Here is a 60948-nt window from a genome sequence, read left to right on the forward strand (position 1 = left end):
ATTTATATACTTACTCCGACATTAGGGAAGGAGTGAATCCCGTCTTGTGTAGCTGTGTTCCTAACTCCCCAATCAGACAGATCCCAAAATGGTAGGCTTATTGAATTGATAATCTGGCCACTCTCACCCATACAAATCATAGGACCACTTTCATAGGCAGGAGTTCACAACTCACTAAGGATTCGGGTCATGTTACCTATGGTCATTTTGGTGAAATGTAAGTCTCCATAATTAACGACGTTATATAATGAGACTATTCATTTCGTGGTCCGGTCTTATATAAACCCCTTTGTATAAAATACCTTTGCTCACATGTCTCTACATGAATGATCAAGATCAGATTATTTGTAGTACTTTACAACAATTCTAACATCTACAAAGTGAGCTGTATTCATAGTGTTACCAGGATAATGTATATAGCTTTATCCATTTACTACAGATCATTTAGGTTATCACTTAAACATGATCCACATGTATGTCTTTACATACATGTTTAAGCTACAGAAGAAAACCTTAGATGTTAATTTATTAGCCATGGATAATGCTACTAAATGAATAAAATATTTCATATTTTATTAAATAAATAAATCATTTGTACATTACAATTACAAACTACAGGACCCACGAGATTTAATATACATACATCCATTCATCCAAACCATATATTATAATCCTTATAATATAAATGATGCATGACTATGTTATTAATGCATGAAAACATATATTATAACACTTATATTATATGATGCATAAGCATACTATAAAATAAATCATGCAACTATATTATAACATTTATAATATTAATGATGCATGATCAATGCATAACTTATGGTGCGATTTTACTATATAACATACATTATGACATATAAATATATAAATTAAACCATACATAAAATGCATAATTTAAAGAAAAATTATTGGGTCGGGATTAGATTCTTAAGTAATTAATTAAATAAATGTAACATTTATATTAATTTAGTTAATGAAAAAACTAACTATTACATAAAAAAGGAGCCAAATCGGTTCAAAACAGGTGAACTAGCCTTGAACCGCACGAACCAGATCGCCCAACACTCGAACCGCCCATGAATTAATCGATAAACCGCACCTTCTTTTTGTCCCTGAGCGTTCCAAATAACGCTGTGACCTAGCGTTGCAACGTTACAGAAAAAACCTTCCGTCTTCCTCTTTGCAGCATTGCAACGTTAGGGCACAACATTGCAATGCTGTTGTACAATTGTCTATTGTATAGACGCGAATTGCTCTGGTTTTGATCCGAATTGGGCCTCGCTTTCACCAAAATGTCACCCGAACTATTCAAAAAAAAAAAGAAAAAGTATAGACTCGATTGCTTAATTATGCCCAAAAAACAAAGGACCATTCAAACAAATTTGAAATAAAGCAATAAAACTAAATTCCAATAATGAAAACATCCATAATTGCAAATCATTTACATTCCACATATATTCATCAACCATAAATGTAGTAAATGTACAGAACCCACCATTAACTCTGTATTTTAATTCGAAAATGAAAAATTGGGAACCAAAATCCTGCTCTGGTACCAATTGAAGGAACTGTGAGGTTCGATACGAAAGCGGGGATCGTTCCCAATTTTCAATTTCAAAGAATTATGGAAATATAGAACCTTAAGTATGTTTTTTAATAAAATTACAGCATGCTTTTGAATTAAAATTAAGAAGAAGAATTTAGGGATCAACCACACTTACCCTTGAAGCCAATAATTCTTCACGATCTCCTTTCCACTAATGATCACGAACGAGAAATCACAATGGCCACCATCACAAGATTTTTCTCTGTATTCTCTTCAAGATGAGAATATGAGCAAGAGTTGTGGGTTTTGCTATGAATTTTGGGATGAGAGAGAGAATTTTTAGAGAGGAAAATTTTCAGGGAAGATTTTCGATAAAACTTACACTACAACAAAATCTACATTATTTGACACTTGTAGTTTTTAATTACTTGACGTTTATGTGGAAAAAACTAACTATTACAGACACGTTTTTTCCAAAGAAACGTCAAGTAATATGATTTTGGACAAAAAATGTCAAGTAAAAGGATTAAAAAAGCGGAGTTTGATGGAATATTTTGGATATTTTCACGCGAACCTTTACTTCACACGATTTTTGTGTCAAGTAATATAAGGTCTTACTTGACACGTTTCACGTGTCAAGTATAAGAAGCTCTTACTTGACATTTTTTTTTTGTGTCAAGTAAAAGGGTTAAAAAGGCGGAGACTGGCAGAATATTTCGGATATTTTCACCTGAACCTTTACTTGACATGATTTTCGTGTCAAGTAATGTAAGGTCTTACTTGACACGTTTCACGTGTCAAGTATAAAAAGTTCTTACTTGATATTTTTTTCGTGTCAAGTAGAAGGGTTAAAAAAGTGGAGATTGACAGAATATTTCGGATATTTGATAGGCCTTCAATTTGGTCATTTTATTACTCATCGATCGTGTAGCAGAGCTAAGCGATCGTGTAGTCGAGCTCAGCGATTGTGTAGCATTTGGTAGGCGATCCTATAGCATTGGGTAGACGATCGTATAGCATTTTGTTATTCAGCGATCGTGTAGTTGAGCTTAACGATCGTGTAGCATTTAGTAGGCGATCGTATAGCATTGGGTAGGTGATTGTATAGCATTTGGTTACTCAGCGATCGTGGCAGAGCTAAGCGATCGTGTAGAGACTTTTTTTTTTACTCAGCGATCGTGTAGAGACTTTAATTTTCATTTTCCTCTCAAATTTGGTTTCACTCCTACAAAAATTATCAAATAAAATAACATTTCCCTCTCCCATATTCATTTCTCTCTCTCAAATTAAAAACTCTTTCTCCCCTTTCACCATCTCACTCACGACCTTCCCCTTCCCCCCAATTTTTTTCTTCTTCTGTACGCCCTAGCCGTCGTCAGCCTTCATTCTCCCCTCGCCTCCGTTTGCGTCGCTGTTATTGAGTTTTTCATTCCATTGTTTGCTCAGCCGCGCCAGCCCTCTTCCTCGTCGTTTGCTCAACTCCCTCGCCGTTTGTTCAGCTGCGTCGGCCATCTAGCTGTGCACGTCACTTGCGAGTTTTCAGCCCCATCCATATTTGTAGCCGAACGCCCTCAACCGCTTCCGTCGCTTTAGCCACACCCAGATCTGTAGCCGAACGCTTCCGTCGCTTCATCTCCGCCCAGATCTGTAGCCAAACGCCCTCAACCGCTTCTGTCGCTTCAGTCAAGGTAGTCCAGCCAAATCCGCTCGTTGTCGTCGAGGTTGTCCACATCTTCGTTGAGGTCTAGCTTTGTAACAGATCTGTTCAAGTGTGGGCTTCACTCTATCTTGTCAGATCTATACTCCATCTCGCTGGAATCTTGTATTTTTGGGTAAGGTTTTGATAAGTTTGGTGAGTTTTGATTACTTTAGTGGGTTTCTTGGAAATTTTTGAATACCCATAAGTTTTTTTTTACCCAAATTGATTAATTCTCTTTGTGATTTGGCTTTAGATTCAAGATTCGGAGAACATTAATGTGTTGTCCAACAAGTTGATATTGATTTCGGTAAGATTTTCCCATAAGTTTTTTTTACCCAAGTTGATTGATGCTCTTTGTGATTTGGCCTTAGATTCAAGATTTGGAGAACATTAATATGTTGTCCAACAGGATGATATTGATTTCGGTAAGATTTTTCCATAAGTTTTTTTACCCAAATTGATTGATGCTCTTTGTGATTTGGCTTTTGATTCAAGATTTGGAGAACATTAATGTGCTGTCCAACAGGTTGATATTGATTTCGGTAAGTATATGAGGTATATCTTGTTTGATGTTTGATATTGGGTTTGTTTCATTGTTGCCCACAATATTTTGGTTGGTGTTGGTGGTTTTACTTGAAAATTTTTGAACACTCAATAAGTGTTGACATTAACTTAGTAATACCTGTCACTTTTTTGGTGTTAGATTGAAGTGTTGGAAGGAGTTGAGTTGCTGTCCAATAGGTTTGAGACCGATCTTGGTAAGATTTTGGTAAATTTGGAGGTTAGTATTAATAGTTCTTTGTTACCCATTGAAGTATTGGTCTAATAATTGAGTTATTTTCAATTTTTGATGTTCAATTCAAAGATTTCGAAGGATTGGAGCCATTATCCAACAAAGTTAACGATGTTTGGATGTTTTGATAGGTATTAAGGCCTTGAAACTCTTTTGGAATGATTACATAGTTGCTGGAATTTGCGTTTTGTAACCATTATTATTGAACTTTTCATAGGTTGGATTACGTTGTTGTATTTTACACTTATTTATATATTTTGAAATTTGATGTTATCGCCCTTTATTCTATTTTGCAGGCTGACTTGCTTAAACATGGCTTGTCTGACCTTTAGTTCTCGATCTTTAGAATTTAAAGCTCAATGTATAGATTAAATAATGTACTTTATTGAGAGGTTATTTATTAAACAATTTGTCACTTTTGTGTTTGTTGAAAGTTGAGTTTTGTATACAAAAGCAATAGTTGAGATTTTATTTTGCGTGTGAAAGAGAAATATTGTTGTAATTTGTGAGGAGTGTTCATAGTTGAACACATGGATTTTAGTGAATATATTGTGTTGATAGATCTTAAATGTATAATGTTTATTTATTTGATGTAATTGTATTGTTGGAATACAAGGTAGAAAATGAGAATATCGATTGGGGCATTTAATTTGAAAACAAAAAGACATATACTTGATACATAAAAAACGTCAAAGAGTATCACACTATACTTGACACTCGAATAAACTTGACATACCACCAATATCAAGTGTATTATCTTACTTGACACGAAAATTGTATCAAGAAACATATTACTTACGTTTTTTCGGAGTCAAGTTATCACACTATACTTGACACTTGAATAGTTGACGCTTTTATATGTGTTAAGTATACCCTTTACTTGACACTGAAAAAACATCAAGTAATCCAATTTCTGTAGTAATGTTACATAACGTTCTGTTCTCTCTTGGGAAGAAGAAGAAAATGTGAAAAAGAAAACCGGCCCCCTACATCTAATGAGAAAAACTTAAGAGGGAAAGAGTTGTAATTCTCTCACTTTAATTTGAAATTTAAATTTATTTTAATTTAATTCATATATATATATATATAACTATATATAACTATATGTTAAATCAAATGTAACACATAACCTATAGTTTTCTATATTGTATCAAATACAATATAACTTATAGTTTTATTTCTCTCATACATGTATGGTATTTAATATAAATCGCATTTATACCAAATTTAATTATGTGAATCTATTCATATAATTAATATTTGAATCATACTCAAATATTTAATTCATCTAAATAAACTTTATATTATAATGTATCAAATACATTACATTAATTATATCATATATAATTAAGTTAAATTAATTATATCACATATAATTAATTCCCTCAATTAATTTGAATAATTCAAATTAATCTAAAATTAATTTTCACTAATCCCTGTTGAGCTATAGAGGTGACCTTATGGACCTGTAGATTAAAGCTCCAATGTACTTGAATAACTAATTAAACTCCTGCACTCTTCGCATTACAGATATATTTCTGTGTCCATTGGATATAACCAATCGATGACCTTTCACAAATTGCTCGTAAGTATAGCTGGGCCAAAATGACCGTTTTACCCCTATAGTTACATCTAACTTCTTAAGTACCACTGATCCCTCAAATGAATAATAAGCCATAGTCCAACTATGACCAAACCCCTCTCGGGCCAATGGAGGGTGTGGCGCCACATTGTTCAAGCCCCAAAATCAGTTCTTAAAGGAGCAATTTATTTACTTATCCCAACATAGGGAATGAGTGAATTTCGTCTTGTATAGTTGTGTTCCGAGCTCTCTAATAAGACGAACCCCAAAATGGTAGCCTTACTGAGTCGGAGATCTGACCACTCTGACCTATACAATTCATAAGACCGTCTTCATAGACTCCTTTACAACTCATTCAGGATTTAGGTCATGTCACCTATGGTTATCCTGGTGAAATGTAAGTCCCCGTAATTAACGGCGTTATATAATGAGACTATTCATTTCGTGGTTCGGTCTTATACAAACCCCTTTGTATATAATACTCCTGCTCACATGTCTCTAAATGAATGATCAAGATTAGATCATTTATAACACTTTACAACAATTGTAACATCAACAAAACGAGTCGTATTCGTAGTGTCACTATTTAGGTTATCATTTAAACATGATTCACCTATATGCCTCTATCTACATGTTTAAGTTACATAAGATAACCTCAGATGTTAGTTTATTGGTTTTGTGGGTTAATGCTACTAAATGTATAAAATATCTCATATTTTAATAAATAAATAAATCGTTTGTATATTACAATTACAAACTATATGACCAATAAGATTTAGGACATCAATCCAACCGAATATAAATATAATGTCAACTTTATACATGTGTGACAAGGAAAGAGAAAAACATTAAATTTTTTTATGATAGGGAGAAATCATATACAAAATTGCCGTATTGGTTGAGTACTATTAGGAACTACCATTCACAAACATGAGAGAGGATCGGTATTTTATTGAGTATTTTTAGATGAGTTTTTTTGGTCATTTGATCCTGCAAAGTGTTTCAAATATTGTAGGATATCAATTCAAATAGATGGAAAAAAGTATAAAGGAAAATAGTTGACCACTTATCTATCGACTTAAATGGGCATGTAGTTCCCTATTTTTTCTTAAACCATTTATCTTTAGAAAAGTTTTTGGGAGTATCCTATTTTTGTAATTGTTTTCAGAAAACTACAATATTGTTGACGTTAGTCCTTGAAATAATGGAAGAAAATGGGTGCAGAAAAGTTGAGGGATGGGATGCCATTTGCAGCGTCAATCTTGGAGGCTATCGCTGAATATTCGCAAATCTTTGACTTTTTCTAAAAATGGAACTCAAACTTTTCTCAAAACTCCTTTAACTTTCATATAATTACTTTAGTTACCGTTTCTTTTCATATATTTTGGCCAAAACAGCCCCTCGTCTTCCCCGGCGTCTTCAAGCTCCCGGTTGCAACAAACAACCTCCTCGCCACGGTTCCGGCGATTCTTCTCCGATCAGGTTCTCAATTTCGAATTATTAGTTTTGTTTCCAACTCAATTCAATTATGTTAGATTAGTTATTAATCAACTTGTAGTGATCGATTTAAGGTCTATGATTGACTTTAGGTAAGATTATTTCTCATGAACACAACCTTTTAGTATTGAGTTCTAACTTCCAAACCTTATCCGACTAAGGAATTATCTTAAGTAAATCTCATTTGTTTACTTTTGTTACTGTTTATCACTATTTTAATAAAATGTAGGTCCCGTTGTAAAGTTTGTAATCAACAATCGTAATTTTATTTCAATTACATTCGATTATTACGTGGGACCTACACATTTTTTTTCATCATTTATCTTTTCCATTGTATCTATTTATGAAAATAAACAACAACCATGGTTTTTTTATTCCTTTTGCATTGTGTTTATCAAAAGTCTAATTGGTAACCAAAATGGCCCAATTCTAAGTTGCCGTGAATGTAGACGGAGCTTGATCCAAGTATTATGTAAGAAACTTTTGGAGTCAGAATTTTGTTTCTTCATATCCACACTTGATTTTCTCATCCCTCTCACATGTCTAACGATTCTCTCTCCCATCTTATTTTTATTTTAAATATTCTATTAATTTTAAATTATATTCTTTATAGATAGTATAAACCACGATTTTATATTTATTATTGTATATAATCAATTATATTTCAATTAACAAAAACAATAAAATTGTTAGAGAAACCAAAAATGAAAACGTTATCGATGTTTCACATCCGTTATCATATTTAAAAACAAAAAACCAACCCAACAAATTGCAAAACCAATCATTCAACACTAAATTTTGTATTTCTATAACAGGGGTTAGGCTGTCCAAAATCAAGATTAATTTAGAAATTCCTCAAGATCATGGCGGTTCGGAGGATGTCCTCGCTCTTATCTCGTTCCCTTTCTTCTTCTCCGGCTCTCCTTTCCAAAGGTAATACAAACTATCTCAGTCATTCTGTTTTTTTTTCCCCTTATAAACCCTTCCGTTGATCTCTGTTTCTTCAGCCCCCAAATAGAGAAATCGATCAATTAACCGAATCAACGGACCCCATCTGTTATTTCGGATCGTTTTATTGTGGTTTTTTTTTTTTTTTTTTTTTTTTTTTATATATATATATATATATATATAAATCGGTAAATGTTAAATGGATTGGAATGGAAATATATGTTTGATCAGGGAGGAGGGGTTTCATCAATGGCAGAACAACGCCGAAATATAGCACTGTGGCTGCTGTTGAAGATCCTATTACTCCATCTGTGAAAGTGAATTATACCCAGCTATTAATCAATGGACAGTTTGTGGATTCAGTCTCAGGTTGAGTTTCTCAAACCATTGAAACTTCAAAAACAGTTTTTAAAACGGTTTATATAATGGGTTGTTTCTGAATTCAGGAAAAACTTTTCCTACTTTGGATCCAAGGACTGGGGAAGTCATTGCAAATGTTGCTGAAGGTGATGCTAGAGATGTTGATATTGCGGTTTCTGCTGCACGAAAGGCATTTGATGAAGGGCCTTGGCCTAAAATGACTGCTTATGTGAGCTCATCTCATTATATATCGCCTCTTATTCGATACACAAATACTTTAGTTCAGCTAGCGTATCTATGTTAGATACTTATTAGTGCTATAGATGTGTTCACATTAGTTGTATAAAATTGAAGTAAAGTAGGATCAATATTTGCTAGACATGCATCAAACACTTGTTATGTATATTAATAGATAGACACATAAAAGACAAAAGTAATAAATTTTGAGAGGAACCACATCAACTTAATTCTTTAAGCATATAAATATACAAACTCATTGACTTTGAATTTTTTTTTCCCTAAAAAATGAAATATATTTTAATCAATGTATCTTTCCTTCGTCCATGTCCTAGATTTTTTTTAATCATTGTGTTCATGTTCGTGTTGTCTTTGTGTTTTGTATTCGTATCCATTTTTCTTAGTTAATTCACATTGCAGGAAAGATCAAAGATAATTTTGCGGTTTGCTGATTTGGTTGAAAAGCATGTCGAAGAAGTTGCAGCACTCGAAACGTGGGACAATGGGAAAACATACGAACAGTCTGTAAAACTTGAAGTCCCGATGTTCGTACGCCTCTTTCGATACTATGGCGGTATGCTTAGTCGAGATCTTGAGCTTAATTTTTGTCAACTTAGCTCATCAATCATCAATGTGTTGTAATTGCCTGCATTGGCTACACTTTACCTCAGGATGGGCGGATAAGATCCATGGACTCACAGTTCCTGCCGATGGCTCGTATCATGTGCAGACCTTGCACGAACCTATTGGCGTTGCGGGTCAGATCATTCCATGGAACTTTCCTCTGGTCATGTTTGCTTGGAAGGTTGGCCCAGCATTAGCATGTGGGAATACTATTGTTTTGAAGACAGCTGAGCAGACACCTTTGTCTGCTCTCCTTGTGGCTAAGCTATTCCATGAGGTAGATGGCTAATTATCAAAACTTTTCTTTTACTTGACATCGAGCTTCAACTGTTTCATCTTTATATGGCAGGCTGGACTTCCTGAGGGCGTTCTGAATATTGTTTCTGGTTATGGACCCACTGCTGGTGCTGCTCTTGCCAGTCATATGGAAGTTGATAAGGTAAGTTATTATTACAAAAGGAGTCCGTTGGTTCTCTCGACCATGACGTACTATATTAGATTATTTCAACTTGTACTTATTTGCTTCCACAATACGGTTAGATTATGAGACAAAAGTACTTGAAATTAGATTTTTGAATCTATTATTTATCCATCATTACGAGGCAACTACATCAGTGAATAATTTTTCATAATATTTGTGAATAAATTCTTTGAACTGTCGTTTAATTATGAAAAAAATCCTGTTATACATTCTTTTCTCATTGAAATTAGATGAAGAGTCATGTATGGTATCTATGCCATTCTCATTTGATCTTTTGATTAGTGAAAATTTGTGTAAGGTGTTTGGTTCAAGAAGTTGGAGTTGGAGGACCCCTTGTTTAGTTTAAGAAGTTCGTGGTCCTCACACTAAAAAATATCTACTTATACTTATTAACTCTTTAAATTGTGGGCCTCATGACTTTACAATTCCTTGGGCTTCACAAAGTCCCTCATCAACTTCACTTTTGTCCGAAAAACCCTCTTAGTTTGCTTGAACCATAGAACATGGCAAGCCTAGTTGGATTTCTGACTGCAGTCTATTCTTAAAAGATAAATATTGAGAATAAAATGTCTCTCTGTTCCCAGCTTGCTTTTACTGGATCAACCGAAACAGGAAAGGTTGTACTTGAATTAGCTGCAAAAAGCAATCTGAAGCCAGTAACATTGGAGCTTGGTGGAAAATCCCCTTTCATTGTATGTGAGGATGCTGATGTAGACAAGGCTGTGGAGATGGCACACTTTGCTCTCTTCTTCAACCAGGTACGTTCAACAAATTGATCATGAAGAAAAACTTGGTATGATCACATAAACCATTGGTCTTCCACTAAAAGTATGTTCTCTTTCAGGGACAATGTTGCTGTGCTGGTTCTCGTACTTTCGTTCATGAAAAAGTATATGACGAATTTCTAGAAAAAGCAAGAAACCGAGCTGCAAACCGCGTTGTTGGTGATCCATTCCTAGGTGGGATTGAGCAAGGTCCTCAGGTAAGCAAAGCAAGAACTAGAACAGAACAGAACATAGCAAGTTCTGTTACAAGTATATCTTTGTTTTACAGCCAAGTCGATGAACATGTTTGTGATGATTTTCCTACTCGAATCAAGCACAGGTCGATGGTGAACAATTCAAAAAGATATTGAAATATATAAAATATGGGATTGAAGGAGGAGCCACTCTTGAAGCAGGAGGAGAAAGGTTTGGTTCCAAGGGTTACTATGTCCAACCAACAGTTTTCTCAAATGTCAAGGTCTATATCTTTTTGTAGTTTGTTACAACAGATAGAATATTTTGAAATATCTAACACCATCATTCTCTGCATTTAGGATGACATGAAAATTGCACAGGAGGAGATTTTTGGTCCTGTACAAACAATCTTGAAATACAAGTAAGTCGGAAACTAGTTTCTGATTTTGAGTCTTTCTATGAGAATATGAGAGAGTTGATTGAGTTTTTTTTTTTTTTTTTTTTTTTTTGGTAATTATAGAGAGATTGATGAGGTGATAAGGAGGGCAAATGCTAGTCGTTATGGACTGGCTGCTGGAGTGTTTACTCAAAGTATCGACACAGCCAACCGGTTGACACGTGCGCTGAGAGTCGGGTCAGTGTGGATCAATTGCTTTGATATATTTGATGCTGCAGTTCCTTTTGGAGGGTACAAGATGAGTGGACATGGGAGAGAAAAGGGAATTTACAGCCTTAGCAATTACCTGCAAGTGAAGGCTGTTGTTACTCCTTTGGAAAACCCTGCTTGGCTTTAGGATGGATGGATCCCCATTGCATACTTCTCTCCCTTTTCCTTTTCTTTTTGTTGTTCACATTGTCACCAATAAATACAAGAGTCCAGATTCCATAAATAAGTATAATAGATCCTTTCTTATTTATCAAATTAAAGCACGTTTGAAATGCCTCTCTTCCCTTGACAAAATTCGATATATGATACCAGCTTTTGCTTGTTGAAATAATTTATTGTGGCTATATCGTGAGAAGGCAAGCAGCATCCCTCTACGATGGAGGGTTTTTTTTTTTTTTTTTTTTTTTAAATTTTTTTATAAATTATAAATTATAAATATAATTTTTATTCTTCTAATATAGATGACCCAATTTGAAGGATCTAAATTTTAAAACCAATGAATACTAACCTTTTAGTTATGTCACATATCACTTAGACCCCTTTCTCCCCCACTTGTGCTATCCGAGTGTTCATCACTCGGATCACTGATCACTTCTGAAATCTCTACCGCTAGAATGTACACCAACCCTCCCTCTCTTTTTCGATTTGAGCTACTTATCTATTCGGATCTTACATAAAGAAGCCCCCCTCAACTAGATACTTGATGGTGGACAATTCTCGATTTCCTCTTTCTAGCACTCTTTCTAGCACTTTCACCAGAATCCCATTTTCCATTCGCTCACGCTCGCATTTCAAGTCACCGGCGTTCATCACCCGCTCTGACGAACCTTTGCTCTCGTGCTCCTAGTCACCTTTCAACCGTTTATCATAAATTCAAAGGAGGAACGCGAGGATTTACCCTGCTTCTAGTGTTTGAAGAGGAGCACGAGAGCGCGAGAGGGACAGAGAAAGTAGCTCCCTCCATATAAGTTCTTTGTGATGTAAGCAAAAGATTAGATTCATTATTTTTAAAATCCAACTCATTCGACATTAGCACAACCAAATTTGAGATCATCCATTTGTAATAATTAATTAAAACTAAACACAAATAGCCGAGATCAGGATGCAATGGAATGCCATGAATCATGACACAGAACAGGACTCATAAACACAATAAATTGCAACTAAGAATTCGCACTCTAATTCACCCTCGACCCTTCAAAACTCAAATGGGTTTCACCAATGGAGATTGGAAATCAACCCCACTTCTAGAAACCACATGCATCACTACAATACCCAAAAAAATCCCCAAAGATTCATTACATTTAGGCTACATAATCTACTTTACCTTGGGATTAGGTTACCTCCTTCCATGGAACGCCTTTGTCACAGCAATCGATTACTTTTCCTATCTCTACCCTGAAACAAACATCGATCGCATCTTCGCTGTTGTTTACATGGGGGTTTCCTTCATTTGCCTAATCTTCATTCTCTGTTTTTCCAAAAACTCCAACGAACGGTTCAGAATCAACTTGGGTCTGGGCATTTTTGTGGTGACTCTGCTTGTGGTTGTTGTTATGGATGTGGTTTACATTCAGGGCCAGGTCGGGTTGTACGGAGGGTTTTATGTGACCGTCGGATCGGTGGTTTTGTGTGGTGTGGCTGATGCGGTGGTGCAGGGTGGAGTCATTGGCTCTGCCGGTGAGCTGCCGGAGAAGTACATGCAGGCTGTTCTGGCTGGCACCGCCGCTTCTGGTATTTATTTCTTCCGTTTAAAAAAACTTTTGAGCTTTTAACTTTTTCGTGAGAAATAACTATTTAATCCCTAAATTTATTTATAACAATTTAATGTTAGTACCTTTTTAAATATAAAAAAATATTTAAAAATATTTACACTAAAAGATTAAAAAAATATAAAATATTTTTGGTATTTTTTTTTACTTTTTTCTTTAATCTGTGTTTTTTTAATTATAATAATCTAGTCTCTTAACGTTAAAAAATTAATCAAAATTAGATATCAATCTTTAAATTTTAAGATTTATATTTTGTATTTTATAAAAATATTTGAGTCTATCGATCTATTTATCCATAAAATCTCATTAAATTTTAAAATAAAATTTTAGGGGATTAGATCATTATAAATGTTAACCAGTAAGGACTAAATTATTATAATTATTATAATAAAATTTAGAGATTAAAATATTATAAAATCGAAAGTAATAATTATAAATTAAAATTCATAGACATATGACTCCAAACAATTTTCAACTTATTTTTTCAAATTTGGGATGAGAGCTCTTGAATATTTTAATCTACTTAAAATTTCTACCTAAATTTTACACTTTAAAATTAAATTTACAGCTTCTCTTTTTTGGGTCAGTGTATAAAACAGACCAAAAAAGTTTTCAGAATTTCTTTTTCTTATTGATGATGAGGGTGATGTGAAGAAAAAAAAAATGTAGATGTAAAATTATGTTTATACCCTCAGTCATTAAATAGAAATAAATATTTTACCTACTTTACCTATTAAAATTGGATGACGAATTGTAAAGCTGATTTTTCTTTTCACAAATTAAACTTTTAGTCAAAATTCATTAATTTCAACTAAAAATTGGTTGGATTGAAATCCATGATTTAGGTCGGAACCGATGAAAATTAAATTTTTAGCCAACATTCATTAATTTTATATCTTTAATTAAAAAAATCTAGATATTTTTGGCTAATAAATAAAAAATAAACCAAATATTAAGACTCCATTTATTATCATGATTTGTAGCTTTTTTAAGTATAAAGATTGAATTCCAAATTCCAAATTCCAAATTCCAAATTTCAAAAACTATGTTTTTTAATTTTTAAAATTTAGCTTGGTTTTTTAAACCATAGAAAAAAAATAGATAACAAAAAAAAGTAATTTGAATATGGAAGTAGGTTTATAAACTTAATTTTTAAAAATAAAAATTCAAAAAAATCAAATAATCATCACACGGAAGCTTAGAATGAGATTAGAGAAGTTAGAGGGAAGAAGATTAGATTTTTAGTTTCAATCAAAACCGTGACGTCACTTGAAGAGGGGGGAGAAGAAGAAAATAACCCACTCTCAAACTTTAAACAATAGAGGATAAATTGGTATTTTTACATACTATGTAAAAGTTAAAAAAAAAAAAGGTCCAAAAGTATATTCTTTTACTGTTTAGCTTAAAGCTGAGTGAAAGACTATTTATAACCATTTTACACATTTCAAAAAGTAAAACGTTTTTAAGCATTAGGTAAAAGAGCAATAGAAAACTATATAAATAGAAGAGTAATGGCCAATAAAAAAAAAATAAAGAAGTTACTAAACGAGATCTTTAATTGATAAAGATTATATGAAATCGGAAATTGCAGGGGTGGTTGTTTCAATTTTGAGGGTTGTAACAAAATTAATATACACACAAGATGCAAGTGGCCTAAGAGGAAGTGCAAGACTTTACTTTGGTGTTTCCATTGTAATTATGGTTATATGTATAGTATTTTACAATGTGGTTGAAAAGCTACGAATTGTGAAGTATTACAAGGAGTTGAAAGCAGAAGCTGAAGCTATGAATATGGAGGAAGAGGAAAAAGGAGGTGTAGCATTGTGGCAAATAGTAAAGAGTATTAAATGGTATGGGTTTGGTATTATCCTCATCTATTTAGTAACTTTGTCAATATTTCCAGGTTACATTACTGAGGATGTTCATTCTTCAATTCTCAAAGATTGGTACTCAATTCTTCTTATTTTTGGCTACAATGTGTTTGATCTTGTTGGCAAGTCACTCACTTTAGTTTATGTTATTAAAAATATCAAGATTGTTGTTGGTGGATGTGTTGGGAGACTTTTGTTCTTTCCACTATTCTTTGTATGTCTTCATGGTCCTTTAGTCTTTAGAACTGAGGTTCCGGTGATGTTGTTGACTTGTTTGATGGGTCTCACCAATGGCTATTTAACAAGTGTTTTGATGATGATGGCTCCAAAGGTTGTCCAATTACAACATGCCGAATCTGCTGGGGTTCTCATGGTTTTGTTCTTGGTCGCAGGTTTGGTTGTTGGTTCTGTCGTGTCTTGGTTTTGGATCGTTTAGCTTTATTATATACGGGATCGTTTTATCCAACACAATAGAGTCACCATTCATCTTATACATCATGGAAAGATATACAACTTACTCTTATGTTATTTGTTATATTTCACTCCTAACTCTTTTAAGTAACGTTTTCTAATGTTTTCAACTTCTACATCAACTTTAAGTTTAACTACCTTACAAATTAGTCAAACTCAACATGCCCATGTATAGCTGTAAAATCGAAACTTTTCCATGTGGGGCAAGTATTTTTTTTAGTGCGCCAAAAGTTCAAGTCATTTCCAATGATAGTAGCCTTGTGAGAACTCAAATCAAAGCCTTGTTCCCGAAGGATTATAATTGCGGTTTTAAATGACATCCTTATGTCAATGTTGTGAAGTGGCTCTTCCATTCTCTAACATTCAATTTCAATTTTTTTTTATCAAAACACGGAAAAAGATAATAATACTCCTTGTTGAGACCATCAATAGAACTTTATATTATCTAATATAGTATCAAAACCCATGAAACTTAAAAAGGCATTTAATCTAAAAAATCTTTGGATTCGATCTAAGAATGGTAACTTCAAATTGGGGCTATCTAGACAAGGATCCCACATTGAAAAGATTAGAATTGATGACCTCACAATCTTTATAAGATATATGAGCTATACTTTTTCTATTACCAATTGATTTCAAAATGAAACCTCATGTATTTATCTCAAACAATATATTTTTTTTAATGATTATTAGTTCAGGTTTAATTAATATAACTCCAAAGTTTAGGGGTACAAATTAATATTTTTCCTAACAAGGTCAACTCAGAACCACAAGTAATAAAAGTTCTTCTACCATTTGCTTACAATACAACAATCTTGATACACTAATTTAACTAGCCAACGTTTGCTTAAGATACATGTCACACGTCAACATCAATACAACTCAGGTAAGTTTATAATTTAATATGTAAAATTATTGTTAAAACGAGGATAATTCAACTAACATATAATATGTGTTAACAAGTATGATGTATTTTGTAACATCTGATCTCAAGAGAGTATATAAATCAACCGAATCACATCAAAAAGAGAGATACCGTAAAAGTATGAAAGTATAATTAAGAAAGGTTTAATACAATTGAAAGTTACGGTCCAACAATATGCATTTTATTTTTTAGTGGCTCAATCATATAAACTTCAAAGTTAGTGTTTAAGAATAGTTTAAGATAAGGTTCGGAGTCATTAGGTGTCGAATCCTAGATATAGAGATTACATGTTTGAATCCCACACTCTTTTAATAGTATATAAAATTGTTAAAAGATACTAGGATCAAAATCTTAATTTAAGAATTAAATAATAGAATAAAAATCGTCAAATAAATTATCATTCAAGGCATTGTGAGGGGAAGAAATAAAAAAAGAACAACCCTAAAACAAATCTATTTTTAAGGAAATGGGAGTTGGAATGCTCTAGAAGACTAGAAGTGATTTTCTTTGATCAATTCTTGACCTTGACTAGGTTATTTTTAATTTATGTGCAAAATTAGAAAAGTTTCTTCATAGTTGTTTGATTTTTCTCTTAAATTTTCATGTCTATTATATAGTGTAAATTTATCATCACTAATTTTAACATAATATAGATGTAATTGAAAAGTTTACAATCAAAGGGATTAAATTGTAATTTTCAAAACTTACAAATGCTAATACAAAAGACTTTTCAAAGAAGTTGAAGATCATTGAAGAAGAACAGACCATCAATTTTTTGGGTCCAACCAAAAAAAAAATCTCATTGAGTTTTTTTTATAATTATTTTTTTTTGTTCAAGTCAACTTTGGGACCTAAATGTCAATTATTGAATTGATGGTGGAATGAATATTCAAACATTACTTATTATCTTCTTATCTTATCTTATAATTTGGATACATTTATTTTTTAAGACCAACATATATACTAAAACAATATTGTAATGTTCATTCCAACTAAATTAACTATTAATTAAAATATTTTAATAATTTTATAAATTTATGGAGAAAATTCTGTCTTGTCCCTAAGTTTTAAACTTAGGCGTTATTTGATTTTAAATGTCAAATGCTACACTTTATCGCTAAATTTTGAATTTTATTTTAATTTGCTTATTAAGTTCTAAATATTGTTACATATGTTTACTCTTGTATTTTGAATTTAGTTTTCATTTAAGAGTTTAATTATTTTATACTCTTAACCTCTAACTTTCATAGTTTACTTTAGTTTTTAGTAACCACTTTCGTTAATTACTCTAAAATAATTATGAAGTAAAATTTTAAAATTGATATTAAAAAGGATGAAAATTAGTGAAAACTTATTAATTATAATTCTTTATAATTCTTTTAATTGATTAATAAATATCAACACTAATAATCGAAAATGAGTATTTAATAAAAAATAAAATTTAAAAATGTAAATATTAAAATCTACAACCAAATAGAATAAAAACTCAAGGGTAAGAACCTCGATACAAAATCTAAAAGAACATTTTTCCTAAATTAGTAACAGTTAAACCTATACAAATAAATTATTATATGTAAGAGTTGTTTTCAAATATAGAAAAATAAACCAACTTATTTATAAATATAGTAAAATCTACTATCTATATGTGACATATCTATCAGTGAAAAATAGTAATAGATAATGATTATCACTAATAAACAGTGACATTTTACCATATTTAAAGATATTTTCAATAATTTTGTTGTTTAAAATAATTGTCCTATATGTAAACGTAAAATACTAAAATTATGCATTATTTGGTATATTGCATGTGCTTTTGAAAAAAAAACAAAACGAACACGAAAACCATTTTGGAAATGGAATGTGCAATCCTTGACTTTTTTTTTTCTTTTTCTTTATTATATATATATATATATATATATATATATATATATATATATATTAAAGGGAGGATTTTTATAATAAATGGTCTGGAGACCACAAATTATATAAGAACTCAAAATCTCATACAACTCTATAGCTTCCCCTTAATGACCGTTTCATTAATTTCACCTTATTTCCATTATAAAAATAGCAACCCCTCATATTTTCCATCTTAGTATATTACCTTTTATCTAATTAAAAAAGTTATTTTTAGTAGAATTAAAGAGGAGAGAATTTAAACTATAAAATTCTTGACCGTTAATACATTTATATGTCAATTGAGCTATGTTCGTTTTAGGAATAAAATCAAGTTTGATAACATGAGTTTTGATTATTTTTTCTAAAGTTGCTAGTTTTTCATTTTTTAATCATTTTTATCCTTTTTTTAATGTATAAAACCTTAATTTCAACAACTATGATCTCAATAACAATTTTAGTTTTAATTTTCTTTAGACAATTATGTTTACTTTATTTCCTAATAATATTTATTTGTTAGTATGTTTTCACTTTTTTTTTTAATAGAAATATTTGAATTCTAAATCATATAAAATATCCTTGAACATCAGAGTAGGGGTAATTTCAATTATCGTAAGAAGGCAGCAAGACTTAGAAAATTTCATTTTTACTGCATCTTTATACTTTAAAATTGTAATTAAAAAAAAAACATGAAACTTAAAGCGATGACTAATGCGTAGAAAGTTGAAAGCATACATGACATGTATAATTGGATTATGCAAATGATTTTTAAATATTTTTTAAGATGTAATAAATAGTAATTAATGTTAGGGTAGATTATAGAATGGTAATGCAAATGATTTTTATTAGTTCATTATGCGAAGATAAAAGATTTAATTATATAATCAAAATGTTTAGGGTTAGAATTGTCAATTTAAGTTTATGGCCGTACGTGTGTATATTATATACACACCCAAAATATAAAATGGACTTAGTTCAAATAAGTCCAAATGTTAGCAAATCATTTATCTAATCAGATACAATCCTATCTAGAATAAGGAAAGATCCATCTAATCCAATCCTAAAAAGAAGAGGTAAATTTTTTCTCACTCCATATGAGGTATCTTGAACTTGACATAGATCTTGATCTTAACTTGGAATCTAGAACTTAAACTTTTGACTAATTTTCTATGTGTGTATGTAACTCTACGGAGTCTATTGAATCAGGTCTATTGACGAAAAATGGAGACTTTGTTTGTGATAGGGATAAGGGATTTGTTTTTAGTTTCACCCAAAAGGCCTCATACTAATGGAGATAGACATTCTTACTTATATACCCATGATCCTCCTCTTATCTAACCAATGTGGGACTTTGGTCGCATTTCCAACTGTTGGTAAAAAGGATATCTTGATGATGATTTTTTTGTATTGAATACTATCCCTGTTGTAAATATGATGAAAACAAGTGTTTCTAATTCTACTTGCATAGTTGAGTCTCTTGATATGTGGCATGGTAGACTAAGTCACGTGAATATTGCATCGGTTAAGAAAGTTAAGGATTTAAAATTGATTAATGCATATGAAATGCATGAAACAAGTAAATGTCCTATTTGTGTAGGAACAAAGTTTATCAAGAAATCTTTTAAACCTGTCACATCTAGAAGTACATATTTACTAGAACTGACTCACTTTGATTTAGTTGATTTTAAAAATACCACAAGTAGAGATGGGAAAAATTACTACATTTCTTTTGTTGATGATTTTTTTAAATATACTAAAATCTATCTTTTAAAGACAAAAGATGAAGTTGGTAGTATGTTTTTTAAATATAAAGAAGAAGTAAAAAATCAATTAGATAAGAAGATTAAAAGGTTAATGTCAGATAGATGTGGTGAATACAGTGATAATACACTTAAAGAATTTTATGAATTAGATGACATTATTCATGAATTTACTGTACCTTGTTCACCACAATAAAATGGTATAGCATAACGTAAAAATAGAATTTTTAAGGAGATGATTAATGCTATATTGTTAAGTTCTGGATTGTCTAATAACATGTGGGGAGAAGTTGTATTTTTTGGTTGTTTTATTCTTAACAGAGTACCTCACAAGAAATTGAATAAGACACTTACGAACTCTGGAAAGGATATGCCCCTAATATCTCTTACTCGAGGATGTGGAGATGTAACACCCCATACATTTTTTTAGTAATAATGTAATTTCAGTAACTTTATTATTTGGAATTTCAGTATTTGTTATTAGTTGGAGGGCATTTTTGGAATTTTGGACTTCAAGTATAAGTGCGGGAATTTAATTGTTGGTATGAAATTATTCAATTTGAAATTTAAATGGAAAATTAATGGCAGGAATTAATTTTCTTTTAAAACGGAAAGGAATTTAATAGTAAAAAACGGAAAGGAATTAAATGTAATTATATTTACTTCTTTTTTTGTTTTTTTATTATTATTATTGTTATTGTTTTTTTTTTTTTTTTTTTTTATAAAAAGTCATACCCCACCCCCTTTTCTTCCTCACGTTCGTGAGCCCGTCCGATGCCGCCCAAAGCCACCACGTCTGTTTCTTCTTCATGACCTCCATCCACCACTGCTTAAACGTCATTCACTTTTGCCATCACTGGATCTATCGATTTGGGTAAGATTTCTGCAGTTGATTCTTGAATACTCATTTACTTTTGGCATCAATTGGTTGATACCTATTGTGTTTCAACTTTGGATTCAAGTTTGTGAAGGTATTATGGTGTTGTTTAGTGAAATTGGAGTTTGTTTTAGCGAGTTTTGGTAAGTTTTATGCTTTGATTACCTTCCCGTGGATTAATTTTGGTTGTTGAGAAATTTTGGTAAAGTCATTTGGAAGTGATTTTTTATGAAGCTACATATGGATAATTTATTTGAGACATTGGTAGTGAAGTATGTATTTGATTCAAGCTTTAATCATGTAAGCCTAATTTAAAATTATGATTAGGGGGTTGATTCAAGAATTTCATTCAAGATGAAGAAGAGTTTGGTTTGCTAATTATTTGGACTTAAAATTGGAGGTTTGGAAGGTGAATTCGAATTGGACCACACCTTAGGTAAGGTTATCTGGAAATATTTTGTAATATTTGGGTATTTGGAATTTGGCCTTAACTATTAATTTTAAAGCTTGGTTTATGTTTAGGCTTGATTAAGGATTCAAGAATTTCACAAAGATTCAATTGCTTTTTGGTTGACCTAATATCAAGGTAAGTAATCTTACTACTGGAACTGCCCACGGGCCAGACATTAGATGTATGCTAGCATGTTAAATGAAGGTTATGGCAGAATGACAACATGAAAGATTGATAGTATAATATGATTAAAGTATGTTCTGTTACGAGATCCGAATTATTTATTTATGCACATAGACACTTGAATGCTAGTATGAGATGGTATGTGCTTCCATAGTTGTATTTGATTGATGATGTTGAGGTATACATGTATGTTGTAGAACCATGATGTTGAGGTATATGTGTATGTTGTAGAGCCATGATGTTGAGGTTTATATGTATGTTATAGATTCGTACAGTGATGATTATGATGTTGAGACTGTGCAAATGTCCTTACTGATTAGTTAGATGCCCATTAGATTTTGTGTTTCCTTCGGGATTCACCAATTTGTGATTCCTTCGGGATTCACCAGTTTGTGCTTCCTTCGGGATTCACCAGTTTGTGTCTCCTTCTGGATTCACCAGTTTATGCTTCCTTCGGGATTCACCAGAGGTAGTGGACATACTTAACTACAGTAGGATAGGACTCAGTCTCCTTCTTATTTTATGTGCATATGTGTCCCATGAGGACTAGAGCAGTTATATGTTTCACCAGAGGTGGGTATCTAGAGAACATAGATGCCCAGCCTGACCCCAGTAGTGGGTTACTTACTGAATATTTTATAGTCATTCTTTCTCATGTTGTTGTTTCAGGTAAAGATAGAGATGCATTGGCGATGGACAAGCGAAATTCGTGATCGAGCCACTGGGACTAGTTTTTATGCTTCCGCATCATGAAATTTAGAGTTCTTTTCATGTTTCTCTTAACTTTTAGTTTTGATGTTTAAAACTTATTTTTAAGAATCGTTTTTCAAACTTATTTATTATCCTTTATGATTTATGGATACCCTACTATTGTTTTAATATTTGAAATTAATGAAAGTCTTTTGAACTTACCTTATTTAATTAATATTTATTTCACCATAATCGAGTATCGTTTTGAGTTCTATGCATGCATGTATTTAATAACGGCCTAACTTAAGTCCTAGGGGGTCGGGTCGTTACAATTGGTATCAGAGTTACATAGTAAGTCAGTCTACAGAACCCAAAACATGGGCTCTGATACCAACTGTAACGACCCGACCCCTTAGGACTTAAGTTAGGCCGTTATTAAATACATGCATGCATGGAACTCAAAACGACACTCGGTTATGATGAAATAAATGCTAATTAAATAAGGTAAGTTCAAAAGACTTTCATTAATTTCAAATATTAAAACAATAGTAGGGTACCCATAAATTATAAAGGATAATAAATAAGCCTGAAAAACGATCCTTAAAAATAAGTTTTAAACATCAAAACTAAAAGTTAAGAGAAATATGAAAAGAACTCTAAATTTCATGATGCGGAAGCGTAAAAACTAGTCCTAGTGGCTCGATCACGATTCCGCTTGTCCATCACCAGTGCATCTCTATCCTTACCTGAAACAACAACATGAGAAAGAATGAGTATAAAATACTCAGTAAATAACCCCACTAACGGGGTCACGCTGAGCATCTATGTTCTCTAGATACCCACCTCTGGTGAAACATATAACTGCTCTAGTCCTCATGGGACACATATGCACATAAAATAAGAAAGAGACTGAGTTCTATCCTACTGTAGTTAAGTATGTCCACAAAATCTAATGGGCATCTAACTAATCAGTAAGGACATTTGCACAGTCTCAACATCATAATCATCACTGTACGAATCTATGACATACATATAAACCTCAACATCATGGCTCTACAACATACACATATACCTCAACATCATGGTTTTACAACATACATGTATACCTCAACATCATCAAATCAAATACAACCATAGAAGCACATACCATCTCATACTAGCATTCAAGTGTCTATGTGCATAAATAAATAATTCGGATCTCGTAACAGAACATACTTTAATCATATTATACTATCAATCTTTCATGTTGTCATTCTGCCATAACCTTCATTTAACATGCTAGCATACATCTAATGTCTGGCCCGTGGGCAGTTCCAGTAGTAAGATTACTTACCTTGATATTAGGTCAAACCAAAAAGCAATTGAATCTTTGTGAAATTCTTGAATCCTTAATCAAGCCTAAACATAAACCAAGCTTTAAAATTAATAGTTAAGGCCAAATTCCAAACACCCAAATATTACAAAATATTTCCAGATAACCTTACCTAAGGTGTGGTCCAATTCGAATTCACCTTCCAAACCTCCAATTTTAAGTCCAAATAATTAGCAAACCAAACTCTTCTTCATCTTGAATGAAATTCTTGAATCAACCCCCTAATCATAATTTTAAATTAGGCTTACATGATTAAAGCTTGAATCAAATACATACTTCACTACCAATGTCTCAAATAAATTATCCATATGTAGCTTCGTAAAAAATCACTTCCAAATGACTTTACCAAAATTTCTCAACAACCAAAATTAATCTAGAAGAGGGTAATCAAAGCATAAAACTTACCAAAACTCGCTAAAACAAACTCCAACTTCACTGAACAACACCACAATACCTTCACAAACTTGAATCCAAAGTTAAAACACAATGGGTATCAACCAATTGATGCCAAAAGTAAATGAGTATTCAAGAATCAACCGAAAACAAACCCAAACGGCTGAAATCTTACCTAAATCGATAGATACAGTAACGGCAAAAGCAAATGACGCTTGAGTAGTGGTGGACGGAGGTCATGAAGAAGAAACTGACGCGGCGGCATTGGATGGGCTCACGAACGTGAGGAAGAAAAGGGGGTTGGGGTTTGACTTTTTATAAAAAAAGACAATAACAATAATAACAATAATAAAACAAAAAAGGAAGTAAATATAATTACATTTAATTCCTTTCCGTTTCAAAAGAAAATTAATTCCTGCTATTAATTTTCCATTTGAATTTCAAATTGAATAATTTCACACCAACAATTAAATTCCCCACTTATACTTGAAGTCCAAAATTCCAAAAATGCCCTCCAACTAATAACAATTACTGAAATTCCAAATAATAAAGTTACTGAAATTACATTATTACTAAAAAAATGTGCGGGGTGTTACAGAAGATATTTGACTAAGGTTATCCTGCATTCAAGAAACCTACGGTAGGATCTAAAGCTTTTGATTGTGTGTTTATTAGTTATGGTCAAGATGTGTTGTGTACATATTTATGTGCTTAAATGATAGATCCGCAGGTGAATATAGGGATGCATAATTTTTTGTGCATGTTTTTCCATTGAAAAAAAGGAAAAACTGAATCTATTAGAATGTCTCATTGTGAGGATGTATTTGCTTTCATGCCTTCGTTGTCTAATAGTATGCATGAAACAAGAAATAATATAGTTTTTAGTAGTATGTCTGAATATGTAGATGTTAGCACTATGGATAAAATGCATGATATAGAACCTAGAAGAAGTAAGAGATAGAGAACTAACCAAAGTCTTATTTTTTAACTACTTTTTTAGTTGAAAGGCCAAATGATATTGACTGTTAGTTTGCATATATGTATATAATACATGAGGATCCTAAAACTTACCAAGAAACCTTAAGTTTTGCAGATTCTAGCTTATGGAAGGAAACAATTAAGAGTGAACTGGATTCTTTATCATGAACCAAACTTGGAACTTAGTAGATATTCCTAAAGGAAATAAATTTATTAAGTGCAAGTGGATTTTCGGAATGAAAACGAGGCCAGATGGTTTAGTTGAAAGATACAAGACTCGATTGGAAGTAGTAGGGTATACACAAAAAACAAGGTATTGAGTACTTTGACGTGTATTCCCCTGTAACAAAAATAGCTAGAATTAGAGTTTTCTTTTAACTCGTTTAGAAGTCCATTCTTGATCAATCTCTCAATTCTATTGAGATTTATGTCTCCTAATCTTAGGTGCTAAAGATGAACATTTTCTTTAGGAGAAATTTTCTGTCTTTTATTATGAGTTACCGTAGTCTTAAACAGTTCAATATTAAGGAGAGCTTTAGTGCTGACGGTCTTAGCACATAAAGATTATTTTCAAGATTTGCATAACAAACACTTGCTTCATTCTTGTAAACAAACACTTTATTTACATTAAAATTTAAAGAGTATTTCTGTTCAAGCAAATATTTTACAGAAATAAGGTTTCTTTTCAAGCTTGGAACCATATATACATTATCTAATAAAATACATGATTTATGTAAACAAATTCGAAGTCCTCCCACTGCCAAAATTGAGATGACGTACCCAGTTCCTACACGCATCGTCATCTCCTAGCCTCTAGTTGCCGCCAGGAACTAATTTCTTGAAATGAAAAACAAACATGGTTAGTGGCGTCTAAATCTATTACCCAGGCCGAGTCATCATTCTCCACTAAATAAGTCTCAAACACAAGTAAATCACATTTATCTTGCTTGGCATTCTTCTTTTTTACCAAATATTTGGGATAATTCCTCTTCCAATGTCCCTTCTGGTTGCAATGGAAATAAATTCCTTTTGCAAGCTTGGTTTTCTTGCCATTTTGGATAGCAGTTGGCGAGTTAGCTTTTCCCTTTCCACCTTTCCACCTTTCTTCTTCTTCTACTTTTTGGTGTTGGAAGAGGAAGACACAAACTTAGTTCCAAAGGTCAAACCTTCAAAGAACTTTTTGGTGGACGAGGCAACATTTGCCTCACCTTTTTGTTCCTTGACTTTCATCAAGGATTGGAAAGTTTGCAACTCGTTGAGCAAAGAGGTCAGGTTTAGTCAATTATGTTTATAATATCATTGCTATGGAACTAAAGGAAACTTTCAAGTAAAGTTTCCAAGATGAAGCTAACTTGACTAGCCTCATCAATGACATACCCACTCATCTTAGCCATATTAAAGTGGACCATTATGTTGAAAACATGTTTTCGAATAGTTGCCCCCTCTTGCATACGAGCATTGAAGATGAATTTAAGAGCATCATGCTTGAGTTATGCAGATGGTTATCCGAACATTCCCTCTGACTCCATGATCTCACGGGTAGTGAGCATGAGCTCATGCTTCTTGGCCAAGACTTCAGAAAGGCTTGCCAAGATATACGCTCAGGCCTTTTTATTTGCCTGTACGGTGCACTCGTATGCTTCCCGAACATTTCGAGCGACATTTTGAGCTGGGACTAGAGGACATTCCCCCACCAGGATAAATCTTAAATCATCAATGATCAGAACTGTATTAATAGTGTTTTTCTAGGTGATGTAATTATTGCTAGTTAATTTGTTGGCAACAAGCATATTTAATGTTGCGGAAGTCATTTTGGAAAAATTGCTGAAACATACAATTTATTTATATTAGTATTCATGCATTATCTAGTTTGAAAAACCAATCACATTTATCAAAATAATTTAACGCATCCTATGTGACATTTATTTTGCAATCATGTTTCAGTGAGGTAGTGTATAAGCCAATGTAGGGTGATCAGGTACCCCGTCACTAAAATGAGACCATCTGAACTAATATATAGAACAATTTCTTGTTCCTGTAAATATTAGTCACCATTGTTCGGTCCATAAATTGTTAACCAGTTTAATATTTTCTTGTAAGTGTAAGCCCTTACTTTAGATTCTAGATTCCTCTCCAATGAGCCAACTGTAGAGAAAAATCGATTGGGGTAAAAACTAAAGCAACCCTATCCATTTCTGGAGTTTGGGTAAATAGTCATTCAAATTCCATCCGTAGGGGGACACAAACAAATGTGCCTCAAGGCCGAACATGAAAATTTACTACAAACTAATGAGAGAGACTATGGAATGTGTTGACAGACGTCCTGCTCCTACTTACTACAAATACTCTCTCCATTCACCTTGGTATTGACCTATACAAACATCACCCATAGGGGGACACAAGAAAAGGTGCCTCGAGGCCGAGTATAGTTCTCACGATGTGAACTATGAAGGAGAAACGTGAAAAGAAAAAATGAAGTATCATATACCCAATTTTCTTCCACTGATAAATTATAAAAATTATAAAGTTACCTAAAGTAATGACATGGTTCATGCAATTCTCATTTCATTACTTAACATACATAACATTTATATACTAAAGTAATGAAATAAAATAATGACATTCATCCATACATTCTAACTATATATTATAACAATTATAATGTAACGATGCATGATAATGTCATTAATACATGCAAACATATATTATAACAATTATATTATATGATGCATGAACATGCTATAAAATTAAATAATGCAACTATATTATAACATTTATAATATTCATGATGCATGATTAAATGCATTACCTATGGTCGGATTTTCTATATGGCATACATTATGACGTATAATAAATAAAATTAAATCATACATCAAATGCATAATTTAAAGAACAATATATGGACCGAGATTGGACTCCTAAATAAATAATTAAATTAATTAATTAAAACTAACTATTACAACAAAAAGATTGTTGAATTGGACCAAAAGAAGAACCCAATCGTAAACCGCTTAAACCAAATTGCCCAAGCTTCACGACCGCACATTTTTTCTGTCTCGGAATGCTGCAACGCTAAGGAAAAATTTCCGTTCGCCCCTTTGTAGTGTTGCAACGTTAGGGAACAACATTGAAACGTTGTCGTACAATTACTTACTCTACAGTCGTGAATTGCTCCGATTTGGGTCTCGCTTTCTCCAGAATGTCGCCGAAAAACTCACAAACGACTAAAATAATGAATTAGAAACGCAATTTCAATAGTTAATGCCCAAAAACAAAGGGCTCTTACAAACCAATTTGTAAATTTAAAGCCATAAAATCTAAAGCCCAATCTCGAAAACATCCATAATTGTAAACCATCATCATCCATCAACATGAACAACAACAGTACAGTAATGCAAAATCCCACCATAATTTGAGTTTTAGTTTTGGAAAAATAAAAATTAGGAAGCAAAAACCTCCACTCCGATACCAATTGAAGGACTGTGAGGTCTATAGCAGAAGTGGGATTGATCCCAATTTTCAATTTTAAAAAAGAATTAAAACATAGTAACCTAAGTTATGCAATATTACCGAGAATATTTTACAACATGCTTCTAAAGGAGGAATTAATGTTAGAATAACACTTACACTTGAAGAACCAATTCTTCATGAATTTCCTCCCAATTGGTCATGTATTCTTCGTACAGAAACAAACCTCAACGTAGATACCACCATAAATGAGCCTCATGTATTCTCCTTAAGGGTAAGAATTACAGAGAGAGTTGTAGACTTCTCTGATTTTTGGAAGAGGGAGAGAAGATTTGAGAAAGAAAGAGTTTTCTGTATATTTTTTCACATGGAGATAAAAAACTGAACACACTTTGCTTCAGAAGCAAGGAAGAAGATCGAGATCCTGTAACTTCCTCTCCACATGTTTTTGAGAGAATTAAGGGGTCCATTTAATTTAGTTATATATATATATATATACACCATAACTTCCTCTCCACATGTTTTTGAGAGAGTTAAGGGGTCCATTTAATTTAATTATATCTATATAACTATATGTTATATCAAATATAACACATAACCTATAGTTTCTATATTGTATCAAATACAATATAACCTATAGTTTGTATTCTCTCAATCATTTATGGTATTTAATATAAATCAAGTTCATACTAAATTTAATTATATGAATCTAATCCATATAAATAGTATTTGAATCATATCCAAATATTTAATATCTCAAAATAAACTTTATATTATAATGTATAAAATACATTATAGTAATTATATCACATATAATTAATTTAAATTAATTATACCATATATAACAATCCCTCAATTAATTTGAAAAATTCTAAGTAATCCAAAATTAATTGTCAATAATCCCTGCTAAGTTACAGAGGGGACCTTATAGACCTGTAGATTGAAACTCCAACAGTATTTGAATAATTGATTAAACTCTTTTAATTAAATTATCCAACATCCATTAACTGTCGGTCACTCCACTAAAGACCGATAACTGCATTCTTTGCACTACAGATATATAACTGTGTCTATGAGATATAACCAGTTAACAGTGCGTTGACCCTTCACAAATTGTGTGTAAGTAACAGTTGGGCCATAATTACCATTCTCATCGGATCTAGTCTATTTTCCAACGACTGCACGCCTGAATTTAGAGGCTGCATTAACCTTGAGGAGCAACAGACATAGCGATTATTATTGAGATTGCACTGTAATTGCTTTCAGGATAGTGGTTTCTCCATGGCGTAATAACCCTTCGTGACATCTGTTCTAACACAAACTTTGGAATTAACATACACCAAATAATAATATTATATGATTTTACTACGATGTTAAATAACAATTAATTCTTCACACACAAACAAAAAAAAAAACCTCATATTCATTTCCATAATTTGATCGAACCGTATAAATCATTTCTTTAAGCATATGCTTAATGAACGTACGTAACTTAAAGAACTTCATTTTTAAATTGAAGAGAAAATTCAAACTTTACTACCTAGACCTACACTAAGATACGTCTACATCAAAATAATAATAATAAATGACTAGTCAAAATTGGGAATTCAATTGTTCATTGGGAAGAAAATTCCGAGGACGGCTAAAGAATGAAACAAGAGCCACATTAGCAATATTGATTTGAGTTGAAAAGTATGCACTTATGTTCTTCTATAAATTAAACCACTCTCCCAATTATTACATACAAAGAAAAAAAAAAAAAAAAGAACTACAAACACTTATAAGTGGGAGAGTTATTAGAGAGAATTAGAAAGCCAAATAATGGAGAAAGGAAGTATTATGATGATATTGGTGTTGGCTTTGGGGGTTTTGAGCATGGCAAATGCTCAAAGTGCCAATAATGTGAGAGCTACTTATCATTTGTACAACCCACAAAATATCAATTGGGACTACCTCAGAGCGAGTGTATATTGTGCAACATGGGATGCTAACAAGCCTTTGGAGTGGCGTCGTCGTTATGGTTGGACCGCTTTCTGCGGCCCTGTCGGCCCTCGTGGCCAAGCTTCTTGTGGACGTTGTTTGAGGGTAAGTAAATCTTCTTGTTGACGAGTTTTTAATTCAACTGCACATCTATAAGCATTTTTCGTTCATACAAAATCATCGTGTTTTAAAAGTAATCAGATCATCGGTTAGTCTATCATAAGAAAAAAGAAAGTTTTTGAAGCTGAAAAATTTTCATGGGGTATAATGCAGGTGACTAACACTGAAACGGGAGCTTCAACAATAGTGAGAATTGTTGATCAATGCTCAAATGGAGGGTTGGATTTGGATGTGAATGTGTTTAAACAGCTTGACACTAATGGAAATGGAAACTTCCGGGGCCATCTTACTGTCAACTATCAGTTTGTCAATTGCTAAGTTTCTACTTTAATAATTTCATTTCATTCTTCCTAGAAGAAGAAAGAAAATCATGTTCTAACGAATAAAGTATGAATAATAAAGTATGTAATAAAGGTTCCATTAATTTGTGAGCTTGATATAATTGAGAAAATAAAAAGAATTTATTACCCTATCCTTTTTATTTTTTTATTTTTTTTTATTTTTTTATTTTTTAACAACAACAGTAAGATGGAAGGTGGAACATTCAATCTCTAAGGAGGAAGGTTATGCCTATTAATGTTTGAGAATAGTTTTTTTTATAAAAAAAATTGCTTTCGAGTACTTTTTATCATATAAATACTTCAACTATATATAAAAAAAAGGTGTTAAATAATAGGGTTATACTAAACCAAAGTTTCCACGATACATGACTTTCTTTGATAATATTGTGTATATATAACACTCTAATCTCCTAAAGAACAAAACTAAGTCCGACTCTTTATTTTGTACCAACTAAATGATAAAAAAAAGGACGTATATAATTAAGCGGACAAAACAAAAAATAGGTAATGTAATACTCCGCACATTTTTAGTAATAATGTAATTTCAGTAACTTTATTATTTGGAATTTCAGTAATTATTATTAGTTGGAGGGCATTTTTGAAATTTTGAACTCAAGTGCGGGAATTTAATTGTTAGCATGAAATTATTCAATTTGAAATTCAATTTGAAAATTAATGGCAGGAATTAATTTTCTTTTGAAACGGAAAAGAATTCAATAGTAAAACGGAAAGGAATTAAATGTAATGGAATTTAATAGTAAAACGGAAAGGAATTAAATGTAATGAAATTTAATAGTATAAAACGGAAAGGAATTAAATGTAATTATATTTATTTCTTTTTTGTTTTATTATTATTATTATTATTTTTTATAAAAAGTCAAACCCCACCTCCCATCTGTTCGTTTTCTCCTTCCAATGAACAATGACAATGCCCACGATCTCTAACCAATGTCCTCTGACGTCATAACATACAACTTCAGCGGCAACAACGCTTGTGACTTAGATTTGAGTTACCCACTTCTTAATGGCTCCAAATTTCGAACAACAACCAATAAGGATTAAAGTTGTTTTGCATATTTGTTTGATTCAAGGTTCCATTGGGCAAGGAAAAGGTTGAGCTTCTAGTTTCTAGAGTTTGCGATTAGAGGTAAGTAATCTTACTACTGGAACCGCCGTTGTGCCGGTAAATTTATGATTGATGTTGAGGATTGTAAGACTAGTTACAAGGATAATTTTGATTGTTCTGAGATTTAATGGAATGTTTAGAAAAGATATATGAGCATGTGATAATATGACTGAAGCATGTTAATGTATGAGCATGATTTAGAATTTTATGAGACATATTAAAAGGACGATTGGGCATGACCCTAAATTATGAGTTAAGCGACACTACTACGGAAATGTCTTAAAGTTAGGTGAAAGTTGGAGCATTTTATTGATGTGCTTATTGATGTGATTTATTATGAAAGTGTGTAAGTCATATGATGTATTATGAAATTTCAAATGTTTGATTGTTACATGAGTTAGTGCATGAAAGTGATGTACTAGAGTGGATCCATTAATATTAGATTAATGACGTATGTTGAGGTTAACTAACCTGACCTTGATCAGGAGATTTTAGAGGATTCATGATTAGGTGAATGTTATATGTAATATGAAGTTAGATGCAATCTTTTTTCCTTTCCAGACTATGTGACTGCATGAAAGTGATGCACGTCCAAGGGCACTAGTACATGAAAGAAATGTACTAGGGCTGATGTGTATGAAAGTGATACATACCTAGAGGGTACTGGGGTGTACGAAAGAGGTACATATTCAGTGGGTTATGTGTATACGAAAGAGGTGTATATATAACTAGATGTACGAAAGAGGTACATACTCAGTAGGTTAGGTGTATACGAAAGAGGTGTATACTTAACCAGGTGTACGAAAGAGGTACACATTCAGTGGGTTATGTGTATACGAAAGAGGTGTATACATAACTATGTGTACAAAAGAGGTACGCATCTCTACATTTATAGAGAGGATCTACGGTGTACGAAAGAGGTACATACTCAGTGGGTTATGTGTATACGAAAGAGGTGTATACATAACTATGTGTACGAAAGAGGTACGCATCTCTACATTTATAGAGAGGATCTAGGGTGTACGAAAGAGGTACATACTTAGTGGGTTATGTGTATACGAAAGAGGTGTATACATAACTAGATGTACGAAAGAGGTACATACTCAGTAGGTTAGGTGTATACAAAAGAGGTGTATACTTAACCATGTATACGAAAGAGGTACACATTCAGTGGGTTATGTGTATACGAAAGAGGTGTATACATAACTAGACCTACAAAAGAGGTACATACTCAGTAGGTTAGGTGTATACGAAAGAGGTGTATACTTAACCATGTGTATGAAAGAAGTACACATTAAGTGGGTTATGTGTATATGAAAAAAGTGTATGCATAACCATGCGTTTGTAAGATATTGTATTTCCTTCGGGATTTACCAGAGGTTGTGGGTTCTATGGGACTTACTAGAGGTAGTGGGCATACTTAACTACAGTAGGATAGAAATCAGCCTTTCATGTATGTATTGTGTCCCATGAGGACTAGAGTAGTTTATATGTTTCACTAGAGGTAGGCATCTAGAGAACATAGATGCCTAGCCTGACCCCGGTAGTGGGGTTACTTACTGAGTATTTTATATTCACCCTTTCTCATATTTATGTTTCAGGTAAGGGCAAGGGCGCACTGGCGAATGACAAGAGGAATCCTTAAACGAGCCACTGGGGACTAGTTTTATGCTTCCGCTCATGAGATTTAAACTTCTTTTCATGTTTTTCTTAGTTTTCAGTGTTGATGTTTAAAACTTACTATTAAGAACCGCTTCCAGATTTATTTATTATCATTTATGATTTATGGGTACCCTATCATTGTTTTTAATATTTGAAATTAAATGCAAAGTCTTTTAAATTTACCTTATTTAATTAGCATTTATTTCACCATAATAGAGTGTCGTTTTAAGTTCCATGCATGCATGTGTTTAGTAACGATCTAACTTAAGTCCTAGGGGGTCGGGTCGTTACAGGTAAATTATCGATTTATACCTCTAAACTTTGAAGTTGTATTCAACGAAAATCTTAAACTAATAATTGTTTAAATTTGAACCCTGCACTTTTACAAGTATATTCATTTGTACCCCATTAGCTTTTGTTTAGATTAATTAAATATCACGCGGGACTTATAATTTTATCATTTAAACTTCTAAACTTTCATAAATGAATAAGTTTGGATTCTCAAGTAGTATATTCTTTATGGAAAATCATCCATTCCTCATATCCAAACGTCCCTTTTATTAATCTAACATTTAAAGAAGTTTTATACACACACGTAAGAATTGATGCATTATAGCAATTTAAATGGATAATTTTAATAGATTCTAATTTGATTCATCTACGAAAATTTTAAATTTTAAGTTGAAATAATTATAAATCACATAATATTATTTTAACGAAATATGGAGGAATAGAGTGTGAATTGACATATTTATGAAAGTCTAAGATTTAAATTGATACAAATAATAGCTCATCAGAGTTTTATTTGATACAAAGCTCTCAATGTTTTAAGACTTCAAATTGCAACACAACCTTCGAAATTTAAGAAATGCATTAAATCTCTTTTAATAATGTGATTGCGTTTAAATATATACTTTCTTGAATAATTTGTGAACTAAGTATAGTACTAGCTTGTGTGAAATATTCAACCAACTTTTGTATGGTGTTCAATGAATCCAAAGGACACTAAGATTTTGGTCAAGGAAGAAATTTGAACCAAATGACGAACAAATGAACGTGCTCAAAAGAAAATTCCAAGGGCGGCTAAGAATTGAATAAATGCTAATTTATTAAATTACTAGTTTAATTTATCGTAATAGACTATCGGATTTAGACAAGTCTGATTTGGCAATAATTTTGTTTTTAGTCTATTTTTAAAGGAAAAATTATATTTGTTTTCCCTCCTTAAATTTCATACTATAGTCTCCAATTTTTTTAAGAAACTCTTGAATTCATCTTTGAGAAATTTATACGGATTCATCAAATTTTGAGGTCCACTCGAAATTTGGCCCAGCTTTAAAAAACACTTGAATTTTGACCTAATTTTTAAAAACACTCGAATTTTAGCCTTCTGATGACATCAGTCGTGTGTGAAATGTCCGTTTAGTCCTCAAAACATTTAATGTCGCACACGCATCGCATATTCTCGCTCGTTCATCTCGTTTTGGTCTCATTCCTCTCATGCCTTCCTCTCGTTCTTTATTGGATAGATCAAACATTTTAAATTTTAAAATTCAGTCCGTTGACTTCTTCTTCTTCTTCCTCTTTCTTATGCCTTTCTTTTTCTTCTTCTTTCTGAATTCAAATGAAAGAAAAAACTCAAAGGAAAAAACTACAAAATTGATGAGAAAATACTAAAGGAAGAAACAAGAGAAAGTAGTGAGAAGAAGAAACGAGAGGAAGAAACAAGAGGAAAAATTCAAAAGAAGGGAAAAATCAAGGAAAAAATGATTGAGAACGACGCGAATTAGAGAGCGAGATGAAGGAATGAGTGAAAAAAGCGAGAAATCTGCATTGCGTTTGGTCTCGCACGTGATTTGGGGTTAAAATGGTACTTTTACACGTGGTTGACTTCATCAGGAGACCAATTTTCAAGCGTTTTTGAAAGGTGGGTCAAATTTTGAATAGGCCTCAAAATTTGATCCATCTGTACAAATTACTCTTGATCTTAGTCAAATTTTAAAAGCAAAATTAAGAAAATCAACATTTCTAGGCTCTTTTTGATAAGTTGAAACTTATCTTTGTTTTTGAAATTTGGCTAAGAATTAAAATGTTTTAGTTACGAAAAGTGAAAATCATGGTAAAGAAATTGTAATAAAATGAACATAATTTTTACAAAACTTAAGAACTAAGAACCAAAATGGTTACCAAACGAGAACTTAGTTTTTAACATTTGGTTCGGTTTTTAAAACATTTGTAGAAAGTGATTAAGTGTTTATAAGCTTAATTTAAAAAATCAAAAACTAAAAAATTAAATAGTTACTAAACGCGTCAATTTTTAAAATAGATTTTTAGGACTCATTTGGTAACCATTGATTTTTTTGTTTTTTAAAATTAAGTCTTTAGACATTACTTCTACCTCTAAATTTTTTTACTTAAAAAAATGTAAATTATTGTAAGAAATAAAGAAGAAATAAACTTAGTTTTCAAAAACCAAAAACGAAAAACGAAATAATTATCAAACAAGATTTTAATTTTTCATTTTTATATTTAATATATAGATCTCTAACTTGGATACATATTTTTAAGCTAAACTTTATAGATGTATACGCAAAATAGCAATGGATTCGTGGTTTGGTAGCTAATTAATATTACCAATTTTAGTGGACAAACAAGTCAAATTAAAAATATGAAAATAGAAAAATTAAAAAGAAAAAAGAATCCAAATCTAATCTTTGAGATATAAAATGTCAAAATTTCCAACCCTTTACGAATGATCAAAGCAAATGATTTTGAGTTTGGTTCCATTTTATTTTGCGTATGGGAGACGATCGTTACAAGGGTTGAATGGTATGAATACATCCAAATTCCAAAAATCCCAAAAATTTTACTTTTATGTGATCACGTAACTTGTGGTTTTCATTACACATAATTCATTATTAATTAAAATAATTATTTCTTCGTAGATCGTAACAACTATTCTTGATGTATGATAATAGTTGTATTTTTATCATATCTCTAAAAAAATGAAGTTACAATTTTACTCTTAAATTTTAAATTGTAAAATTCAATTCCTTATCTCAAGTGGACTTTTCGTTACCCATTTATTAAACTTTTTTAACCCACTTCTGACTTTAGCATCCCAATGAAGCCAAAGTCACGCACCTTGTTTTTTTTTTTTTTTTTTCTTATTTTTCCTTAAAAAAAAAAATAAACAAACAAACAATGACGACTAGTTATGGGGAGACCCAATTGTTGCCCTTAAGAGATATTTGGCTCATAGGATTGGAATTGGCTGGACTTAGCATTTAAAGCCAAGGCCACGTTTGGCCTAAGGAGTAGATATTCCAGGGTTTACATTCAGAATTCCAATGAGGTAATTTGGTAGGATTTCTCATTTCATACGTGATATACCACCAGCTCTCATCGTCTATTATTTCTCCATTTCTCTTCTCCGTTTTTCTTAGTGAAACCCAGATATGTATTCCTCCACTGAAGCCCTAACTCTCCTTTCCTCCTTGTTGCCTTGCATGTCAACCGATGCTCCTTAGAGGTACATAATCCACTTCTTTCTGTGTTTTGTTGGCTCTTCCTCTTTCAATCTATTTGCAATTTCTTTCCTGTTGACCTTAATTTCAACTCTCTCTTCTCTTCCTTTTTTCTTGACCTTTTTTTTTTGCGACCATTTTTTTAGACACAGTTTGTTAACAATTTTTAGAACATTTTGTTATCTTTTCTTAACCACAATTTGTTCACAATTTTTAGAACATTTTGTTAACTTTTCTTTAGTCACAGTTTGATGTTTCATTGATGGTTTGTGGTGTTCATTGATTCAATTTTTAGAATATCACGAACATTTTGTTATCTGTCTTTTTCATCCCAATAGTTCCAATTATCAAATTTATACATTTTTTTCGGATTTATTCTTCTTTCTTCCAATCGATATCTACAATATCTTTAATATCTCTTGATTTGTTTTGATTGATGAGTAAATCAAAATTTATCTCTCCTTATTTTGGGTACTACAAATCTACTCCTTTTGTTTAGATTAACTCTCTTAGAAACTTCCTTCCATTGATTAGAGTCCACCTACCCTTGCCACCTCTTAGAAGAAAATTTGTTGTGGTTCCTTTGTTGTTGTTTTCTTTTGGGAATGTGAGACACATTAAAATACCATAACCTTAGAGGCGTGGCATGAGGTTGGATTTCGATGATTGAAGTTTGGTGGGCGAGGTCCCTTGATCTACATAATACATGTTAATTTCTAACTCAAGACCGATGATGAGTAATTTGTTATAGGATTTCCTATTCAATGACTACACTACAAATTCTACCGAAGGCCTCTGTTATTTTAATTACATGATTTGTTTTTTTTCTTTGTTGAACTACATGTGGTTGATGGGAAGGGTTTACATCCGATTCGAGGGTACTTAGAGATGCAGTATCACGACCAACTGGTTTAAAAGTCCCAAGGGATAAGATGATGCATTCTCTTTTCTTCAGATAGTGGTGTTGTTGGGTTTTATGTCCTAAAACTCGTGGTTTGTAAAAAATGGAACTTATACTGAAAGTTCAATAAAGATGTTATTGAATAGATGTTTTTCTTATTAGAAATCCAATAAACCTAAAAGTCTCTTGATTATTGGATGAGTACTTGAACTTTATGTGAAGACGTAAAAGTGGACCAGGTTTGAGTAAATAGTCAAAATGATCTATAGTATATGAATAAGGTTGGGTACTTTATTCTGGTAACACTATTGAATGCAGTTTTCTCTGTAGCTAATTGAAGGATCTTTTACCGAAGAGTTCCATGAGCGCGTTCGGATCGCTCCGATCTCACCGTGACCGAAATACACATTATACATTCAAAACAAACAGTTATGCAAAAAAACACTAATTATCGGCACGCTATAAACAACAAAGTAACAAGGGAAAGAGTGCCATACCAGTTAAAGACATTCTTCAAACTTCAGCACTTAAAGCAGCGGAAACCTTCCATGCGATCTACCAACGCCTAGCAGCAGCGTCAACAACAGCAGCATGAACAACTGCACGAACACGAACTCCGCGGAGACGACACCTCCAATAAAGAGCCCCGGGTATTCTCGAAGTGAGAACCCAAAGCGTGGTCTTTGGTGAATTTGGTAGAGGAAGGAGGAAACACAAATCGTGTAGGCGATAAGTAAGTGGGAGGGAAAAAGACCCTATCGCATAGCAGAAATGCTTATCGTTTAGGATGAGCTACACGATCATGTAGGATTTACTGAACGATCGTTTAGGAAAAGGCATACGATCATTTAGTAAAATCGACACACTATACGATCGTTTAGAGAAGCTATCCGATCGAGTAGGAAATAACGTGCGATCGTTTAGGCGCGAGGTTACTATCGCATAAGCTCTCGATTCTTTAAGCGATCGTTCTTTATTTTCCAACGTGCGCTTGTGAATTCTTTTTGGGCGATTTGAAGAAAAATGAAAACTCATCGGTTACAATAACCAACGTTGCCCCACTAACCCACGTCCGAACGTGAATTTTGGATTAATTACCATATAATTAATCAATTAATTAATTAATAAATATAATCATATTATATTTTTATTCTACAGTTTGATATCACATATCTACTATAGTATTTTCTCCTGTACTTGATATAAATCATATTTATATCAAAACAATGTATCTCATACATTTAGCCAATTATATTATATATAATTAACCAGTCCAACTATATCAAATATAATCGAACTTCTTCTTGTCAATTTGAACATTTCAAATTATTAACCCAAATACTGGTTCTCGACTTTATCCAAGCTACCTAGGGGACCTAATGAACCTGTGGCTCGAAGCTCCAACGGTTTGTGAATAGCTGACTAAACTCTTTAGCCACGAGATCCACCATCCGTTAACTGTCAGGCATTCCACTAAAGACCAACAGCTGAACTCTTCTTACCACAGATATATTTTTGTGTCCATTGGATATAACCAATCATGAGTACAATGAGCCTTCATAGATGCTTGTAAGTACATCTGGGTCAAATTACCGTTATGCCCCTGTAGTTGCATCTCACACCTTAAGTACCACTGATTCCTCTAATGAACAATACAACATAGTCCAACTATATGTGAAAACCTCTCGGGCCAATAGAAGGTGTGTGGCGCCACATTGTTCAAGCCCCGGAATCAGCCCTTATGGGAGCTATCTATCTGCTTACCCCTACCTCAGGGAAGGAGTGAATTCCATCTTGTGTAGCAGAGTTCCAAACTCTCAAATCAGACGAATCCCTAAAATGGTAGGTTTGAATCGGCGACCTGGCCACTCGCACCCATACAAATCAAAGAACTGCCCTCAATGGCAGGAGTTCCCAACTCACTCAGAATTGAGGTCATGTTACCTATGGTTATCGTAGTGAAGTGAAGTCTCTGTCATGAACGGTGTTATATAACGAGACGTTAACACTTTGTGGCCAGGTCTTATACAAACTCTTTGTATAGGATGCCTCCATTCGTATGTTCCCAATACGAATGATCAGGATCAGATCATATGTGACAAGTCACAACACTTGTGACCATTCCATAAAGTAGGTCACATCTGTAACGTTACCAGGATAAGGTTTCCCTCCTATATCCATGTACTACAGACTATTTTTGGTTATCACTCAAGACATGATTCACTAGTATGTCACCACATACATGCTTGAGCCATATACAGATAACCAGGGATTTTATGTTTATTGGTTTGTGGTAAAGTAAATAAAATAAGTAATTGAGCAAAAATACAAGATGTGAAGTAAATATCATATATTAACAACACAAGCGTTCGTACAAACTTTTTACAAACTACAGGACACGAGACTTTAGGGCATCAACCCCAATAGTTACAAGGAGTTGTAAAGTGCTACAAACAAAATGATCCTAATTCGTTCATGTTGGGACATGAGAAGTGGGGTGTCCTCGTGCAAAAGAGTTGTGCAAGATCGGAGCACGAAATTAGTCACTCTTACTTTATAACATAGTTTACTGTTTAAGATTGACTATTTCAAAGCGATGGCATAGGTAACTTGACCCTAATCCTGAGCTAACTATGAACTTCTGTTTATTTGGAAATATCCTTAGATTTGCATAGGTGAGGGTTGGCTCAACAGCATCAGCTCAATAAACCTCATATTTCAGGGGTAAGACCGGATAGATAACTGGGGACATAAGGTACAAGACAAAATTCACTCCTACTCGCTTTTGGGGATAGTAGAGAGGTTGTTTCCTTAAGTGCCGATTCTGAGTCTTGAACAAGGGGCCCCACCTTCTCATTGGCTCAAGAGGGACCTGGTTTTGTTGATCGGATCATAAAAAAATTATTCATTAGGGGATCAGTGGGGACTTAAGGAACAAGAGATAATTTTGGGGGTAAAATAGATATTTGACCAAACCGTTATTACGAAGAACCTGTGAAGTGTTGACTTACTAATTATGGTTATGTCATGTGGACATAATATATCTATGGAGTTCAACTATGGGCTTTTGTGGAGTGACCCATTGGTTAAAGAATAGGGGTTAGATCAGTCTAACGAGTTTAGCTGATTAATCTTGGATCGTTGGAGCCCATGATCTGTAGGTCCATGAGGTCCCTTTACTAGCTCAAAAATGAATTAGCCCTAGAGTAGCATGATAAGTTAATTTGAAACGTTCAAATTAGAATCAAACGAATTGGAGAATATATATTTAAATATGATTTAAATATATGAAGATGGATTTGTGTAAAATTAATTTAATATTGGATATTAAATTAATTAGAATTATTTAAATTGTTTAAATAATTATTTATTAATTTTATTAGAAATTAATTTATAAAATTAATAAATTTTTATTTTAGAAAAAAAATATGATTTTAAATCAATTTTGGATTTTGAAAAAGAAAATTACACAAAATGGAAAAATTGGATTTTTCCACCTTCATCTTCAAAGTTGCTCACAAAAAACCCATTATCTTCAACCTTCAATAAATCTCTCTGCATAATATGCAATATATTGAAGAGATTGGAGTAAAGTTGAAGTGATGCAACCGATTGAATTTTTCTAAAATTCGGGTAGAAGAAAGTGTTCTTCATTTGGGTTGCTGCAGTGAGCATTCTCCAAGTTCCCTTTGATTCCAACTTATTTTGAGTCTCACAAATCAATCTAGAGTACCAAAAGAATAATAAAAAAGATCTTGTGGTGGTCTACACAAAGATTTGGAGGATTTAGCAGCTGAAAATCGAGATTTCAACGGTTCTTCAAAGGTATGTCTTGAAACCCATTAAATTCTGTTATGAGCATGTTTTCTTTTCTGCCAAAATTAATGAATTAGAGTGCTTATCGATCCTCGTCGCTTCCGCTACGTGCTATACCATCGCAACAATTGGTATCAAAGCATCAAATAAGCATTCAATTCGGTTTAATTTTGGTTTTGTGGGTGTTTTATATGAAAAATATGAAACTGTTGTACTGATATGGTTTTCTGAGTTTTGGCCTTTAATTTCTCGTTAAATTTGTAATTATCTTTTGTTTGATAAGCTTATATGTCTTCTGAAGAGTCTATAATTTATTTGGAGTCATTAGAGTTGAAATTAAGCTGTAATTTGAAGAAACAAGCGAAAAGGTTGAGTTGCAGATTCCAGAAAATCAGCCTCTGTTCATATCGTAGTTAAGCTTCAGTAGCTAAACGATCATTTAGCTTCATGCGTTAGACGATGTGAAGAAAAGCTAAATGATCGTGTAGCTTCGGGTGTTGATTGTTTAGGTGTTGTGAGCTAGACGATCGTGTACCTATTGGAGCTAAGCGATGCGTTGTGTTGCTATACGATAACACTACATGATCGTGTAGCTTCAGGTGGGAGCTAAGCGATGTGGTGAAGAGCTATACGATAGCGTTGTATGATTGCTTACCACGATCATTTACCTTTAATTAGGAGTTAAATGATATGTTGAAATGCTATGCGATAGCACTAAGCGATCATTTACCTTTATGCGGATGTTAAGCGATGCGTTAAGTTGCTATGCGATAACACTAAGTGATCGTTTATATATGCACGGCAGCTGGGCAATGTGTCGAGAGCTATGCGATAGCACTAAGAGATCAATTACCTTTGTGCGTGCACTAAACAATCAAGATGTGGTGTTAGACGATGACACTAAGTGATCATGTAGTAAATGTCTATGCTAAACGATGGAGCTATGCAATAGTGTTGGACACTAAGTGATCGTATAGCGTCCTTTGGCACTAGACGATGACATTATACGATAGAAGGAAAACACTACACGATCGTGTACCTTGATCAGGAGCTATACGATAGTTGCTAAACGATCAGGAAAATGCATGACGATGGTCGTCAATTCTAAACGATTAGCCTTAGCGAGATTTTGAGCGAGAGCAAGAGCAGCCGGTTCGACCAATTCTCTTGAGGTCTGGTCTGGTTCAGCTTCAAATAGTTTGTGGCTAGTCCAGTTCAGACTTTGCTGGTCCAGTTCAAGCCGTTTGGTGCGGTTCGAGCAGTGTTGAAACTCTTTTTGTAATAGTTAGGCTTTTGTTTGCATGTTTTTGCCAAAACTAAAACCATATCAGTTTGTGTTCAATTATTTATGCATTAGATGTATGTTATAGTTAAATAAATCTTGTATATATATATAGTACGTGTAGGATTGTATCAACAGTAGTGAAAGCACAAGGATCATTTAAACACTTAAATTCACTAATTTTGGCAAAATATAAAGCATGCTCTTGGAGAAACAAGTAAGTTTCAAGACATATCTCTTGTAGAACTTCTTCAAAGCTCCTTCATCAGTTGTTATCTTCTCCAAATCTCATTGTAGACCATCTCAAGATCTTCCCCACTATTCTCTTGGTACTCTAGATTGAGTTGTGGGACTCAAAACAAGCTTAAATCAAGGGTAGAAGGAGAAAAGTTCATTGCAGAAAATTAGTTGAAGAATTCTTTCTTCAAACCAAATTTTCTCTCAAAATCTCTATAGATTGCATACCCGATTTTCACTCCAATGTCATCACTATATTGCAATCAACATGCAAAGGAGTGAGTTGCATGACTTGCAGCTCATGCTTGAAGAAGACAAATCCAAAGCAAATTCTTCCTGTGTGAGATACTACAAAGATGGATAATGAAAAAACTCTTTATTCCATTTTAGTGCTTTATTTGTTTTTTTTTCTCCTTTTCAATTTTATCATAAAAAAAATTTGGTTTAAAAAATCTATTTTGATTTTAAAAAATAAAAATTAATTAATTTCATAAATTAATAATTAAATAAAACTTAATCAATTTAATATCAAATATTAAATTAGTTTTAACACATATCCATCTTTATATATTTAAATCATATTTAAATATATAAATTCTCCTATTCCATTTAATTCTAAAATTAAACATGTAATTATATCTCATATAATTATTAATTTCCTTAATTCTAATTTGAACGTTTCAAATTAACTTATCACACTATTTTAGAGCTAGTCCGTTACGAGCTAGTAGGGGGACCTCGCAAACCTACAGATCATGGGCTTCAACGATCCAAGATTAATTGGCTAAACTCATTAGACCAGATTAATCTCCATTCGTTAAATAATGGGTCACTCCACTAAAGCCCATAGTTGAACTCCTCTCACTGTAGATATATTATGTCTACATGATTTAACCATAATCAGTAAGTCGACTCTTCACAGGTTATTCCTAACAACGGCTGGGTCAAATATCTGTTTTACCCCTAAGATTACATCTTATTCCTCAAGTTCCTACTAATCCTCTAATGAACAATGGTTTGTGATTCAATCACTAAACCAAACTTTCTTAGCCTAATGAGAGGGTGGGGCCCTTTGTTCAAGACCTGGATTCAGTACTTGAGAGAACAACCTTTCTCTTATCCCTAAATCGGGTAGGCGTGAACTTTGTCTTGCACTCTATGTCCCCAGCTATCTATCTGGTCTTACCCCTAAAATGGGAGTCTTATTGAGCAGGCGCTGTTGAGCCAATCCTCAACTATGCAAATCTAAGGGCAATCCTGAATAAACAGAAGTTCATAGTTAGCTCAGGATTAAGATCGAGTTACCTAGGTGATCTAGGTGAAATAGTCAATCTTAAACAGTAAACAACGTTATAAAGTAAGAGTGACTTATTTCTTAGTCCTGATCTTATGTAAACTCATTGCATAAGACGCCCCCGCTCCTCATGTCATAACATGTACGAATTAGGATCACATCGTATGTAGCATTCTACAACTCTCTATAACAACTACAGAGTAGGCCGCATCCAATGGTGTTACCAGAATAAGGTAGCCAACCTTATTCATGTACCATAGATCATTTTGACTATTTACTCGAATCTAATCCACTCTTATGTGTCCACATAAAGTTCAAGTACTCATACAATTGTCATGAGTCTTAGTTTATAAGATTTAGACTTTTGTACAATTTATGAAATCGATAACAAGTCTATTGGTCATAGAAAATGTTTATTATTTTACAAACTGCGAGTTTTTAGGACATAAAAACCCAACAGTATGCCATTTAGATTTAAAATCTCACCTTAGGAAGCATGCAACATGCATTGAAAGTATGTTATAAATTGTTATATTATATAGTATGCATGTTAGGGTTTTTGTATTTAATATAAGTGTTATATTAGATATTGAATGCCTAAATGTTGTAGATATTTAGCAGTCTAAAGCTTTATAAGTTTTTATAAAATTGGGTTAGATTTTTAAAATCCATAATGAAGAATAGCTACATGCTCACGTAGGTTAACCACTTGTTTTAATAGTTAAAATAAGTCGTTAAACTTGTAAAACTGGGGTTACAAACTCAATCGGTATATAATCCTATCAAAGGCTGGGGGTATTTAAGTTGACGGTCTATAGAATACCTTTTACCTGGGGATTATGGTCGAATAATTGAGCGTTGGTAACTGGTTTTATGAGTATTCGTGAGCGATGTGAGGTAATTTATCACCTAAACATCGTAGGTTAAGTCCATTTATAAGAGTTATATTTGGATAAACCACATAGACTTAGGGTTGATTTTATTAGCCGAAAAAGAACCTAAGTATAAATTTACCCAAAAAATTAGAACACTTCAGTGGTAGTTAATAACTTCTATATGATAGAGTTATTATAAAACTTCAGTGGGAGATTAATAACCTATACGATATTTATTCTTAGCTCTCGCGTCCCTAAGAGTTCACAGTCTAGATTTAAGCGGTACTTTGTGTCACCCTAGGAGTGACCTTCATTCAGAAAGTACTTTTTAGCTTAAATTTAGATTTTGGTGAATAAGGAGAAGTTGTTCGAACTGAAATCAAATGTACGATTTCAAACTACCACGTCTCCACATAGTTCACACCGTGAGATTCATATGACGCTTCGTGTCACCCTGGGAGTGACCTCCATTCGGAAAGTGAATGTATGAGTCAATATCAAGGTGAACGGAGGAAGTAGTTCATAGTAAGTGGGTGAAGGAAATGTGTCAACATATCCTACGGTCTCCTCCATTAGTCTGAATCGTGAGATTCCTATGTTGCGCCTGCTGGTTAGCTTTAAGCGGCCCTTTGCTAGTCTTTTAACAACGGTTATCCTTTCGGAGGTTTGTAACATAGGATTCAGAATAACCCAAACTTCAGTAAAATGAATAAGGTCTTATAGTTCCATTTTGGGTATTGTCTTCTATTTTGGAGACATACTCATACCATTCTATAAGACCCAAAAATGGCAGGTCTTCACTTACAGAATTATTAAGTGTTAATAATTTCTGACCAAAAGCAGTACCTAAATAAATGACTATCGAAATATGAGTTATTCTAAAGATAGTATTTAGACAAGAATGTCTTGATGTAGTATCGTTGCAAAAAAATAATCTTGGGTACATTATTAAAATTGCTAAAACATGATTGGATTTATAATTTCAGAATGATGAGTTCAATAATACAAGCGTTGGCATCAGATAAAATCATTAGGGATAATTACATAACTTGAAAATTAAATTTGAATATGATATTTGTGATAGACGATTTTTGGTTTGTCTTAACTGAAGGTTGTCCTCCCATTCCTAGCTCTAACACAAACTAAAATGTTCGGGATAGGTATGATAGATAGGTCAGGGCTAATGATAAAGCCCGTGTTTATATCTTTGCCAGCCTATCTGATGTCTTGGCAAAAAAACATGAGGATATGAGTACTGCCAAAGTGATTATGGAATCTTTTCGAGGGATGTTTGGACAACCTTCCTTCACCCTGAGGCATGATACCATCAAGTATGTTTACAACAGTCGCATCAAAGAGGGGACCAATATTCGTAAACATGTCCTGGACATGATGATCCACTTTAATGTGGCAGAAGTAAATAGTACTGTCATGGACGAGAGAAGTCAAGTTGATTTTATTATAGAATTTCTTCCGAAGAATTTTATACAATTCTGTACGAATGCATTAATGAATAAAATTGAATACAGTTTGACTACTCTATTGAATGAGCTGGGCTTACCAGACAATGTTGAGAACAAAGGGTCTGGAGTGAGAAGTAAATGTTACTACTTCCGAGAAGAGAGGAATGTCCTCCAAGCCTGATATTGTCTCATCTTCAAAGAATAAGAGTATTCCTGTGAATAAGAGTAAAGGGAAAGGGAAGAAGAAGCTTGCTGGAAAGAAAGGCGAGGATAACACTACAGATAAAGGGAAATGTTTCCACTGCAACGAAGAAGGGCACTGGAGGAGAAACTACCCTCAGTATCTTACTGAGAAGAAAGCAGAGAAAGGTAATCAGGTTAACTAGTCCCTGGGACCATTTGCTCAGCTTATCTAGTGGGATAAGTTGCTACTTGATCTTACTGTTTTTGTAAATCTTGTAGAACAAATTGTATATATTTTTGTGATAAGTGAAATGTTCATTTACAAAAATTATGTTTGTTCTAGTAACTTCTGTTAAGAGTCAAACTATTAAAAAGTTATTTGTAAATATTCAGATATTTAAATGGCTAGATCAAAGTATTGAAAATTTAAAGATTTCTAGATCTGACTGTTAACAAAGAGTTATTGAGACAGGTCAGATGCGTCTTAATCAAAGAGTTGAGAGTACCTCAATGTAATGGGAGGAAAGTGTGCTTCCTGGCCATTATTGAGAATAAGATACATCCCCATATAGTTTATTCAAAAGCCTATTGTATACTAAACAATGTTTACAATGATTCTCTCAGCTAAAGTGTTTGAGAATCACCTAGTAGGACTAGGAATACTAGACTAATAACCTAGGGCAAGTGGGAGAAATATTAGGTATGGGATACCAAATGGTAAATGATGGGTATGGGATACCCTAGTTTATTGTATTTCTCTATAAAACTCAGAAACTCAGTCTTATATATCGGATATATAAGTTACCACTGGAGTTTTAGCCCAAGTGGGAATTTATTGGGTTTTATGTCCTAAAACTCGTGGTTTGTAAACAATGGAACTTATATTGAAAGTTCAATAAAGGTGTTATTGAATAGATGTTTTGCTTATTAGAAATTCAATAAACCTAAAAGTCCCTTGACTATTGGATGAGTACTTGAACTTTATGTGGAGACATAAAGGTGGATCAGATTCGATTAAATAGTCAAAATGATCTATAGTATATGAATAAGATTGGGTACCTTATTCTAGTAACACTATTGGATGCGACCTGCTCTGCAGTTGTTACAAAGAGTTGTAAAGTGCTACAAACAAAGTGATCCTAATTCGTTCATGTTGGGACATGAAGAATGGGGGCGTCTTTGTACAAAAGGGCTTGTGCAATATCAGACCACGAAATTAGTCACTCTTACTTTATAAACGTTGTTTACTATTTAAGACTGACTATTTCAAAGTGATGACCTAGGTAACTTGACCTTAATCTTGAGTTAACTATGAACTTCTATTTATTTGGAATTATCCTTAGATTTTCATAGGTAAGAGTTGGTTCAACAGTACTGACTCAATAAACCCCCTATTTCAGGGGTAAGACTGGATAGATAGCTGGAGACATAAGTTACAAGATGGAATTCACTCCTACTCGCTTTTAGGGACAGTAGAGACGTTGTTCCCTTAAGTGCTGATTTTGAATCTTGAACAAGGGGCCATGCCCTCTCATTGATCCGAGAGGGACTCGGTTTTGTTGATTGGATCACAAAACAATTATTCATTAGGGGATCAATGGGGACTTAAGGAACCAGAGGTAATTTCGAGGGTAAAACAGAGATTTGATCCAACCGTTATTATGAACAACCTGTGAAGGGTGGACTTACTAATCATTGTTATATCGAGTGGATATAAAATATCTATAGTGAGGGGAGTTCAACTATGGACTTTAGTTGAGTGACCCATTAATTAACGAATGAGGGTTAGATCAGTCTAATTAATTTAGCCGATTAATCTCGTATCGTTGGAGCTCATGATCTATAAGTCTACGAGGTCCCTCTACTAACTTGGAAATGGATTAGCTTTAGAGTAGCGTGATAAGTTAATTTGAAACGTTCAAATTAGAATCAAACGGAATTGGAGAATATATATTTAAATATGATTTAAATATATGAAGATGAATTTGTGTAAAATTAATTTAATATTGAATTATAAATTAATTAGAATTATTTAAATTTTTTAAATAATTATTTATTAATTTTATTAGAAAATTAATTTATGAAATTAATTTGTAAAATTAATAAATTTTAATTTTAGAAATAAAATATGATTTTAAAATCAATTTTGGATTTTGAAAAAGAAAATAAAATTACACAAAAAGGAAAAATTGGATTTTTCCATCTTGATCTTAAAGTTGCTCACAAAGAACCCATTATCTTCAACCTTCAATTACTCCAAACATGAGCTGCAATATATAGAAGAGATTGGAGTGAAGTTGAAGTGATGCAACCGATTAAATTTTTCTGAAAATTTGGGTAGAAGAAAGTGTTATTCATTTTGGTTGCTGCAGTGAACATTCTCTAAGTATCCTTTGAGTCCAGCTTATTTTGAATCCCACAACTCAATCTAGAGCACTAAGAGAATAGTAAGGAAGATCTTGTAAGGGTTTGCACAAAAATTTAGAGGATTTAGTAGCTGAAAAATTGAGATTTCAATGGTTCTTCAAAGGTATATCTTGAAACCAATTAAATTCTGTCATGAGCATGTTTTCTTTTCTGTCAAAATTAATGAATTAGAGTGCTTATCAATCCTCATCGCTTTTGCTGCATACTGGTACCATCCCAACAGGTCTCAGACTATATGTCTACTTAATACTGTGAACCTAATAATTCATAATGATTGCAACATGGGCAGGTTACTACTATTTGTGTGGTGCTGGTTATCCGAATGTTGAAGGATTCCTTGCTCCATATCAAGGTCAACACTACCATCTAACCGAGTGGCGTGGAGGAAACCCACCAACATGCCGAAAGAGCTATTTAACATGAGGCATTCCTCTACTAGAGATGTTATTGAGAGAGGATTTGGATCATTGAAGGGTCGATGGGCCATTCTAGAAGGAAGATCCTATTACTCCGTTGGCATACAATATAGGATAATAACAACATATTGCCTCTTATATAACTTGATAGACAGAGAAATAGGTTTAGACCCAACGTCTGATGAGGTGCATCTTGGTGAAGGAAATTCAAATGAGATAACATTTAGAATATAAACTTTGTGGAAGTGACTAATGTCTAGACTGAACGGATGGATAATCTTACAAATCAAATGTTTGAGGTTTGGAAGATTGTATGACTAATATACATAGTTTAGTTTCCTATGTATTTTTGGTGTTTGTCACATGATCTATACTTGAACTATTTTTTGTGTGTAATTAAAGTTAGAAATACATGGGGTTCCTTTTAAATTATGTGAACTAAGTTATGTGTATATGTCAATTTAAAAATTTTATATACATTAACTTTACTAAAATTAACATGTTAGTTCAGATGGCGTCGCGAATTCAAAAGCCACAAAGAATAGGTGGACAACCATTGAGAATGAGGCATTGGTTCAGTGCCTACTACAACTAGTGGAGGCAGGTGGTTGGAGGGCTGATAATGGGACATTCAGACTTGGGTACTTGGTACAAGTACAAAAATTAATGAAATAAAAAAACTCTTGGAAGCAACATACAAGTAACTCCAAATCTAGAGTTGAGAGTAAAAATTTTGAAGAAGCAGTACAATGCCATTGCAGAGATGATGGGGCCAACGTGTATTGGGTTTGGCTGGAATGAGGAACGAAAGTGCACTGAGGCAAAGAAATTAGTGTTTGATGAATGAATTAAGGTAAGACAATGAATATAATTCATACTTTTTATAAAAAAATAAAATATAATATGCTTACATTTGTTAACTCCATGCAGGGACACACCAATGCTTGAGGTCTACTGAACAAACCATTCCCTTACTTCGATGACTCGGGGGTAGAGATAGAGCTACTGGTGGTAGATGTAAGATGACTGCCGACATGGGTTCACAAACTGCAAAAAAAATATTGAGGAAGATGATATGGACATTAATCTTGAAGATTTTGATATACCTAATCCACATGGACTCGAGCCTACATCGAGGGAGAACATGTCATCCACTCCCATAAGCATGATACATGGTGTAGGATCGTCCAAATGGAGTAAGAAAATGCATCATATTCAAGGGATCTTATTGACACATTTTGCGAAGGTATGCGAGAAACTTTCATGGAAATAGGGAAGATTGTTGCATGGCCAAAAGAAATGATGGAAGTAGAATTATCCCCATGCAAACAATTAGACATTGAATTATAGACTATTCTTGTAATGGACATGGATAACTGTTTGTTTGTAGTTGAGTCTCTATTACCTAATCCCAAGCTCTTGCACTCATTCCTTGACTACCCAGCAAAATGGAAGTATAAAAAAATGCATGTGTATCTTGGGAAGGCAACCATAACCATGACTCAATGGAACTCTGTTATGATTTTCATTTTTGTTTGACCGTTTTGGTTATGCTTACTTTTTACATCTATTAGACTCTTTTAATTACATGACTTGTTATATTTTGTGGATGGTTTGTAATATTCCTAATTAGACCATTCATGTTAACCCTAAACTTTGGGACTCTTCATGTTAATACAATTGTAATCAAAATTGTTTTTATTGATCAATGTTAAATTTTTTCGTTTTTTTCATTATTATCATGAAAATCAATAGAGTTAAAGAAATTGAATTAGAAGTACAAAATATGGAAAGTTTATACAATTCAAAAATGATACATCATACAATTTATGATTTCACAAAAAAAGAAAAAAAGAAAAAAACTAAACCTAGGAATTTAAAACCAACACCCCAAATACAGGCTTTAGAAACCTAGTAAAATATTGATTCTCAGAAATAAGCTCCAAACATTTAATTCCACATCTGCGTGCCAAACTTCTCCCTAAAATTTACAGTTTGATTGTTAAAAATTGGTATGGAATGGCGAAAGTAGAATCTTGGTTTTAATAATGGGCAGTTTTTAAATTTTCTGATTTATGGCCATTAAATTGCATGGAGGGCCTATCATTAGACTTAATTCTCCTATTTTATCTTTCATTCCCACGGTGGCCTCAAGGTGTATTTTTCCCGCAAATTTAGATAGTTTTATCGGTAGTTTTTAAAATTTTTTATGAAGATTTTGTGGTGATTTTCCTTTTTAAATATTAGGGGCTGTTTAAAAGCAACTCTTAAACACACACACACACATAGATATAAAGCCTTTGCCCAACAAAAATTCCCAATCTCCCAATAATATCACCTTCATCTTCCTCACCGATGGCGACAACGGTTCGGATTGTGGCCCAACAACAGCAATTTCAACACATGCATGGCTTATACGACACCCATGCCTCATCGGAACCACGGCATCGTTCTAGCACCAATTTTTCAATCCATCGTCGGAAGCCTTGGTTGCCTTGTAGGAGGAGGGGGCGACGGCCGGAGTCCACATACCTTTTTGTGATTGATACCTCTACGTCAAGAGTGTACTCTACAAAGAAGACATTGTTTAGTTTTTGGGCAAGTCGTTTTCAGAATGTTCTATTCCTATGAAAGGACTTTAAGATAGAGAATATAGTATGGTTCAATTACTATTTTCTAGCGCATAATATTTTCATTTGCATGATTTGATAGAGTTTTTAGTTATTACAAGGTATTTGTGTGAGATTTGAATTATGTTTAATATAAGTGTGTAATGTAACAAAATATGGTGAAAATTCTAACTAATACAAGGTATTTGCATGACTCATACTAATGACGCTTTAAGTTGCTTTTAGTATGCATGACAACATATGACAAAGATTTTAACTTATAAAAGGTATTTGCTGAGTATAATATGAGGTTGATTTTATTTGATAATTATTTTGAATTTTTTTTTAATACAAGGTATTTAATTATTTCGTGCCTAAAGTTTAAGATAAATTATAATAAATAAATTTTGTGTTTAAAGTTAAGTTTTTTTTTTGGTGAAATTCAACATATAAAGTATCACTTTTCTAGTTTTCTACCATTTGTTTCTAATTACTATTTGTAGATTTTGTAGCTCTAAGATAGTTTTGTTTCAGTGATATTATTTTAGATATTGTTTTTAAATAACTAAAGTTAGGTTTCATATTCTATTTGATATAAGTAATTTTATTTTTTTTATTTGCTACACAATAGCTATTTTCAAAATTCAAACCTACGAGATTTGGGGTGGTTTAGTTCATTAGATTTGTTTTAGATTAGGAAAATTATTTGAAATACACATTATACTTATAGGGATTTGATAGGAGTGTCTTCTTTCACAAAGAAAAAATTATTTGCTTATTTTTTAAAAATTTCATTTGTTTTTGTCATTTGTCCCTTGATTTTTCAATTTCAAAGTATATAAAGATGAAATTGCATAGGTTTTTTTTTTTTTTTTTTTTTTTTTTTTTTTTTTTTTTTTTTGGTAATTTCGTTTTATTTTCTCTAAACTAAGAAAAATAACCCAAATAAGGATTTGACAAAGTGCCATTTGTGATATTTTTATATGCCTTAAAACTATATGACAAAAAATAATACCATTATGCACAAAAATATTGACAACTAAATTTATACAACTTTTTTTTTTCCGTAAGAAGAGAGTCAACATAAATCTAGTTTGATAGCAATTGATATGTACTTTTTCATGAAATCAATAAATAAAAATAAATGAAAATTGTAAACAATACATAATTAAATTTACTAAGAGTGTTAATTACGTCCACGAATTTCATACAAACAAAATTTTTAATAAGGATAAAATACCCTTATTTATTAACTAAAATAAAATTCTAATTTTCATGGTTTCTGTTATGGGTTATTTCAAACCTAAGGGCAAAAACGTAAAACAATGAGAGCAATAATAGAGCAGTGGGTCAAATGACAAAGCCCAAAACAAGACAAGATTAAGACGTGAGAAACGACGAGGTTAGGCCTCAACCCAAGCCAAGGCCAAAGCAATAAAAGTGCCCTCGAACATGGGTTATCGGGAGGTCTAGCTCAAGGAAGAGGTTTTAACCCAAGAGATAGCTTGAAAATCCTAGAAAGAGGAGGCTAGGTCAAGAAGATTCTATAAATAGAGGAACGAGGTATTAAGAAAAGTACATCCACTTACATAGAAACATTCCCAACTTGTTATATAGATTTCTTTACTAACTTAGAAACCATCAACTTGTATGGCAAATATTAGCAGTCTTTCCTGAATTACAAATCCACGATTATCGTCATGTGAAGATTAGGTACATATTTACATTGTTCAAAATTTGAAATCAACCGTTTTTTTTCCTGTTTTTTCAAAAATAGTTATTGATTTTTTCGTTAGCATGCATTTGCATCTCCATAAAATTAAAACCACATTGAAATTTTTAACGTTGAATATTATTATAAATGTAAAAGCGAAGTCACGCAATCCATATATACACATTAGTTATTTTATTAAAAAATGGGTGGGGTTAGTTTAGTAAAAGTCTAATTGTTTTTTTTTCTTTTTTTCTTTTTTTTTGGTTTAAAAGTAACAAGAATTGTTAACGTGCGTGTGTAATCTTGAATTGTATATTTGATGTGAAATTGTTGTTTTCATAAAACGTCATTGGCTTGTATACGATAAAATATTATATGAAATCAGACAGTAATTTTTTGTCATGTATTATATTGTCTTTTCGAACAATGTTTATTACAAACACTAAATTTGACATGAAATGTCTATAAGAACAAACGATTTTAAAAAACATGAATGATGACATAAATTATTAACTTACGCTATATGACAACACTAACTATCTTAAAAGTTTATTGAAAAATTAAAATGTAACTCAATGTAAAAATTAGACTTCTATTTTCTTTTTGAAACAAGTAAAAAAATTAGAGATAACACAAATTACACAAACATATCACAAGACAAAGTCATAATAAACCACTTAGGATAAGGAGAAGAAAGAACTGAAAACTCTAGGTCCTCCAAAACTTTATGCACAACACATTGTGTCAACACATTCTAATTGTGGCAAACATGAGAAAAGGAGACAACACTCAACTTCTCACCTCTATCCTTAGCCCCCTTTACAATAAAAGGAAATGTGTCTTTAGAAAAATCAACAACATTTAGTAGATTTATGATCTCCAGGCAATCAGACTCCACCAAAACTTGTTAAATTGTTAACATGAATTGCTCTCGTAAAATAGATGTTAATTGAGACTTTAATTTAGGCAAAGACTTTCCTTTTCTATGGTAGTCTTTTGTGTATAAACTCTACATAATTTCTCATTGTAATTATAATATTTGAATTAATAATATACTACAAATTAAAATAGTTTGTAGTTGGAGGTGGTTGTCAAAGTTTGGAGTTGGTCATACGAAGATGGTCGTCGGAGTTTGTTGTCGGAGATGGTTGCTGGAGCCCAAAATTGGTCGTCGGAGTTGGTCCCACAAAGTTGGTCGTTAGAGTTGGTTACCGAAGTTGTTATCAAAGGTAGTTCTGGAGCCCAAAGTTGATCCTGTGAAAGTGGTTGCTGGAGTTGGTTCCTGGAGTCTGGTTGCGGTAGTCGACGGTGACCGATGGGTGAAGTCATTGATCAAACCATTGGAAGGAGGGAGAGTTGGTAAGAAAAAAATAACCCAACTTCACTAACATTTAAAGTTGGTGGGTCAAACATTGAGCTGGTAATTTTTACCAACTCATGTTAGTGAGCCAAACACCTCTAGGGTTTTCTTTCTTAAGTCGTTGCTACCTATATGTATCAATCCATCATGGGAAGACTCTGTCACCATTTGGATATGAACCCTAGCTCATCTTTTCTAGTCAAATTTATCTTAGTTCATGAAATTGCAATAATGAAAAAAAAACATTAAGAAATAGCTAAGTTTGTGATTGATTAAATCTGTCGCAATTCAGATCTAATTGATTTTTGAATTTTCAATTTCATGTTTAACATAGATGTCTAACTTTAAATAGTTTTTCTTTAAACAAAAATCTAAGGAAATATAAAATTAAAAATTCATTGGCATATTATACAAAAAAGTTACTGATTGACTGAAATTTTACTATTATTTGTAGATCAACAGTTTTGTTATCTAAAATAATTTTCCAAGATTTTAATAATTAAACTTAAATTTTTTTAACCAATTTAATATTGAAGTATGTAAATTAATATGTGTAAAATTATTTCAACATATATATATATATATATATATGTCAATTTTGGATTCGTCATCATTTGGTAGCTAGTTGATATTACCAATTTTAATGGACAAACAAGTCAAATTACATATGTGAAAATTGAAAAGAAAAAAAAAAATCTTATCATTGTGATCTAAAAGGTCAAATTTTCCAACCCTTTACGAATGATCAAAGCAAATATTTTTCGAGTTTCAAATTTCATTTTACTTTGCGTATGGGAGAGAATCATTTTTAAGGGTTTAATAATATGAACAAATTCAAAATTCAAAAATTTATATATTTATGTGACCGTGTAACTTGGGGTTGCCATTTCATATCATTAGTCAAAATAATAATTTTTTTTTTACAAAATATACTTTTGGTTCCTAAAGTTTGAATTAGATGTCTATTTTGTCTATGAAATTTTAAAATTGGCACTTTTGATTCTTAAGATTTGAAATTTTGTTTTAAATGATCTTGAGGTTATTTGATCATTGTTGAAAAATAATGTGGCATGGTTGAAGTGGTATCTTTTAAGTGACCTGGCAAATTTTTTATATTAATTTATGTTGATTTGTCATTTTTTTTTGTTTACATTATTTTTCTCTTTCTCCCTCCTCCTTCATCTTCTATTGTCTTCGTCTTTCTTGGTTGTGTTAGGGATTTACAATACGGCGGCATCCCCATTATTGGAGTGGAAATTTTTTTATTTGAATAATTCACCAAAAAATAAAAAAATATATATATAACTTTGTATACTAGAGAGAATTTGAGTCCAACGACTTTATGTTATAAGACAAATTTACTCACTATTGTGTATGAGTATCATGAGTAATTGTTTCTTAAGATGGAACAAATTAACTTTCTTATGAAAGTAGCATACCGTCTACAAGATCAACGAACTATACTTTATAGATATACCGAACTTCAACAAATTTTGAAATGGAGAGAATTTTTTAATTTAAAAAAGAAAAATGCTTATGAAAATGTTTTTAAACCATTTTGAAGAAAGACCATATTTATAAATTTATTAGTGATCATTCAAGTAGTCATGACCTTTCTTCAAATTAGTTATTTATTGAAAAGATGTGTCCCTTAATGAAAGAACATACCTTATGAAATTAAAGGATTCAACCCTTAACAATGCGTCACATACCATTTATTCCAACAACTTTGTCTATAAATAGTAAGTTGAAATTAAGATAAAGGAAAAAAGAAAGTGTTCGGTATTTTCCAATAAAGAATTTGCACCGAGATAAGTAGTCAACACTTTGAACTTTCCCTAGTGAACATCAATTGAGTTTACTTAGCTAATCAATGGACATGATTCATTGAATTGTCAGTCATTCTAGAATAAACTAAGACAATTGAAGTCATCCAGTTTCTCATTTTAATAAATTTTTTCTCATAATTGTGTTCATTTTGGCCTTGAACACTGCCTGGTCTCATGAGTGTTTTAGAGAATTTACCTTAAAATTCTCATAAAAGTGGCACATTCACGCTCGCATAGGTGATTCCTATAAAGAACATCGTATATGATCTTTTCATAAATAATAATTATTCAACAATCCATAGAAATCATTAAGAGCACAATATTTACCCTCAAACCACACTTGCATTAAAAGTACAGTGTTTACCCTCAAACTACACTTGCACTATCTCATCATCCTTAGAATGGGTAAGAAGAAAAAAGGGAAAAAATACCCTGTTGGGCTTTGAGTTTTCAAGAATAGATGCATTTGGTCATTAAATTTTCAAACTAGTCATTTTAGTTGTCTCTAAGTTTTTAAGAATAGATTTAAAAGGTCACTCAACTAATAAGCCTATTAAATTTAAATATAATTTTTTTAAAAATATATGATGTGACAAGATGACTTGGGAAAAAAATATATTTTTAATCTTGATGAGAAAGGACAAGAACAAGGGAGAAGAAAGAAGAGGAAGAAAGAATAGAGAAAGAAGAGAGCGAAGTGAGAAAGATTAATTAAAAAAATATATTTTTTCCCAAGTCATTGCCACATCATATATTTAATCAATTTTATATTTAAATATTTAATAGGGTTATTAGTTGTGAGACCTTTTAAACCTATTCTTGAAAATTCAAAGATTAAAATTACTAATTTGAAACATTAGAGACCAAATGCACCTATTCTTGAAAATTTAGGGATCATAAGGGTATTTTTCAAAAAAAAAAAAATTATGCAGTGCTCACTATGTTACCTAGAAGTCGGTTTGTCTGTTGAACCTAGATATTGAGATCTCCAGTCAACTAGATTAGGTTGCCTCGCTGGTTAACTTTTTAAAATTAATGGCTTTAATCCTATTCTCCTAGATGAACTTTCAACCAACTCTATAGTTAGGCCTTTTACAAGTGGATCGACAATATTATTTTCTAACCTTACAAAGTCAATTGTGATAACTCCATTAGAAAGTAATTGTCTAATTGTATTAAGTTTTCATCATATATGCCGAGACTTGTTATTATTCACTAAAGAGGTTTAGGTTGTATTCACACTTTAGGAATACCATATAAAAATTTTGTAGCCTTACACTTTAGGAATACCATAGAAATTTTTTGTTGCCAATTCAAACATATCCTAACCTCTTTTTAAATTGTTATCTGTTGGGAATGCGACCAAAGTCCCACACTGGTTAGATAAGAGGAGGATCATGGGTATATAAGTGAGGATGATTATCTCCATTGGTATGAGGCCTTTCGGGGTGACACCAAAAACAAAGTCATGAGGGTTTATGCCAAAGTGGACAATATCATACCATTATGGAGATAGTTTGAGGGTCGTTGTCCTTATCATTATCAAATATTCTCAAACTCCCCACAATAACATAAGATTTTAAGAAGACTTCAACCTTTCCATAATTCACAAGGAATTTTCTATGTTTCCATACATAAAATGTCATACAAATGTATAATTAGCCTTCAAACGGTGTGACATACTCATAAAATGTGTCTTATCACGATTTTGGAATCAATCATTTTTTAATATAAACTTCATTGTTATGACATCTTCTGTCTTATGTATATTATTTTTCTCTAATGATTCTCATAAGCTTTCGCTAAATCCACCACTATAGTCATTATACAGTGTGTTATCTAGTCCATTTAAACTGTACTTCTTGCATAAATATTTTGCAAGTTTCTAAGCCTTAAGTGCAAGTAACTTTGCTTTGTTGACTTCTCCTTCAACATTATAATGACCTTTTTTTTTTTTTCAAAAAATTTCCATATTTCAAGTTGTGAGGGAGAGTGGAATATTTTGCAAGCTCTAATACCAATTGAATGAATTCTTATTCAAGAGTACCTACGAGTGGAAGCAGATCTTTCCAATTCATTGTGACAAAATTACCGCACATACATTCAAAATATACTAATATGAATTCATAATGCTAAAGAGATCAAGAGATCATACCAGATGAAGATTTCTTCTTCACAGCGAGTCTAAAACCCAACCATCTACCTCGAACGATCAAGCCAATTTCCTCTGGGAGATAAGGTCGTCTATCGCATTTGTTCGAACTTGGTAAAGGGAAGGAGGAAGAGAGACCGTACACAATGATCAAGCCAGTGGGAGATAAGGTCGTCTATCGCATAGACAAGATGCTTGATCGTTTAGGTGAAGTATACGATCGTGTAGGAAAAAGTAAGAGATCGTCTAAAAGATCGTGTAGAAAAAGGGTGAGCGATCGTCAAAATGATCGCGTACGAAAAACTAAGCGATTATCTATATGATCGTTTAATAAATATCGGGAGCTAAACATTCGCATAAGAAAAGGTAAATGATCGTTTAGTTAATAGCGCGCGAAGGTGTAATTGGTAAGCGATCGCTTAGCAATATTGTATATATAAGTGATCGTGTAGTAACTATCGTATAAACACTGATATTCTAAACGATAACACTCTCTTTAACACAATGTCTGCGCGGATGACTCCTGCATACCGTCAACTATTTATAATATACTCATCCGTTATTTAGAACAGAGGAGACGTCGTCCCATTTCCTTTATAACCTTCCAATGAATGTGATCTTATCATATTAATAACATATAAATTAATATCATATATTAATTATAATATTTTCCTCTACTAGATATAAATCATATTTATATCCAATTTCCTCTAAATTAACGTATCTCATACATAAAGTTAATTATATCATATTTAATTAACTCGTTCAATTATATCATATATAATCAAACTCCCTCTTGTCAATTTGAATATTTAAATTGAACAAAAAACTTATTCTCAACTTATATCCAAGCTACCAAGGGGACCATCTGGACCTATGGCTCGAAGCTCCAATGATGCTAGTCACGATATCCACCATCCGTTAACTACTAGGCATTCCACTAAAAACTGATAGTTGAACTCTTCTTGCCATAGATATATTTCTATGTCCATTGAATATAACCAATCATCAGTACGATAACCCTTTACAGATGCTCGTAATTACAGCAGGCCAATTTACCGTTTTACCCCTATAATTACATCTTCCTTCTTAAGTACCACTGATCCCTCTATTGAACAATAC

The 60948-nt window shown here is 32.6% G+C and overlaps 3 protein-coding genes, 2 long non-coding RNA genes and 1 pseudogene across 12 annotated transcripts; all 6 read left to right on the top strand.

Moving 5' to 3' along the window:
* Window positions 1–2821: 2821 nt before the first annotated feature.
* On the top strand, window positions 2822–4643 carry LOC120080298 (uncharacterized). Of its 5 annotated transcripts, none has more exons than XR_016530226.1 (5): window positions 2822–3407; window positions 3508–3796; window positions 3958–4035; window positions 4120–4178; window positions 4344–4643. It is a non-coding gene; the product is annotated as an uncharacterized LOC120080298 (long non-coding RNA). The 5 variants fall into 5 exon arrangements; XR_016530225.1 differs by having other exon boundaries at window positions 2822–3387; XR_005482460.2 differs by having other exon boundaries at window positions 2823–3387; window positions 3958–4012.
* A 2096-nt stretch (window positions 4644–6739) lies between these two features.
* LOC120080226 (benzaldehyde dehydrogenase, mitochondrial-like) lies at window positions 6740–11674 on the top strand. 3 transcript variants are annotated; one of them, XM_039034804.2, is made up of 12 exons: window positions 6740–7111; window positions 7942–8059; window positions 8306–8443; window positions 8521–8663; window positions 9092–9245; window positions 9343–9572; window positions 9645–9734; window positions 10361–10534; window positions 10621–10758; window positions 10881–11018; window positions 11095–11156; window positions 11256–11674. In XM_039034804.2, exons 2-12 carry the CDS (start codon window positions 7990–7992, stop codon window positions 11527–11529), a joined length of 1611 nt encoding a protein of 536 aa, XP_038890732.1. In that variant the 5' UTR covers window positions 6740–7111; window positions 7942–7989; the 3' UTR covers window positions 11530–11674. The 3 variants fall into 3 exon arrangements, with proteins under 3 accessions (XP_038890732.1, XP_038890733.1, XP_038890734.1); XM_039034805.2 differs by lacking the exon at window positions 6740–7111 and adding an exon at window positions 7383–7598; XM_039034806.2 differs by lacking the exon at window positions 6740–7111 and adding an exon at window positions 7590–7667.
* A 120-nt stretch (window positions 11675–11794) lies between these two features.
* On the top strand, window positions 11795–15580 carry LOC120080227 (equilibrative nucleotide transporter 1-like). Its single transcript, XM_039034807.2, has 2 exons — window positions 11795–13136; window positions 14766–15580. The coding sequence occupies exons 1-2, from the start codon at window positions 12527–12529 to the stop codon at window positions 15479–15481; spliced, it is 1326 nt and encodes a 441-aa protein (XP_038890735.1). The 5' UTR covers window positions 11795–12526; the 3' UTR covers window positions 15482–15580.
* A 14686-nt stretch (window positions 15581–30266) lies between these two features.
* Window positions 30267–31084, top strand: PR4 (pathogenesis-related 4). Its single transcript, XM_039034647.2, has 2 exons — window positions 30267–30597; window positions 30766–31084. The coding sequence occupies exons 1-2, from the start codon at window positions 30334–30336 to the stop codon at window positions 30928–30930; spliced, it is 429 nt and encodes a 142-aa protein (XP_038890575.1). The 5' UTR covers window positions 30267–30333; the 3' UTR covers window positions 30931–31084.
* A 766-nt stretch (window positions 31085–31850) lies between these two features.
* On the top strand, window positions 31851–33871 carry LOC150035753 (uncharacterized). Its single transcript, XR_016530170.1, has 2 exons — window positions 31851–32100; window positions 33681–33871. It is a non-coding gene; the product is annotated as an uncharacterized LOC150035753 (long non-coding RNA).
* Window positions 33872–36961: 3090 nt separating this feature from the next.
* LOC150035754 (uncharacterized) lies at window positions 36962–51749 on the top strand (annotated as a pseudogene). Its single transcript, XR_016530028.1, has 4 exons — window positions 36962–37273; window positions 50036–50461; window positions 50674–51015; window positions 51093–51749. The product of XR_016530028.1 is annotated as an uncharacterized LOC150035754 (transcript).
* Window positions 51750–60948: the final 9199 nt, after the last annotated feature.

This window comes from Benincasa hispida, chromosome 6, assembly GCF_027475165.1.
Source record: "Benincasa hispida cultivar pf3 chromosome 6, pf3_genome.v1.1, whole genome shotgun sequence".
Classification (NCBI taxonomy): Eukaryota; Viridiplantae; Streptophyta; class Magnoliopsida; order Cucurbitales; family Cucurbitaceae; genus Benincasa; species Benincasa hispida.

Excerpts from the sequence above, each read along its gene's own strand:
- LOC120080226 (XM_039034804.2), top strand. The coding sequence starts at position 7,990 with ATGGCGGTTCGGAGGATGTCCTCGCTCTTATCTCGTTCCCTTTCTTCT. Across the intron at positions 10,759-10,880 it reads GGATTGAGCAAGGTCCTCAG|GTCGATGGTGAACAATTCAA; the intron begins GTAAGCAAAGCA and ends AATCAAGCACAG. Across the intron at positions 11,157-11,255 it reads CAAACAATCTTGAAATACAA|AGAGATTGATGAGGTGATAA; the intron begins GTAAGTCGGAAA and ends TGGTAATTATAG.
- LOC120080227 (XM_039034807.2), top strand. The coding sequence starts at position 12,527 with ATGACACAGAACAGGACTCATAAACACAATAAATTGCAACTAAGAATT. Across the intron at positions 13,137-14,765 it reads GGCTGGCACCGCCGCTTCTG|GGGTGGTTGTTTCAATTTTG; the intron begins GTATTTATTTCT and ends CGGAAATTGCAG.
- PR4 (XM_039034647.2), top strand. The coding sequence starts at position 30,334 with ATGGAGAAAGGAAGTATTATGATGATATTGGTGTTGGCTTTGGGGGTT. Across the intron at positions 30,598-30,765 it reads CTTGTGGACGTTGTTTGAGG|GTGACTAACACTGAAACGGG; the intron begins GTAAGTAAATCT and ends GGTATAATGCAG.